The sequence below is a fragment of the Rutidosis leptorrhynchoides genome, unplaced genomic scaffold, assembly GCF_046630445.1.
Source record: "Rutidosis leptorrhynchoides isolate AG116_Rl617_1_P2 unplaced genomic scaffold, CSIRO_AGI_Rlap_v1 contig260, whole genome shotgun sequence".
Classification (NCBI taxonomy): domain Eukaryota; kingdom Viridiplantae; phylum Streptophyta; class Magnoliopsida; order Asterales; family Asteraceae; genus Rutidosis; species Rutidosis leptorrhynchoides.
The window spans coordinates 1-70,044 of NW_027266508.1; the positions used below are offsets into that span (position 1 = coordinate 1).

General features: G+C 34.4%; 11 protein-coding genes and 1 pseudogene across 11 annotated transcripts; 7 read left to right on the plus strand and 5 right to left on the minus strand.

The window, feature by feature from the left end:
- Window positions 1-98: 98 nt before the first annotated feature.
- Window positions 99-1,593, minus strand: LOC139882363 (uncharacterized). Its single transcript, XM_071866695.1, has 2 exons — window positions 1,275-1,593; window positions 99-799 (listed from the first exon to the last, which is right to left on the minus strand). Exons 1-2 carry the CDS (start codon window positions 1,591-1,593, stop codon window positions 99-101), a joined length of 1,020 nt encoding a protein of 339 aa, XP_071722796.1.
- A 603-nt stretch (window positions 1,594-2,196) lies between these two features.
- LOC139882364 (major strawberry allergen Fra a 1.04-like) lies at window positions 2,197-2,920 on the minus strand. Its single transcript, XM_071866696.1, has 2 exons — window positions 2,737-2,920; window positions 2,197-2,495 (listed from the first exon to the last, which is right to left on the minus strand). The coding sequence occupies exons 1-2, from the start codon at window positions 2,918-2,920 to the stop codon at window positions 2,197-2,199; spliced, it is 483 nt and encodes a 160-aa protein (XP_071722797.1).
- A 5,172-nt stretch (window positions 2,921-8,092) lies between these two features.
- On the plus strand, window positions 8,093-8,698 carry LOC139882365 (uncharacterized). Its single transcript, XM_071866697.1, has one exon. It carries the CDS (start codon window positions 8,093-8,095, stop codon window positions 8,696-8,698), a length of 606 nt encoding a protein of 201 aa, XP_071722798.1.
- A 2,113-nt stretch (window positions 8,699-10,811) lies between these two features.
- LOC139882366 (uncharacterized mitochondrial protein AtMg00810-like) lies at window positions 10,812-11,308 on the plus strand. The gene is made up of 2 exons (XM_071866698.1): window positions 10,812-10,833; window positions 10,950-11,308. The coding sequence occupies exons 1-2, from the start codon at window positions 10,812-10,814 to the stop codon at window positions 11,306-11,308; spliced, it is 381 nt and encodes a 126-aa protein (XP_071722799.1).
- Window positions 11,309-14,333: 3,025 nt separating this feature from the next.
- Window positions 14,334-18,274, plus strand: LOC139882367 (cysteine-rich receptor-like protein kinase 1). Its single transcript, XM_071866699.1, has 8 exons — window positions 14,334-14,934; window positions 15,241-15,366; window positions 15,658-15,972; window positions 16,088-16,313; window positions 16,387-16,531; window positions 16,809-17,179; window positions 17,807-17,966; window positions 18,041-18,274. Exons 1-8 carry the CDS (start codon window positions 14,334-14,336, stop codon window positions 18,272-18,274), a joined length of 2,178 nt encoding a protein of 725 aa, XP_071722800.1.
- Window positions 18,275-19,406: 1,132 nt separating this feature from the next.
- LOC139882369 (serine/threonine protein phosphatase 2A 55 kDa regulatory subunit B beta isoform-like) lies at window positions 19,407-24,729 on the plus strand. The gene is made up of 14 exons (XM_071866700.1): window positions 19,407-19,491; window positions 19,635-19,738; window positions 19,939-20,040; window positions 20,130-20,249; window positions 21,032-21,223; window positions 21,330-21,421; window positions 21,548-21,666; window positions 22,512-22,635; window positions 22,730-22,853; window positions 23,064-23,132; window positions 23,951-24,042; window positions 24,169-24,246; window positions 24,432-24,508; window positions 24,593-24,729. The coding sequence occupies exons 1-14, from the start codon at window positions 19,407-19,409 to the stop codon at window positions 24,727-24,729; spliced, it is 1,515 nt and encodes a 504-aa protein (XP_071722801.1).
- A 1,147-nt stretch (window positions 24,730-25,876) lies between these two features.
- On the minus strand, window positions 25,877-27,295 carry LOC139882370 (serine/threonine-protein phosphatase 7 long form homolog). The gene is made up of 4 exons (XM_071866701.1): window positions 26,874-27,295; window positions 26,439-26,687; window positions 26,267-26,354; window positions 25,877-26,188 (listed from the first exon to the last, which is right to left on the minus strand). The coding sequence occupies exons 1-4, from the start codon at window positions 27,293-27,295 to the stop codon at window positions 25,877-25,879; spliced, it is 1,071 nt and encodes a 356-aa protein (XP_071722802.1).
- A 17,258-nt stretch (window positions 27,296-44,553) lies between these two features.
- On the minus strand, window positions 44,554-51,282 carry LOC139882371 (protein MICRORCHIDIA 6-like). Its single transcript, XM_071866702.1, has 19 exons — window positions 51,193-51,282; window positions 50,381-50,696; window positions 50,034-50,108; window positions 49,891-49,925; window positions 49,343-49,421; window positions 49,115-49,204; window positions 48,955-49,030; window positions 48,125-48,203; window positions 47,920-48,048; window positions 47,211-47,309; window positions 47,008-47,109; window positions 46,781-46,927; window positions 46,524-46,616; window positions 46,197-46,245; window positions 45,998-46,109; window positions 45,433-45,631; window positions 44,968-45,023; window positions 44,810-44,852; window positions 44,554-44,700 (listed from the first exon to the last, which is right to left on the minus strand). The coding sequence occupies exons 1-19, from the start codon at window positions 51,280-51,282 to the stop codon at window positions 44,554-44,556; spliced, it is 2,016 nt and encodes a 671-aa protein (XP_071722803.1).
- Window positions 51,283-56,217: 4,935 nt separating this feature from the next.
- LOC139882372 (uncharacterized) lies at window positions 56,218-57,704 on the plus strand. Its single transcript, XM_071866704.1, has 2 exons — window positions 56,218-56,600; window positions 57,290-57,704. Exons 1-2 carry the CDS (start codon window positions 56,218-56,220, stop codon window positions 57,702-57,704), a joined length of 798 nt encoding a protein of 265 aa, XP_071722805.1.
- Window positions 57,705-58,605: 901 nt separating this feature from the next.
- On the plus strand, window positions 58,606-61,881 carry LOC139882373 (uncharacterized; annotated as a pseudogene).
- A 2,298-nt stretch (window positions 61,882-64,179) lies between these two features.
- LOC139882374 (uncharacterized) lies at window positions 64,180-67,041 on the plus strand. Its single transcript, XM_071866705.1, has one exon. It carries the CDS (start codon window positions 64,180-64,182, stop codon window positions 67,039-67,041), a length of 2,862 nt encoding a protein of 953 aa, XP_071722806.1.
- Window positions 67,042-67,494: 453 nt separating this feature from the next.
- LOC139882362 (uncharacterized) lies at window positions 67,495-68,981 on the minus strand. The gene is made up of 6 exons (XM_071866694.1): window positions 68,856-68,981; window positions 68,618-68,770; window positions 68,231-68,377; window positions 67,877-68,029; window positions 67,669-67,791; window positions 67,495-67,572 (listed from the first exon to the last, which is right to left on the minus strand). The coding sequence occupies exons 1-6, from the start codon at window positions 68,979-68,981 to the stop codon at window positions 67,495-67,497; spliced, it is 780 nt and encodes a 259-aa protein (XP_071722795.1).
- Between the last annotated feature and the right edge of the window lie 1,063 nt (window positions 68,982-70,044).

The window sequence follows — 70,044 nt, forward strand, 5'->3', positions numbered from 1 at the left end:
TGCATAAAACCAAACAGAGATAGATACTAGTAAACACCAAAATCACTTATATCTCAAATATCCTTGAACAACAAAATAGAGAAAATGGGTGTAGCGAATCATGCAATAGAAACACCTTTTGGCATCCATATACGAAGAAGTTTGTCATAAAATGAGCAAGTAGCGATCACAGAAGTATTTCTTTCACCTTTCTGCCAATCTGCACCATAAGCAAGTGAGTCATGCTTGCTGTAAGTTTCAACAACTTGAGCTTCTTTGTCTCCAATCTTGACAATTGCAAACCCGTTGTGCATACAAGCTGCCAAGACCGAGCCTTGTACGTGTGGATGGTACTTGATCCTCCATACTCCACCCCCTAAACAAATCGAACTTTCATTCACGGGCTTCGAGGTTGACCTTACATCCCACACTCTAAGGATTTCATCGTAGCTTCCGGTAAGTACGGTATTAGGTTCATCCGGGCTCTTTACGATGCAGCAAACACCCATTTTATGAACATTGGAATTTTGAAATGCTAATTTCGATGGACCATCGCGTAAATCCCAGCAACTGAATTTGCAGTCATCTGAACCAGTATATACCAAATCTGGTTGGTGGATATCGAATGAAGTTGTCCAAACCTCAAAATCGTGTGCTTTCCATTCTTGTACAGTTTCTAACTGGGACTCTGCCAAAGAATTTATCAATACTGAACCGTTCGAAAGCCCAACTGTGATCGACGTGCCAGAAGGATTCCAATCCAGATACAAGCACATGGAGGAGCTGACCTTTTCTCCGGTCATTTCTCTTAGAGTATTCCCTGCTTTCAGATAAACTTAATTACTAAAAGGACAAATAAATAAGCATGCAAAGCCACATTTAGAGAGAAGTGACGCAATTTTCCTCCAATAAATGGTCGAACTAGAAGCACCTAATGTAAGTAACACTTGTTTATGCAACTAGGCTTGCTGCACTAAGTAAATTTCTTCCATGGTCATTACAGTTACATATTTTAGTATTTTACGGCAAGTTTGTGAAGTTTCACATCCGAGGTGAAAGATACACACATAGCTCCTCATCTTTGAAGTAACTCTACGATTTAACTTCAGTGTATGAAAGGGATAAACACAAACACATCATTTAATGAGTCATAGTGTCATACTTGCATAAAACATGCATCTTATATACATTCTTCCTAAAATGTGAATCAGACAAAGTATTGATCACGAAAAAGATCCACCAAAAAAAAAAAACAGATCAAATTAAAAGTGCAAGATACAAAACTTTGGGTATACCTCCATCTTCAGAGCCTTCTAGCTGGTGGATTCTCAAGCAGCCATCAGCATCAGCTTGACCGAGAAGAGGACCCACATTACCTCTGACAGGGCTCCACTTAATATCAAAAATGCCAGCAGTATCAGCACGATGAAATAACTCAAGCGTGCCTCCTTTATCAGCAGTGACATTGAAGAGCGATATGCTCCCTTTTCTACTCGGTAGATCACCTTCCTCCAGGGTATACGTCGAAGCCGCTAACACGTGATGAAATGAATCGATCGGACAGAATTCGACAGCGTCTGCGTTTCCTTCTAGACAGCAATGTGCCACATCCATAACCTGCATTTCATTGTTCGTTGAGGCATTTCATCGAACAAGTATAGTGCATATAAAATAAAGCAGAAAGAAGTAGACAAAAACAAAGCAAGAGCAGGAAAGAGGGTTTACCGTTATGTCAGTTAATTGGTAGTATCGAATAATTTCTAGTTTAAAGATTCGAACAAATAGATCGATGTTCTGTTTGTTGGGTTCTGCTTATGAAATTTGTTCATAAATACTCCTACTTATGAGTTTTCTATGCATTTGAACCAACCAGGCCGTTTCAACTCGACTAACGGCTCAACCGATTTTAATCTGACCCGGCCTGGCCTGGCTCGAAAAATATTAAGAAAGAAACATTTAATAAATCACATAGCCATTTTATTTTAATAAACAAAAGCCATTTTATTTTAAAAAGAAAAGACAATAAAGATATAAAATATATTTAAAATTCTTAATGTGCTTATAAACTACAAGCACTTATTACATGAAAAAATACACTTTTTTATTGTATAATATCGCTCAACTCACATAATAATACGAAAAAACTCTTTTTATCTTATAATATTATCGCTCAACTCACATATCGATTTATTTATAGAAAACGAAAGAAGAGATAGTTTAGATGCATTCATTTGGATTTGCCAAGAGATAAGTCTCAATGGCCTTGAACAAGACATAACCCTTTTCTTGACCAGCCTTCATTGCATCTTCCGATATATCAGCACCATCGATGATGTAGATGGTGGTCTTCACCTTCAAGATAGAACCTCCATCCGGAGAAGCTATAATCTTGTTCTCATGAGATATCTTTTCAATCTTATCGGCCATAAAATCTCCTTCAATAATACTGTAATTATATGCCAGATTATCTTTGTCAATAGAATCGATTCTGTGCTTCATATATCCTTCTTTGGGACCTGTGATTATTAAATGAAGTATAATCGATCATCAACTTCTAATTTTCATTAACAAAATTTCTTTTAATGTCAATTAATTAATTTTCTAAAGTTAAGTATAATCTAGCTAGTGTTCATTTCATCCGAGAAATTGATAAGTTTTATGAAACAAAAATATGGCTATACTTTACATTCTTATTTAATTGCAAAATCATTATTGTTTGTGATTATGTGTAGATAAATAATGAGTTTAATTAATTACCTTCTTGAAAAGTAATCTTCTTAACGGTTCCGGCTCCTCCATCACCTTGAATGATCTCGGTATTTTTGATGATCTCAGGTGCAACTTTAGCTGAGAGTTTATCAGTTTCGACGGCTAACGCATTGAACAATCTAGGGGGAGCGATGGGAGAAGTGGTCTCATTTTCGTAAGTGAAAACACCCATAATTTAATTTCTTGAAAATATAAAAGATATTGAGAATAAGTGATACAGAGGAGGTAATTGCCAAAGCTTATATGGTTTTTTGTGTGAGGATATTAGAGAGCTCAAAATGGTATTTATAGACTGAGAGCTTCGAGCTAGGTGATGAAGCAAGCAAATCGTCGTTTGGAGTCCTAACATAAAACAAGCAGTCTTTTCAAAATAATCTAGAATTGACATCGGTCGTTAATGGTGGCCGCAGTCACTTGATATATTTTGGTCTTGTTTCTCTATTAATACTCTAACTAATATTAATAATTTTTTCATAATTATTATTAGTTATATTATTGAAAATGCAATCATTGTTTATATTTTAATTTAATTTAAATAATCAATTCTAATTATAATTAACATCTAGAATGTTTTTTTAGAAATTTTTTTTTTCTAGAATTTATATTTTGTTTAAACTTAATCGATCCACTAAGAAATACAGTTTTATTATGATAAATTTATTTATTAATTTCATTATTATGTCAAAGATATACTCCTTCCGTTTCACAATAGTTGATGTTTTGAATGTTAATGACATGTGTAATTATTAGATATAGTAGGCGTATTTTTTTACAATGAAAATATTTCTTAAATTATATATGGTGTTTTGCTCAATTTGGGAAAGCTCGAAAAACTTTTTCTCATTAAAATATCTTTAATACACTTGATGAATTACACATGTCACTAAAACTCAAAATATCAATTATTGTGAAACGTAATAATAAATTTTAAAGCAAATTTCAAAAAGTCGATTTGTACTTTTTTCTTAACATCAAAATTGATAATACTTATGCATCATTTTTAAACTTTTCACATATATTAATATCATTGATTTAAATATATAATTATTCTTAATTTTTATATTCTCCTTTTTTTCAATCAAATTATTTGTATGAAAAGTATATGAAACAGAAGTAAGTAAAAAGATTAAAAAAATTATTAAAGTTCTAAAAATGCCAACTTAAAGATATAAATAATCATAAAAAATATCATCTATTTCATTTCAATACAGAAGGAGTTTAGTTTATTTCTTATGCGTGGAATCGTTGACTATAACAACAAAATTTGATAATTTTTTTTCATTACATTACATCATATACGGAGTGTACGATTCAAACCCCTCGTCTAATATGGAGCACGGAGAGGTATTCAAAGTCCTAGTAGGTAAAATTTGATAAGTTTGAATCTATCAACATCAAGTATTGTATGTAGACATGAAAAGAATTGTCATCAGTCATCACATCTAGATTTTTGGACTTTCCTAAGATTTGAATTATATCTGTTTCACTACTTCTCAATTAAATACATAAAAATACTTATAAAAAAATACATGAAAAATTAAATTGTAATGAAATATTGATAAGTCAAGTATTTTTTTTTCTTTTTAAATAATAATAATATAATATGTGTGATTCAATATCCATACTATCAAGCTGTTCGATCCATAATCTAGTAAAGGGAAATTAAGCTTTGTAAGTACATACATTAGATAAATTATGAGTTGAAAAGAGAAGCCTTCCTATTCGTGCAAGTAGCATGATTAAAATCACCACAACATTACAAGCTCTTAATTTGGGCCTTCATCCGGCATTGCAAATCTTCAATTGAGAAGTTATTACAAGTTTAACTACAGTTTAAAGATATTTTTAATAAAGGATTATAATATAGTTGAAATGAATGGTAATGTAAACTAACTAGATCAAGATAAACGGTAATCATAGAGAGGTACAATTTTGATAACGCTTTTCCAACAATCTAATTGTACTTCAACAAAATTTTATAATCTAAGAGACTATAAACACATGACGTTATTCGTGACACATTCTCAATAATATATATATACATACCTATTTTAATTATGAAGAATGAGAATAATAAAAAAAAGAATTATAGTGAGTTTTTATTAAAAATATGAATTTAACTAGTAAGTTGGAAAAAAACTACTTTATAATATAATCCGATTAGAAATAATCTTTTAAATAATAAATTAAAAAATTCATGTGTTTGTAATTTAATTCATAGTAAAAAGCTATTTATAAAATATTGATTTAACAATAAAATTTGTAGTTGGAACAATTCAATTAACTATTCCTCTTAATTTTGTAAAAAATGTGTCCTGTTCTTTTCTATTATATGATATATAACTCTTAATATGAAGAAAGAAAAAAAGGGAAAAAACTAAACCTAAAATATATCTCGATTCAACAACTATAACGCATACTATAAACCACTTAAAAAAGTATTTGAAATGCAACAAACTTATATATTATCATAATCTTTAATAGATATTGGCACGAGGTCAAAAACTTTTAGAATGCACACTTCAACAATTGCAAGTTAAAGGCTTTCTTCAACGTTAAAGATAGAATCTCAAAATATGGTGCTCGACACTTAACATTGAATTTTTGTTATCGCAATGATATCATATACGTAATAGTCAAAATCATATTAAATTGACGTGTGCTTAAAAAACCATCACATGATAAATACAACGAAAAAACTATGAGAATAAACTAAGATAAAAAGAATTTTTTTTATTAATTAGAAGTGATTTATACATTTACATATTCTCGCGAGTGCATTTGAATAAAATCTAGAGAAACCAACTTCTTTAATTGTTGTGGTACATGTTTCATGAGAATGTCGGGAATAATCGTGCTTATTAGGGTGAGCAAGAAAGCGACGAGATGAAACTTAGAGAGCAAAATTCTTCTCTCTCGCACACACACAAACTCTTCATCCCAAAGCTTTGCACGACCTCACAATTTCTCCTTCCATCAATATTCTGTGGAAATAGAAAATATGTCATGACATCAATGACATGTAAGCTAACTTATTGAGTAGCTAATTACTTTTTGCGACGCATTTGCGACCTACAAAAATGGTTCGCAGATTACATAGTCGCTAATGGATTTTCTAAGAAAATAAGATGGTATTAGTCCTATAACCATTATATTCCAGGCTCAGCCCTAAGAAAGAGTAAATGTTGTCCTAAGACTAAGAGGCAAATTAACTTAGATAAATGTTGTCCTACGATTAAGAGGTAAACTAGTATATATAATTTAGGTAAATCTTTTTTCCGTCTCTCAATATATGCTTTTTAAACTATTGATACACAGAAAAAAAAAAATGAAAATACAATATAATTTCATCTAAATTAAACATAAAATGCATTATTTTTGAAACAAAATAAAATGTCTAAAAAAATATGCATTGAAAGAAGTAAGAAATATGTGTTTTACCGATAGGAAGAAATAAAGATTTTTTTATATATATATATATATATATATAAGAGTGGTCAATTTTTATGTGAAAAATATTGGCATGCACTAAGAAATGCCTAGCTAAGAGATGTTTGTCTATGGAATTCAGAATCAGCACGAATTCCATTTCTTCAAGTCTATGGAGAGTCAATATCAAATAACAAATCTAAAGCTGAATATGACCTTAAATTTTTTTGGATAATGGAAAAGAAGTACAAGACCAGAGACAATGTTATTTATCCCCCACGACAAGGAAAAATGAAAGATCGATCAAGGACTCTACTGGAAATATCAAAAGAGAAGAGACGCAAACAGGGCAATAGAACTTGAAACAGCAGTTCCAAACAGGAAGTCGATTATGTCATCATGAGTACTTCCTTTTCCAAGAGAAATCCAAAGGAAGATAAAATCATTTGAACTCTCAAAAAAAGCATAGATCGAATTCGAGATTATAACAAGAAACTTCGCTCCAAGGAAAGGCTAGGAAAAAAGGTTTGAAGGCTAATTAACAAGAGAGAAATTAAAAAGTTAACAAAAATTTACGGCAATGTTGCCATTTAATTCTTACTACAATGTAGGAGAAAATCAAGAGATTATCAGACGAATTAGGGAAAACTTGGGTCAAAAAGATCATCGATCATACCTATATATATATGCACTATTGCAACAAACAATCACAGGTAAAAATTATTATCGATCGGCATCTATAGAACCTATAATATTCTTAATTAATTGTAACTAACTTAGTTGAGCCTACGTCCTTCTAACTAGATCTATATATCTAATTTCAATTACTATGATCATCAAGCTATCTATATCCTTTTCCGATAGGTCTTCAAAGAGACAAAGATACTGCTGAAATTGGGTCTATCGAGAGGAAGAAGATGAAGTGAAGAAGGAGAATAATGGTTGTGTTTTGTATTTTGGAATAGCCGTTGGAATCGAAACGGCAGCGTTTTCGTCACGAGTAGCCGTTAGAAGCAATACGGCGTCGTTTTCTCTCAGCCAGCCATTAGAATCGACACGGCGTCGTTTTCCCTCCGCCAGACGAAACGAAGACGGTGTCGTTCTGACTTGCAGTGAAGCGCGCCTGTGATGGGCTCGGGCTTCGTCTACTCAGCCGGCCCACTTGTCTATGTTGCTTCACCTTCAAGGCAAAGTCATTTCTTCTTCTATACAAAACATGGCTAAACACTTCATCACATGAGTGACTTGACCCCATCAAATCTCAGCCATCCCTCCACCCAAAGCATGGTCAAGGATGGCTGAACATCATCTTACATTAACCACAAGATTATAGAGTGTAGTTTAGTACTTAGTGTAGTATTAAAACTATATCCTTAGTAGTATTTAGATCAACAACATAACATTGTAAAGATTATCACTTTTACATGAGTTAATACAAAAATTGAGATTCAATCTCTCAATATCACTCTTTCCGATCCTAGAATTTAACATGGTATCTAAGAGCCAATAGAGAGCTCAGTTTTAAGCCTAACTCATATCAAAAACACCTCAAAAATTAACCAAAACACTTACCCTTTTTGAAGAGATTTTTATAAAAATGTCTTCAATCACCTCTGATGCAGCTCTTTCTCCATCATCTGATTTTTACTTCCACTCTAGTGAAAATCCTACACAGACACTAGTTTCACCTTTGCTCAATAACAATAATTATCACTCATGGTCAAGAGCTATGAAAATGGCATTAAGATCAAAAGTGAAATTTAATTTTATTAATGGCAGAATCACTCAACCAAAAGAAGATGATGCAAATTTCTCTAACTGGGACAGATGCAACATAACAGTGTCCTGTTGGATCATGAATTCTGTGTCACCCTCAATCAAACCATCTATCTCTAGGTTTAACACAGCTTGAGCAATGTGGAAGGACTTACAAGGGAGATTTTCAAAAACAGTTTTCTCTAGGATCTCTGATATCCAAGAAGAAATCTGCACTCTCAAACAAGGTGACCTAAATGTTTCTGATTATTACACAAAAATCAGGACACTACGGGATGAATTTAATTACTTAAGGCCAATTCTAGAATGTGAGTGTGTTATAAAATGTGAATGCAAGACACTGAAGATTATAGCAGACTACTATGAGAATGACAAAATCATCAAGTTCCTGAAAGGTTTGAATCCTATCTATGCTCAAACTAGATCAACCATAATGATACTAGATCCCCTCCCACCTCTTGAAAAGGTATATGCAATAGTTTCTCAGTATGAGAGGCAGAATATCTTACCACAAGATGTAGATGAATCATCCATTGCAGCTTTCTCCTCTGCAAAAGGAACAAAACAGCATCAAATCAACAAGAAGAATCAGAATCCAAAAGCAAAGCTCATCCGCAATCACTGTGGTAAGAAAGGACATATTGAAGCTGAGTGTTATAGAATTATAGGTTTTTCACCTGACTTCAAATTCACAAAGCATGCCTCTGCAAACCTGTCTTCTGCAACAAAACTTAAAGTGACATAGAAAACAACAATCTTGACATTTGTTTTTCCAAAAGTCTTTTCAAAACATTAAGACCAGTAGACAATCATCATATTCAATTGCCAAATAAACATTCCATTGCAGTCACTCATATAGGAATAGTAGAACTAACCAACACAATTACACTTCTAAATATTTTGTTTACACCAAAATTTGCTTTTAATCTTGTTTCTACAAATAAGCTTACAGTAAATTCTAATTGTGTTCTAATAGTCTACCCTACAAAGTGTCTCATGCAGGAATTGAGCTCTATGAGGATGATTGGTACAACTGAGCAAAGAAATGGACTATATTACATGAACTTGACAGATTCTTTTAGGCATCCTAGTGACTTTTGTGTTGAAAAATAGTCATCTATCAATATAATCAGTAACTGTGGTAGGAAAAGTTTTGATGTTTGGCATTTTAGACTTGATCATCCGTTTAGTGCTAGACTCAAATCATTTAAAACTATTAATGAAAGCATTAATTTCAAGCATGATCATATTTGTGATGTGTGTCATTTTGCCAAATAGAAAAAATTAAGTTTTCCTGTCAATAACTCTAATGCTAATGGTAGTTTTGATTTGGTCCATATGGATATTTGGGGACAAACTTCTCCATCTATACAAGATCATAAATACTTCCTAATCATTGTTGATGATTTTACTAGACATACATGGATATACTTAATGAAACATAAATCTGAAACAAAGAACTTGATTGAAAGGTTTTACAGAATGACAGAAGCACAATTTGGAAAGAAGATTAAAATTATTAGAAGTGACAATGGCCTAGAATTCAACCATAATGCATTTTACAATTCACATGGCATTCTACATAAAACATCTTGTGTTGAGTGTCCTGAACAGAATGGTAGAGTAGAAAGAAAGCATCAATATATTTTGAATATAGGGAGAGCTTTGATGTTTCAAAGCAAACTGCCTTTAAAATTTTAGAGCTTTGCTCTCTGTCATGCTGTGCATTTGATGAACAGAACACCAACTCCCATGTTAAAAGAAAGAACACCATATGAATTCCTGACCTATCTCATTTAAGAGTGTTTGGCTCATTATGTTTTATTTCAATTCTTGATAGGAATAAGACTAAATTCACAGATATATTCTCTAAATGTATTATGTTAGGATTTCAACATGGAACAAAAGGGTACAAGGTCCTAAATCTAAGTAATCATAGCATTCAAGTAGGCTACCACATGTCTTTCCTTATGATGGTCCTAAAGTAGATTTAGACACACTTTGTTCTATGATTCTTTTTAAAAGGAGGAATATACATGTTTTAGAAGAACATCTTGCATCACATCATTCCATACATGAAAATGACTTTGAACATGCTGATAGTGATCATCAGAATTCTGTTGAGGAGATAACTGATTTACAGGAAACTGATATAAAACCTGCAGAAAGGTTAGAACTATAGATTAGGAAATCATCTAGAACTAAATTCACACCTAAGTATTTAGAAGATTACCATTGTAATCTAGTCCAAGTCCTATCTCAGCAGGACCATGACACTTTCCTCAAAGACTCAATCAGCATTCCAATACCAGGTACACCTCATCCAATTCATAATAATTTTTCAAAATTTTCTCAAAAAAATCTTGCTTTTAAATTAAAAATTTATTTTCAAAAGGAACCAAATTATTTTAAGCAAGCTATGGAAAATGAGAAATGGCAAACAACTATAGAAACAGAACTGAAAGCACTTTCAAACAATCAAACTTGGATTGTTTCTGATCTGCTTAAAGGAAAAAGAGCTATTGGCTGCAAATGGGTGTTTAAGCTGAAGCACAAGTCAGATGGTTCAATAGAGAGACACAAAGCCAGACTAGTAGCTAAAGGATACACTCAAAAGGAATGCATAGATTACTCTGAAATCTTTTCCCCTGTTGTGAAGTTCATTACTATCAAAGTACTACTTGCCATAGCAGCCTCTGAGAAATGGCACATTACTTAACTAGACATCAATAATGTTTTCCTACATGATGATCTATATGAAGAAGTGTACATTAAACCTCCCCCGATTCTAACATTGCTCCTAACAAGGTGTGCAAACTGATCAAATCACTCTATGGGCTTGAACAGGCTAGTAGGCAATGGAATTTCAAATTGACAGAAGTATTGACACATTTTAGATATTCACAATCCAATTCTGACCATTCATTGTTCATCAAACACAACAATGAGTCTTTCACAACTATCCTAGTGTATGTTGATGACTTAATTTCTTGCAGGAAATGATCTAAATCAGATCACGACAACAAAGACCTTTCTACATGAAAAATTCAGTATTAAGGACCTAGGCAACCTCAAGTACTTTCTAGATTTTGAAATAGCTAGATCACAGAAAGGAATTCATATGTGTCAAAAAAAGTATATCTTGAAAATGCTCGCTGAATTCGGATTTCTTGGCTGCAAACGTGCAAGCACTCCAATGATTTATTCTGTGGAGTTTTCTGAAAACTCACCAAAGCTTGTGGATTCTTCTATTTATAGAACTTTAATTGGGAAGCTTCTGTATCTTACACACACTCGACCTGACATTTCACAAAGAACACAACATTTGTCACAATTTCTGTGTGAACCAACATAAGAACACTTAAAAGCTGCACATAGAGTACTAAGGTACCTGAAATCATCGTCAGGGAAAGGGCTCTTCTTTTCTTTTGAGAATAACCTAGAACTGAAATCCTATTCAGATGCTGACTGGGCGAAGTATTCTCTCACCAGAAAATCTGTAACATGATTTTGCATCTTTCTTGAGGATTCTGTCATTTCCTGGAAATCCAAGAAGCAATCAACAGTCTACCGTTCTTCTTTTGAGGCAGAATATCGATCTCTCGCAATGGTGGCTTGTGAACTGCAATGGATTCGTTACCTATTTCAAGATTTTCAGATTGATTACTCACAACCTGCTCTCTTATAATGTGACAGTCAATCGGCCATACATATAGCGCACAATGCTGTTTTCCATGAACGGACCAAGCACATTGAAATGGACTATCATATTATAAGAAATCAGGTGAAAGTAGGATTGATTCGTTTGGTTCCAATTTCATCTTTGCTTCAGATTGCCGACCTGTTCACTAAAACTCAACGAGGACCTCAATTTCGTCTTTTCTTATCCAAGATTGGACTACTCGAGTTTCGAGAAATCACGCTTGTAGGGGGGTGTTGAAAATTGGGTCTATCGAGAGGAAGAAGATGAAGTGAAGAAGAAGAACAATGATTGTGTTTTGTATTTGGGAATAGCCGTTGGAATCGAAACGGCAACGTTTTCGTCACGAGTAGCCGTTAGAAATAATACGGCATCGTTTTCTCTCAGTCAGCCATTAGAATCGACACAACATCGTTTTCCCTCCGCCAGACGAAACGAAGATGAAGTCGTTCTGACTTGCAGTGAAGCGCGCCTGTGATGGGCCTGGGCTTCGTCTACTCAGCCGGGCCACTTGTCTATGTTGCTTCACCTTCAAGGCAAAGTCATTTTTTCTTCTACACAAAATATGGCTAAACATTTCATCACATGGGTGACTTGACCCCATCTAATCTCAGCCATCCTTCCACCCAAAGCATGGCCAAGGATGGCTGAACATCATCTTACATTAACCATAAGGTTATAGAGTGTAGTTTAGTACTTAGTGTAGTATTAAAACTATATCCTTAGTAGTATATACATCAACAACATAGCATTCTAAAGATTATCACTTTTACATGAATTAATATAAAAATTGAGATTCAATCTCTCAATATCACTCTCTCCAAATCTAAAATTTAACAGATACAAAATATATTAAAATAAAAAATTATACCTCCAAGCGGGATCAGAAGTATCCGTCGTATTGGATAGAATATTTTTTGTTTTAGGTTATCAACCCACCTGATAAGTCGTTGATCCGATTGATGAAACATTAAAAATTAAATGTAAAATAATATATTAGAATTACGTGAAAATCCATCACCAAATCTCCAAAGCGAAAGTACTTTTGAATTTATAGCTAAAAGAAATGGATTATTTTATAAATTGTGATGAAAATTTTGAAGGGGATGAAAGAGGCGGAAACAATATTGTTTTGAGCTCATAAGAGTCCAGGAGAGATAATGATTGAAGATAAATAATTGACTATTTTATCTTTTTTCATGTAATATTATTTTACATATAAAAATTAAACCATGTTAAATCTTGGCTGCAATACATAAAGTTAGTAAAGTATTTGTTTATAAAATAAATTCTGAACCTTATATGAACAAATTAGGAAAAAATTAAAATAGTATTTAGGTGTCAACCAGATTAACAAACTAGGGAAAATAACAAGACAAAAATTTGCCTCCTTGGCTTCTACATCTTCAGCAAATAAAATATGTCATGTAGTAATTTTATATTTAATTAAATTTTATTTTTAAGGATGTGTTTAATATGTTTTTTTTATGCTATTTTTTCATTAAATGTTCACCAAACTATTTTTAGATATAAAATAATGCAAATTGAAATACATTATATTTTACCATCTTATATATTATATAAAAGTTACTCTTAATATTTTATATTTAATCAATCAAATAAGATCCTACAATAATTATTAAATAATAAACGTGGCAATAAGTGATTTGATAAAAATCGTAGAGCCTCCTGCAGGTGTAGGAGAAAGTTTTTTTCAAATAAAAATGAGAAGCTAGGGTTTTTTCTATCTCTTATAATAAAAGCAAAAATTTATCCTTTCGATAATAGATACTTCTTCAACCAACAATCATATAAAAATTAATATTAATTTAAAATAATTTTTAATATCTTCCGACTAAAAGTTCACCAATCCATATTAAAAAAAAAAATTTGAACTTTTTTTCTCCATATTATACATTCACACCATTTATACTTTTCAATTAAAGCAGTCACATAAACATACCATACGTTTGTTTTTTATTTTTTTTCCGATTTTTATACCTTCCTCCGATGACACTTGTCATCGTGTATTTTTAGCCACATAGGTTTTCCACGCAGAAACTGTTGCGGCACTCTCCAACTGGCATAAAAATGGGCAAACTATATATTGTTGCACTGACCACAAATAAATATATGTTCCAATTACAAACAATCGTCTAAGTAAAGAGAAAGGCCACTGCATCCATTCATTTTCTTTTTTGTTTCAATCTCCATTTTGCAATTGCAACTCTCTTTTTGTCTGTGAAAAACACAAAAGAGAAAAATAAAAAAAATATGCATGAATTAAAGCCAATCCTAAACACAAAAACATTTTCCTCTGGTTTTCCTAGAATTAGAATACCACCATAGTCATAGCCCTTCCCTTTCCTTTATCCTCTTCTAACTCCTCATCGAGATTACAGAGAGAGGAAAAGGAAGAGGTTTGATTGGAGGAAAAAAAATTAATAGACATTTTTATTTCCGATTGAAGGAAATTAAATTTCAAATGCCATTTCCAAACTCCATCGTAATTCGAAATGTTATTATAATTATATGGCTCTATTTATCCTCTCTTTCTTCTTCTTTCATTGAATGTTCTTCCTCGACAATATCCCATATAAATCACACGGAAACAGGCATTATTTGCGGTGACGAAGCGAGGCCTACTGACGGAAACTTCATCCCAAATTTCATACACCTAATGGAAAACCTAGGAAGTGAAGTTACTAAACAAGGATGGGGATCATCTTCCGTCACCTCTCCGTTACCACAAGTCTACGCATTTGCTCAATGCTATGAAAATCTTCCTCCTCGTGTTTGCCAAATGTGTTTTTCACAAAGCAAGTCTAAGCTCCCTTCCTGCCTACCTTCTTCCTCCGCCCGAATCTATTTCGACGCGTGCTTCGTACGTTTCGATTCCTACGAATTCTTTGGGGAATCCCTCGATCCTAAATACGATTATGTCAATTGCACCACGGAAATAAGCGAGTTACCCGATAGTACCATCGAGGTGGAATTCGAGCTAAAGGTCGCTATAGTGCTCGAAAACGTTACCAACAAGGCATCAAAAAATGGAGGCTTCGCAGTGTCCGAGCTCAAGGGAGGGATGGTTTCCGTCTATGCGTTGGCACAATGCTGGAAGACGGTAAATGATGAGAAATGCGAGAGATGCTTGAATGAAGCAGGGTCTAGGCTAATGGGGTGTACTCCTGGCTTAGATGGCAGGGCTCTTTTCACTGGTTGCTTCCTTAGATATTCAACGGATAGGTTCTATGGTGATGAAACAAAGAAACGCCAAAATGGTATGTACATTATATATATGTACCGATCAATCGTCAAATACTTTGTTTTGGAGATTAATTATCTCAAATTAAATCCTAATTTTTAAGTATGTTGAACTTTTAAATTGTTAGGCGCATACATGTACCTGGCGTAGTGGTAGTCTAAGGTGTGTTAGACTTTCGGTACATATGCGCCTAACGATTTTCAAAGTTGAGGCAGCAAAATTTGTGGCAAATTTCAAAACGTCATTAATAATACCTATCCTATTATGAGATGATAGATATTTATTAAACAGGTGATGTTAAATTTATGTTTTTTACTTTTAGAGGAAGTCCGACGTGGAATCATCATAGCAATTGCTATGGGTGCACTTGCATCTGCATTTCTCATATTTTTTGGTGCATTCATAGGCTATAGGAGATTATCGAGAAGGAGAAAAGGTAAACTTCCACGTTAATATTCTCCCGTCTTCAAATAGATGTCGTTTTGTTAATATTCTCCCGTCTTCAAATATATGTCATTTTTATTTTGTAAATTTATTAAAAAATTAATGTATCTGGTCATTATTGTATCTAGATACATCAACTTTTCGATCAACTTAATAATAAAAACTACATATACATATATTTGAAGATAAAGGTAGTACTAATAAGCAATATATTAAAATTTGAATGAATTCATCTGATTAATTAATGTCTACTTGTTATATATATGATTAGGGGAAGTAGCGCTGGATCATCTAGGAAATAGGAATTTACATTTCAAGTACGAAATCCTAGAAAAGGCAACAGAGTGTTTCAGTAATACTAGGAAATTAGGACAAGGAGGAGCAGGGTCAGTATTCAAAGGCACACTTGCTGATGGAAGGACAGTTGCAGTTAAGAAATTGTTCTTCAACAATCACCAATGGGTTGATCAGTTCTTCAATGAAGTCAACTTGATCAGCGGAATTCATCATCCCAACATTGTTCGCCTCTTAGGTTGTAGTATTGAAGGCCCAGAAAGTCTTCTTGTTTACGAATACGTCGCCAACAGGAGCCTTGATCAGATTCTTTTCGGTATGGTAACAACAATATATAGTCTTGCAAGAAAATCGACTAGTTTTTCATTAATCGAATTAATTTTACGTCATTAATCGAATTAATAATTTTTACGCTTGTTATATATATGCAGTAAAGAACACAATCCATATACTAAGCTGGCAGCAAAGATTCAATATCATAATGGGAACAGCAGAGGGGCTAGCATATCTTCATGGAGCAAAGATCGTCCATAGAGACATAAAGACAAGCAACGTCCTCCTTGATGAGAATCTTACTCCAAAGATTGCCGATTTCGGCCTAGTGCGATGTGTTGCTCCTGATAGAACACATCTTAGCACTGGAATTGCCGGAACATTGTAAGTAAGAAAATGGCATGCCACCTTTGTCTAGGTTTTAATTATATAACTGATTTTTTATTTTTTTTTGCAGGGGATATATGGCTCCAGAATATCTAGTGCGGGGAAAATTGACAGAAAAGGCGGATGTATATTCTTTCGGGGTTTTAGTACTTGAGGTTTCGACTGGTAGGAAGAACAGTGTTTTCTCTCAAGGATCAAGTTCAATTCTCCATTGTGTAAGTAGTAGGCTTTACTACAAAAAAATTCTTAGATAGAAACTTTCTAGTTTAACTATACTAGTCACCTTTTGCCATGTATGTATGGTCAAAATCTAATATTTTAATGATTGTGTAAATTGGTAATATTAAACCAATTGAAGACCCTAAAGCGGATAGCCTTTATGCATCCGGGTTTGCTCTTTAGATTCTAAGTAGTAGGCATATATCTTTCATTTTAGACATCAAAATGCATGTATGAATGTATATATCATATTGTTCATGTGGGGTTTTTCAGGTTTGGAAGCATTACAAGGCAAAAAGTGTTACCGATTCAATCGATGCAGGTCTGGATGGACGATTCGAAGCAGAAAGTGCAAGGAGAGTGCTGCAGATTGGATTATTATGTACGCAAGCTTCCGTCGCGCTGCGGCCATCAATGTCTAATGTAGTTACGATGCTAAAGGATAAGGCGTCTCATATTCCTAGCCCCAAACAACCTCCATTCCTAAATGCTAGTGTTCTCAGTTCAGACGATCCCACAGGACAGATCACTACTACTACTACTACTTACAATGAATTCGCATTAAACGACCAATTAGATCATGTTGACAACTCAGCTACTAGGCTATGTCATTCTTCCAAAAGCGACCAGGATGTGGGGCCCAGGTAGCCTCATTGTTTCATCATCTCCAGCAAAAAAAATGTAGCAGTGTTTCACATTTTGGGGTTTGTAGGTAAAAAGTTTTTTTCATGTAGCTGCCTAGGTAGAACAAAGACCTCACCATCAAGATTTTACCTTTTTTTTTCCTTTAATTGGGAATTAAGAATGAAATTGAATTGACATGTATAAAATTTTCCATTGTCCATACATTCCACTTCTTTGAATTCTAAAGTACAGAGAGAAAAGCGTGTTGCTGATTGCATAAGGACCTACTTGAAAATCCTAATGCAGTCGAGGACAATTGTTTGATGGAAGTGGTTTAAAGGTTGTCGCGGGGCTTTAAACGGTGCTTACTTAGAGATGAGTTTAGAGCCGATGACAGAACTCTTTACAAAACTCGCAAAGGCTACATTACAACTAATGTGTTGGGGGTGTGTGCACACAATTTGAATGTTATATTAGTCTATCCAGGATGGGAAGGATCGGCTTGCGACTCGAGGGTCTTGCGTGATGCACTATCGAAGGAGGGAGGTATGCGTGTGCCAGCAGGTAATTCTAGGCTTTGATTTCATTTTAGTTATCAATTTGTTTGTTTTCTTTTTGTTTCTTTTTCAATTCTTGGTGGATGTCAGTTATTGCAACACTCTCGGTTTCCTAGCGCCGTACAGTGGTAACCATTACCATTTAAGCGAATGCTTAACACCTATGAACAAGGAAGAGCTATTCAACCTTTGTCACGCATCGGCTAGGAATGTGATCAAGCGTTGTTTCGGGATATTGAAGTTGAGATGGGTATCCTAAGAAGTGCATCATGGTACAACCCAAAAGTCTTTAATCGTATTATCTTGGTTTGTTGTTTACTTCAGAATTTAATTATAAGGAATGAGATTGCCTTCTTTGAGGATGATTACAATATGACCTCTTCTGCGTCGGAAGGTGTTCTTTCTCAAGTTGACGAGGCTCCAGAAAATATCAATGTCGTCGACGTCACACATGAGTGGGCGGCAGACAGACTAACGCAGGAAAAATATACGATGATTGGTTGGCTTCTAGGGACTAATCCCTTGTGTTTCTTTACTTATAAACGACTTGTAATATAAGGTACGATGATTTGTTTCTTTGACTACTGATATTCTAATCGTACATTTGGATGGAGTCTAAACAATATTTCAATTTGAATTTCATGTAAGAATGTACAATTGAGTTGAGTTCTTCATGACATTTCATATTTGCAATCATGATTGCCTACTTCAAGGTGCATTGAATTGAGATGAATGCTTTTAATAATTTCCTAAAGAAGAAATATATATATATATATATATATATCAAATAGAAGAAGTAAATTGTTCAACAAATAGTTTCAGCCAACATTTAACAAAAACAACAAAATAAAAACAATTGTTAGCTAGTAACATGTCCAGTCTACGAAGTCTTGTTATTATCCACAAGTAGCTGCAACCTCTTGATAAAATTCGTCATCCCCTCTATTTCGACCTTCAAGCTATTCATCTGCTGCTTCAACTTTATACTCTCAGTCCTTATCTCCAGTCATTCAGTTTTCGCTTCCTTCAACTTCCTTTCCGCAACATTTTTGTGGATCCTCTCCTCGTCATATAAACTCAGCAGCAGGATCAATATAGCCTCTTGACCATATATATTCGTGGCACATATTAGGATCGTCGATCTAAACCCTCTTAAAAGAACAATTTTTTCTGAAACTACAAAAAAAAATGGACATGATCGGACTAAGTCAGGTAACACACATTGTCAACTACAAAATTACTACTACCATGAAATAACACAAACGCTCGATGGGTATCCGGAATCCCCATCTGATTCTTTATGAAGCATCGTTCGATAAATTGAAACCAATTATCCTGATTCTTTTAGTATTATGAACCGATCCTGAAAGTAAAATCGATTCATTAACAGCAATCGTATCGACTGATTCGGTCCGAATTGAATCATGTTGCATCCGATTCATGATTCGAACCAGCCCATGGCCGTCATATTTATAGAGACCACATTTGAAGTGGGAATTTCCATGTGGATAAGAGCGAAAATACAATACATCCAAATTATTCAACAAAACTTCTTCTCTCTCTCTGGCTTAGACTTCCTGAACATTCTCTCTTTCGCGCCATCTCTCTCTCTCAGAAGTAGCTATTGATTCATAGCAGTATGTAATATACTCTGTAACCATTTAATCAAAAACCTCTCTCCAATTTCAGTATGAATTCAACTTCGACCGATCTTCTTCAATGGAGGTTCTCTCAGGTCTTCGGCGAGAGAAGCCCCGACGAAGAACTTCAAGATGGTCAGTCAGGATCTCTTACTTTAGCTTAAGTTTATACAACTACCCTGGCCTGCATTTGAGCTTTAGTTTGATTACATTAGCCTTTGTTCTTTCGTTAGCGAATTCGGTATTGTTTTTCTTTGACCCTGTTGTTTTCTTTTTAGTTGATATTATATCCTCCATTGAATTCGACAAGACTGGCGATCACCTTGCTGTGGGGGATCGTGGTGGCCGTGTAGTAATCTTCGAAAGAAATGAAACCAAAGATGTGAGTACTACTATGTCCTATCCAACTGAAATCTTTAGTCCTGGTCTAAGCTTTTGTTTTAGCAAGAGTTTTCAAATTCATTTCGGCTTTCTTCTCTTTTTTGTTTTTTTTTTTGTCTGGCAGCTGATTGATTGTTTGGCATTAAATGTGCGATAATTGGATTTTTTGATCTTCTCACAATTAACTATTGGCTTCTTCAGACCCACTACCACTCTAGAAAGGAGATGGAGCGATTGGATTTCATTTCCTCTGAGGATCCGACTTATCACTACAGGACCGAATTCCAGAGTCATGAGCCAGAGGTATGTTGTACTTATCTCTACAGGACTGAATCTTAGTTGTAGTGTTCTATCGGCTTCAAACTTTTGAATATGTGCTCTTCTATCGACAGTTTGACTACTTGAAAAGCCTGGAGATTGAAGAGAAGATAAACCGGGTAAGGTGGTGCACAACGCCTAATGGATCACAGTTACTCCTTTCAACAAATGATAAGACAGTTAAATTGTGGAAGGTATGACTCTGCGATACTTAAACTGTTTCTTCATAATGTAAATTTGTATCGTACCTAAAAAGAGGATCTGATCGTGGTGAGAAGGTAGAAATAAGTGACTATAATAAATTTCCAATAAAGGGATGGGAAACACGTGCAATTATTGAGGGACAGATGTTCTCAGACTAATTGCTAGAGGCGGGACCTATCATGAAAATGAAATAAATGGCTTAACCTGTTTGCAGTTACCTGATAGATGAATCCCTATATATTCATACTTGAAGGTTAGAGTAATAAAAATATCGAAGCATCAGAAGTCTTTGTCATGTAATTGAAGGCTTGTTTAAGTTGAATCAAAAGTTTTAGATGAATGTCAAGTTGCATTTCGATGATATTGTTTAGAGTTTAGACTAGAAGGTTTGCACGTTGTAATATTATAAATTATGAGTCTGCAGAGAGAAGTCGGATGAACAGAATTTCCCATATAAGTTTTGTAATATTCTGTTCTTGTGGAATGCAAGAAATAGGATGCATGTTTTAAGGAAAGATGATCAATAGGGACAACAGATATGAATCATGACGGTGTGGAACGAACTCTTGTTGATTCTTCAGTTATCTTATCTCTACCCCCGTCACTTTCAAGATTCATTGAATGGTGTAGTCTTTAGAAGATAAATAGAATGCCGTGCATTTTATTTGTTATGGATGTCTTCATTCCTTTCCGTAAGAACTGAACCATTTATACCAACATTTATACTTGTGCTAAATCACACGGAAATGCCATTATTTTTGGTGGTGGTTAGGTCAAGGAACAGAAGCTGCGGAAAGCAGCTGAAAAACACACTAATCCATTTATGTCCCCAGAAAATGTTCTTTTGGCTGAACGAAGTTTTATTAGTGTGCAAGATGAACTATCTGTCGCAAATGGCCATCGTCTTGAATGGACAGAAAAGATAGCTAAGGACACGCTACCAAATCAGGAAGTGCAGACCCAGGTATGTATTAGCAAAGTTAAATTATTTGTTATCTTCTCCCTCACGTTCCTCTGTTACTTGGATTGTGTTTCATTTGTAAATTACTTTAAAAATGTATGTATTTCAGATGGCCGCTTTTGAAGACTCAGCTCGCACAAAGTGTCGAAAAGTTTATGCTCATGCTCATGATTTCAATATCAACTCAATTTCAACTAATAGGTAACTTTTATGACTGGTATGCTTATGGTATTTCTTAATTTAAATATTAAATGAAACAACTGTCTTGTAACAAACTCGAACTTATGGCATCTGAAATCATGATCTCTGTTTTCAATTTCTTGACAGTGATGGCGAGACTTTCATTTCTGCTGATGACCTTCGGATAAATTTGTGGAATCTTGAGATCAGTGATCAATGTTTTAATATCATTGACATCAAGCCATCAAATATGGAGGATCTTACTGGTATATCTGTCCACCAATGTAATTTGCAGTTTACAATGTGGAAATATTTGTCACTACCATCATTGAACTAGTTTTTATACATTCTTTATCTAGTTTTTATAGCTGGAAAACGATGCAGTAGTTTTTTGAAAGAGTATTTTTCTATGAATGATGTCCATAACTACTTTAAGTTGGCAAATGACAGCTTGCTCGACTATCTTTTGGGTGGGGCTTTACATAATCCATTATATGATCAACTGTGGATTATATTTATCCGGTCTTGTAGCCCATCCCAACTCTTGAGTTTTTGGAGTGGTGCTTTTGGGATAAGTTAATTTGTTGTTGCGCTAATGAAAACAGAGGAAACAAATTGACCATTAATAATACAATAAGGATGCTCTGAAATCAATAACGAGAAAATGGAGAGAGAGTGTTTGTGGGTTTGTATTTTTTTTCTAATTATTGTTGATCAATGAACTCTAATAACATAAAAGAGCATGTATTAGAGTATTACTATATGTAGTAATGTTACACGAAAATCAACTATATACTGTTGCATTAGGATTTAGATAAAAAAGGGCAAACCCCGGTGCGCTAAGGCTCCCCGCTTTGGGGGTATGGGGGAGGATGTCGTAGTACGCAGCCTTCCCCTTGCAAAGCGGCTCCTGCATTAGGATTTAGATCTTTTTTGAAAACCTTGTATAGTTTATTGGCCATGTTTTGCTTTCCTTTCATTGTTATGTGAACAAACCGTTTGTGTTTATGCCATTCACCTACAAGCTGATTTTGTTACTAATGTCTGAAAATCTAGAAATTGTCTCTAGTTCCGTTCCACTAATTAATGTCTCAAATTGAATTTCATACAGAGGTAATAACATCAGCTGAATTTCATCCGGTTCAATGTAATCTACTTGCATACAGCAGCTCTAGAGGTTTTATTCACCTGGTTGACATGCGACAGTCAGCAGTATGCGATCATAGTGCAAGAATGTGAGTCGTAACTATTTTTGTATAATGTCCTGGATAACATTTTTTACTTTGTTTGAACTTAAAATGACATACAGATTTTGTCTTACTTAATCAGATTACAAGATGCAGAATGCAATGGACCAAAATCATTTTTCACGGAGATTATTGCTTCAATCTCTGATGTAAAATTCATGAATGATGGCCGCCACATCTTAAGTCGTGACTACATGAATCTAAAGGTTATTTTCCTTTTTCTGTTTGTTTTAGCGAGTAGATTGTTGCCTTTGTTTCCAGAAAAAATACCAGTAAATCTTGAAATTCTGATTGGCTTAATTATGTTAATGTTTCCAACTTGTTTGCTTTTGATTCTTATATGTTGTGATCCTTTATTATAATAAATGTCCTTCATTGATGAGGGTTTCCTCACTTTGATTTTCTTTCTTTGTTAGCTGTGGGATATGCATATGGATTCAACCCCGGTTGCGACTTTCAAAGTCCATGAATATTTACGCCCGAAGGTAACAAGATGTGATTGTGATAAATGAGATCACCTACCTCGTTAGATTAAGTTTCTTGGCAGAGACTTGACAATTTGATTGCATATAAATTTCCGCTTCATTCTCTATCCTAACCAACCCCAACTAGCTTCCAACTAAAAGCTCCTTCTGGTTGTCCACGTTAGTGTATAGGAACATGTTTTGAGGCTCAACATAAAGATTTCATTACCTTATTTTTCAGTCTATGTTTGGTCATCATACCTGTTATTATTGAGAGAGAGTAGGGTTAACCTGAGAAGTCGACCTTAGCTCAGTGGTAAGAGTGGAGGAATCATCCTCTAGGTTGCTGGTTCAAATCCGGCAGGTCGAGTGATTGTGTTTTATTAGTTTGTGAGTTCAATTGCGGAAGTGAACCAAAGAAAAACAGACTACTTGGTTCAGTTTGGTGTATCATATGGTTTGGCTTTGATTCTAAGTGATTCATACTCATAAAAGCCAATCAATATCATGGCATACACACTTTTTTGCAATCTACTTAGTTCACTTAAAAGTCATCATACTTGTTGTTGGACTGTGCCAAAATCTAACGAGAGCTCTCACGGTTCTATATGAATTTATTTATTTAAGAAAAATTCTTGAAAACGAAACTCTAGGTCTTTAATGAATTTATCATGTCAAGGAATGTGTTTAGGGCCATTATTTCTACAATAGCTCTCAGTCAATTGTGAAGTTGTGATGTTTTGTCTTAATGCCATGTCAATTTCTTTGTTGTTGACATTCATGAGAGGAATTGGAGCACCATTCTTCCTCGGATTGATGGTAAGTGATTTTCCATGCAGTTATGTGATTTATACAACAATGACTCTATATTTGACAAGTTTGAGTGCTGTGTAAGTGGAGATGGTCTTCATTTTGCGACAGGGTCTTATAGGTTGGACTTCTATCTGAAACACTTATTAGTAATATTATGACAACAAACGGCAAATGTTGAACTGATATTGTTATGTTTGCACTGCTGTTCTAATGGGATATTTGATTTGATTTGATTTTTCTGTAGAAATCTTGTACGCATCTTCCCTCATAGCGGTGGGAGTGAAGAAGGAATGACACTAGAAGCGAGCAAAAATCCAATCAGGTTGGCTTCTGTTTTGAGTTCATTTCGTCTTTCTTTTCAAATGCTTTGCTCTTTGAAATTGCATGTTTTGAAAAATGGCATGGGGCGACAGTTTGTTGTTAATAAGATTCTGGTTATGCTTGTGTACCACTGGTACTAACATCATAACTGCATCATGATTATAACCATTGGAAAGTCGTTGACAGAAAATCAACAAACCTAGTTGGTTCAAGGAACAGGAGGTCATCACTGAGCAACCTGACACGTGGGTTTTATCGACAAGGTAGGATTTCGGATCGATTGGCTCGACAATCTTGTCTTAATTGCATTGTTATGATAATTCCTTGGCCAATGCTGACTTATGCAGGTAATGAAGTTTTAAGCAGAAGTGATAACGACTTGTCTTGTAGCTTAAACTCAAAGCTGCTACACCTGGCATGGCATCCAACAACCAACTTAATAGCTTGTGCATCTGGGAATAGCTTATTCATGTTTTGTGCATAGCTAGCCGCCTTCTGTACAGTTGTTCTAAGTAGGGAACATATAATATATAGTTCAGATTATATATATGTGTATATATTTGTTAGGTCTGCTACATGAAAGTGATCTAGGTTGATGGAAGAGAAGCGCGTAGCCTAGCATAAAACTGATTATTAGTAGGGGTGGAAATGGGCCAGGCCGGCCTACGAAAGTCTATGGTCCGGCCTATCTTCGGTATGGCCTAGCCCGATTTTAATAGAAATTAAACAGGCCTACGGGCTTTAAATACAGTCTTATTGAACATATAGGCCACATTAAAAATAATCAGGCCAAGCCCAACTATAGTCAAAGCCTGATTAATTAATAAAGTCAAAGCCTGTTTTACTCATCCACACAAAACCGATAGAGACCACCGCTCCTCCAAATACAGGCTTGTGGGAAGTCACGGCCACAACGGCGATAGCGCTTCCGGCTGCGGCGTAAAGTAAGTCACGCTGTCCGATCTCGTCATCATCATGGCCGCTGCCGCCGTCATCATCGTAACGGAATCGGATGTCCGTCGTCATCGGCCATTAACAACAACAAAGGAGATTTATTGGTCTCGTCATGTGACCCTTCTTTGGTCCATATCGCGATGACGTTGGATTCCGAGTACTTGCGTGGCTCAATCGCAGCCATCCATTCCGTCCTCCGCCACGCGTCGTGTCCTGAGAACGTCTTCTTCCATTTTATCTCCGCGGAGTTCGACTCAGCCTTGCCGCGAATCCTGACTCGACTCGTCCAATCCACCTTCCCGTCGCTCAATTTCAAGGTCTACATCTTCCGTGAAGACACCGTCATCAACCTAAATCTCGTCGTCCATCCGCTCGGCTCTCGAGAATCCATTGAACTACGCGATTTAATGCAGATGTCGTGGTGTTTAGGTACTGGGTACGGCGGTTGTGGGTGGTGGTGGTGTGATGGGGCTCTCGAGAATCCATTTAAATAAAATAGGCTTTAGGCTTGGGTACAGTACTTTTGTGTATAGTAATCGATTTTTGTGAACACGAAAGAGTCGGACCGGATTTCACGATGCCGGTCCGAGTGATCACCATTAATCACCGTAATTAGCAAGCCAATCCGGCGTTTAGGTTGCCGGTCCTATACAAAACCGGCATTGAGGCTGCCGGTTCTAAGCAAAACCGGCAATTAAGCTGCCGGTCCAACATTGGACCCAATGACAGACGTGCCAGTTATGAACACTTTCCCAGTCCACAGCGTAGGACGACCTCTTCGTCCGGTGCAAGCTCTCAGTACTCGGCTGATCTAGAGGTGCCTGTGGCACATGCTGCAGACGACCGAACTGCCGCATCACCCTGTCAGGATAGTGACCCTCCATAACATAAAAATAGTGGAGGTAAGTCCTGGACATCCATATATTCTCGCCCTCACGGCATCCATTCGGTAGACCGACAAGCAGTTCGGCGTACGGTGTCCAATCGAACTGAAACGAAATGAGGAAAATAATTGTTAAAAATAAATTAATATTACGAAAAATAATAGTCTGAAAAATTTTAAATACCTTAGATGGAGTCAGGAACGAGAGCTGATCTCTGTACCCTACGAGTGAATGGCTGGTAATGGTAGTCCTCGACAGAGGTCTCGCCCGCCTGCGTCAATTAGAAGTTAAGTAAACTGCCTAAAAACCAGAACTTAATGAAAGTAGTTATAATTTATAGAATACGCGAACTTACTTTGCAGCAAGTGGGGAGTCTACAGGCAGCTTAGGCCCTCGACGATACCTTGGCCTCACTTTAGAAATCCTCGTCCATGTCCATGACTGGACGAGTAGACCGCACATGAGAGAATTCTTCTCACCAGATCGTGCCGAATCGCACAATGCGCGATATGTGTATGCGAGCACGGCGCTGCCCCATCTGAAACAACCGCATGCCTCTGGGTCTTCTAGGAGGCGCAGTGTGAATAGGTCGATTTTATTCCGGCTGTGATCCGGGAAGAAGCAACCAACGAGCAAAAATGCTAGGTGACATCGCGCCCTTTAAAGCGCATCTAGCGGATTGGTAACTGCTTCCCCGCGAAGTCCCTGCAGGTGGGCCTTAATGCTTGCCAGTTTGATGCCGGTCTTGGAGGTCTTCTCCGACACGAAGCCCAATAATCCAAATAGGTACCCGTCAATGTCTGGGGGGTACGCCTCGATACCAGTTACGGGCGCACCGTCGACCCGAAGTCCGAGCAACACCTCCACGTCTTGTAGCGTGATGGAGACCTCGCCAATGGATAGATTAAAGGAATGTGTCTCTGGCCTCCATCGCTCGGCAAGTGCGGTCAGGAGGTGATGGTCGTACTCCATGTGACCGACCTTTGCTACCAAACCGAACCCCATCATCCGTATGAAGTACATGACCTCTTCGGTCGCATACTGTTCATCCCCCATGCACTCCCAGAAGAATAAGTCCGCTCTACGCATCCTCGTAGCACTGTCGACGTCCTCCCCGGACGAATATATGTCGCGGGACCTGTGCTGCGGCTGAAACCACAGTAGATCATCCATGGTGGGACCATGCGCAATCCAAGAATTTCTCCCCGCCATAATCTGATAAAAAATAACAATAAAAATTAGTCCTCTAAAATTAATCACCTTAATTTATAAAAAAAATTAGTTCATTTAAATTATTTAGAAAAAATTAATCTAAGATATCAAAATATTTAACCGTCTCAATAAATTATTTATTAAAAAAATATACATTTAAATCTTAATTATTACGTAATAAATTATATTTAATAATCTCCTATTAAAAAAATAAATTTAGGTACATTTTTTATCACTAAACACGCCTCAATTTGGAATGCATTAAACAAACTTACAACTCGGAATGCACTGAACAAAACTACAACTCGGAATGCAGTAAACAGAACTACAACTCGGAATGGATCCAGCAGAATTACAACCTGGAATGAACTCAACAGAACTACAACTCAGAATTCACTGAACAGAACTATAACTCGGAATGCAGTAAACAAAACTACAACTCGGAATGCAGTAAACAGAACTACAACTCGGAATGGACTCAGCAGAATTACAACCTGGAATGAACTCAACAGAACTATAACTCGGAATGGACTCAACAGAACTACAACTCGGAATGCAGTAGACGTTTGTCAAACTTCATCATAAAAAATAGTTATTTATAATAATTTAATCTACGATAATTTTGTCACGGATGGAGGAAATATAAAAGTGGATCATTTAAACATTACATCATTACATTGTATAAATACATTAAATTGCAACAGAAATTAAATACAAACAGAGAAAAATACCTTAATCGTCGGAATATACGTCCCTACAAAAAATTCGTCGAAAAACTCGATCGGATTTGATTTCCTTTACACCTCAAACTACCGAAAATGATAGAAGTCTAGAGAAATAAAAGAAGAGGAATGAGAGAAGTATGAAAATGACAGGCAAATGAAGAGACGGAGACAGCTTATAAAGAGTTCATGGCCGGTTTTGCATTCAAAATTTCCCCTCTCCAAGACACGTGTCACACATGCAATGGAAGAGTTTCACGACAGTGAAACGTGTCGAACATGCAGTGGTCCAAAAATCGGCAGCCTTGGACCGACATCCTTATTGGCATTTTTTACTCTTTGGACCGGCAACGACGTTGACGGTTTTGTGTGTTTCAAGACCACCTAGGACCGGCATCAAGGATGCCGGTTTTGACTCTTTGGACCGGCAACAACGTTGACGGTTTTGTGTGCTTCCACCGGCAACAACAATGCCGGTTTGGATTAGAGATTAATTAGAAAATTAATCAGTCCGACCGGCAACCCGAAATCCGGTCGGACTACATCTCTCCACCTTCACACATTTCGTTTCAATATGTTCACATGTATTTTTTAAAAATTACATTTGTAATTTTCTGCTTTAGGCTTCAATATCAGGCATTAATCGGAGTAATAGGATAGGCTAAGGCCTGAAAAGGCACTAACGGGCCTGATCCGGCCTAGGCAAAGCCTGGCTCGTTCCCACCTCTACTTATTAGTCTCGATGCTTCTCTCTTAACTCCATTAAAGCTCGTATAACTACATGTTCGGTTTCTACCTCTTACTTCCTCCGCCTCTAATTAAATACATAGAAAATGTAATTAGTTTCCATCTCAAATTACACGGTGCACATTAAACTCTTTAAATCACACATGTCACAATCTTATTTGCATATGTAAATGATCAAGTGGTATATACTACATATCCAAGAATTTATAAATATGTTGGAAACTGATTGATTTAATTAAATTCTTATATTTTGTATTCAACCATAATTAATGCACATTTCTCGGCAGTCAATTTCCATTTTTTTTCTATCTTTTCCCCTCTAGCCGGCCGTAGGCTATTCAGCGGTGGACAGATTCTGGTCATCAACAATCCAATCTCAAGACGACATCCATTGACTTGATTTCAATGTCGTGGACAAAGATATATTGCCAAAAAAATTATAAATGAAATTATGGTATGTTATTCTTTGTTACGTGATTTAGATTTCAAGTATTATACCATCACACCCGACTATGGTGGTTGATGATGAGTTAGTCGGTGAACACATCGGTGGTGATGGTCGATGAGTAGTTTCTAAACCTAAATAGGCAAAAATCCCCAAATTATTCTTTTATTGTGTTATTTGGATTATATTTAGGTAGCGTAAATTTGTAGGCTTGTTTAATACAACAAGTCCGTGGGTTCGTCCGTTGGACGGAAAATCCGTACCTTTAAAATTTAATAATTTAAATATATACTACATCAGATAAACAATTACATAATAATTATTTGTATTAAATATTATTAAATTTATATAAAGTATTATATCAAAAAAAATTATTTTAACTTTATATTAGTTATAATTATTTTGATTTGATTTTAAAATCTACAACCCTATTAAATTTAAAATTTATTTTGTTTTCAAAAATAATAAATATAACAAAAAGTAAAAGTTATATATCAAAATTGATTTCATAATAGAATCTATAATTGCATCTAATCAATTTAGTTGTTCTTATTGTTTGAAAAATAATATATGCCCGTTTTAATTAAGAATAGAAAAAGTATATATAACCGATTTTTATGAGGAATAATAGTTTAATGAAAAAATTAGAAAAAAATAATATATATTATAATTTAATTAGGTATGATTTTTTAAATATTATGCCCGTTTGAATAGGAAAAAATAAGATGTGTCCGTTTTAATTAGGAATAGGAAAAAACATATATGAATTTTATTAGAAATAATTTTTTAAATAATAGATAGGAAATTGATTAGAAATAAAATTATTATATTGAAAAAATTAATTGATAGAATTTTATTAGAAATCATTATGTTATTACAAGTCAGTAGGCCCGTCCATTGGACGGAAAATCCGTAGCTTTAAAAAATAATAATTTAAATATATCATAAAAAATTATATAATAATTTTTTATATTAAAAATTATTAAATATATGTCAAATATCACATCAAAAGGGAATTACTTTAATTTTATATCAAGTATAATTATTTTAATTTTATTTTAAAATCTACAATCCTATTAGAACTAAAAAAAATTATTTTTTTTTTCAAAAATAATAAATATAGCAAGAAGTAAAAATCAAATATCAAGATTTTATTTTATAATAAAATTTAAAATTTCATCTAATCAATTAGGTATTTCTATTATTTGAAAATAAGATATGTCCGTTTTTGTCAGGAATAGAAAAAAGAATACAACGTATTTTTATTAGGAATGATTTTTTAATAAAAAAAATTGAAAAAAAATAATATATATTTTAATTTGAAGGAATAATTTTAAAAATAATATGCTCGTTTGAATAGGAAAAAAAATGTGTCCGTTTTAATTAGAAATAGGAAAAACAAATATAATGGAGTTTAATTAGGAAAAATTGGAAAAGTAATAAAATTAAAAAAAATAGAGTGTATTATAATTTTATTAGGAATATATTTTTATTGTGTTTGATTTCCTAATTAGAATAGAAAAAAAAATATAATTGACTTAAAGTTGTAACTTGAAACCTAATCAAACTCAAAGTTCTAAAATATATGTGTCAAATTACTATTCGTTAATAAAATACCATGTGTCGGATGTCGATTTGACAATAAAATTTGCAATTGAATTTGTAATTGGAACAGATTTAAAATTGAAAAAGTCTCGCTATTGTATATGAGATTGTGTTTTGATTTTCTAATTAGAATAGGATAATAAAATAATATCATTGATTTAAAATTATAACTTTAAACCTAATTAAACTCAAAGTTCTAAAATATATGTGTCAAATTACTATTCGTTAATAAAACGGCATGTGTCGGATGTTGATTTGACAATAAAATTTGCAATTGGAACAAATTTAAAATTAAAAGTCTTGCTATTGTCTATAAGATTACGAGTTCTTAGCTTGTGTAAGACAATGCCGAGTTGTAAGCTTGTTTAAGACAATTCTGACTTTCTGATTTGTACGCTTGTTTAAGACAAATTCGAGTTGTAGGCTTATTAAAGACGATTTCGAGTTGAAGGCTTGTTTAAGTTATTTGCGACTTGTAGGATTGTTTAAGACAATTCCGTGTTTTTGCCTTGTTTAAGATAAACCCGAGTTGTTGACTTGTTCAAGAAAATTCCGAGTTGTAGGCTTGTTTAAAAAAATTACGAATTGTAGGCTTGTTTATGAAAATTCCGAGTAGTAGACTTGTTTAAAGACATTCCGTGTTGTGGTCTTGTTTAATAAAATTCCGAGTTGTACGCTTGTTGAGATAATTCTGAGTTGCAGGTTTATTTAATACTATTCCGAGTTGTAGACTTGTTTATGTTAATCCCGATTTGTAGGCTTGTTAAATACAATTCCGGGTTCTTGGCTTGTTTAAGACAATGCCGAGTTGTAAGCTTGTTTAAGACAATTCTGAGTTGTACGCTTGTTTAAGACAAACAAGTCAGTGGTCCGTCCGTTGGATGGAAAGTCCGTACCTTTAAAATTTAATAATTTAAATAAATTATATAAAAAATTATATAATAATTATTTATATTAAACATTTTTAAATCTATGTCAAATATTATATAAAATGTAATTATTTTAACTATATATCAATTATAATTATTTTGATTTTTTTTCAAAATCTACAATCCTAAAATTAAAAATTTATTTTTTGTTTTCAAGAATAATAAACATAGCAAAAAGTAAAATTTAGATATCAAGATTTGATTTCATAATAAAATTTATAATTTCATCTAATCAATTTAGTTGCTCCTATTATTTGAAAAATAAGATACGTCAATTTTAACTAAGAATAGGAAAAAAAATATAGCGAATTTTTATTAGGACTAATAGTTTAATAAAAAATCAGAAAAAAAATATATTATACTTTGATTAGAAATATTTTTTTTAATAATATGCCGTTTGAATAGGAAAAATAGAAGATATGTCCGTTTTAATTAGGAATAGAAAAAAGAATATAATTAATTTAAATTTGAAAAAATTATTAATTGCTTGAAAAATAAGATATGCCCATTTTAATTAAGAATAGGAAAAAAATATAGCAATTTTCTATTCAGAATAATAGTTTAATAAAAAAATTAGAAAAAAATTATATAATGAATTTTTTTTAATAATATGCACGTTTGAATAGGAAAAAAGGAAAAAGAAGACATGTCAATTTTAATTAGGAATAAGAAAAATGAATATAATGAATTTTAATTAGGATAAAATGTTTCATAAGAAAATTAAAAATATATATTGTGTATTATTAGGAATCATTATGTTTTTATTGTGTTTTGATTTCCTAATTAGAATAGAAAAAATATAATATCATTGACATAAAATTGTAACTTAAATCTTATTAAACTCAAAGTTCTAAAATACATGTGTCAAATTATTATTCATTAATAAAACGCCATGTGTTGAAATTTGATTTGACAATAAAATTTGCAATTGAATTTGCAATTGGAACAAATTGAAAAAATCTCGCTATTTTCTATAACAAGTCAGTGGGTACGTCCGTTGGACAGGAAATCTATACCTTTCAAAATTAATAATTTAAGTATATCATAAAAAAAATTAGATAATAATTAATAGTACTAAACATTATTAAATATATATGTCAAATATCATATCAAAAGAAAATTATTTTAATTTTATATCAATTATAATTATTTTAATTTTATTTCAAAATCTACAATCCTATTTGAATTAAAATAATTATTTTTTAAAAAAAATAATAAACATAGCATAATAAAATTCACATATCAAGAATTTATTTTATAATAAAATTTATAATTGCATTTAATCAATTTAGTTCTTCTTATTGTTTGAAAAATAAGATATGCCCATTTTAGTTAGGACTAGAAAAAAGAATACAATGGATTTTTATTAGGAATAATAGTTTAATAAAAAAATTTGAAAAAATAATATATATTTTAATTTTATTAGGAATAATTTTTTTATTAATGTGCTCGTTTGAATAGGAAAAATGAAGATGTGTCCGTTTTAATTAGGAATAAGAAAAATAAATATAATGGATTTTAATTAGGAAAAATTCTAAAATAAAAATATTAAAAAAATATAGTGTATTATAATTTTATTAGGAATATGTTTTTAATTAAATAATAGATAGGGAATTGATTAGGAATAAAATTATTATAGTAGAAAAAAGTAATTGATAGAATTTTATTAGGAATCATTATGTTTTTATTGTGTTTTGATTTCTTAATTAGAATAGGAAAAAAAATAACATCATTGACTTAAATTGTAACTTCAAACCTAATTAAACTCAAAGTTTTAAAATACATGCGTCAAATTAAATTTCGTTAATAAAACAGCATGTGTCAGATGTTGATTTGACAATAAAATTTACAATTGAATTTGTAATTGGAATAGATTTAAAATTAAAAAAGTCTCGCTATTGTGTATATAAGATTCGAGTTGTAGGCTTGTTTAAGACAATTTTGTGTTCTTGGGGCGAGTCTATTGCCACGAAGCAAAAGGCTTCTATCCCGAAAAGTTTAAACTCTTTTTTCTGTTTGACATTTTTACCCCTCATATGTTAATTGCTATGTTTACGGTCATTATTTCACCTCGAACAAACACAAAAGCGCCAGAAAGTTCAACAAATCGCCATAACCATAGGCCTGAAAGCTCGTTATGTCGAATCAAACACTGCCATTTACACTATCCAAAGGAACAATTTTTCTTGACAAATTTGACTTTTTCTTCAAGACCCAGAATCAAATTAAGTGAATAATGTAGATCGAATCCCTTTTAATCTAAGAAAACACTTCAGTATTTCACAAGGGATAAATGCTGAAAGGACCAAAATGATAGAGACTCCAAAGAAGAAAGAAATGTATTTAAACACATGTCTTCTTCTGCTTCTCTTCAATCGTATTTAAAACACTTCAGCTTTGTATTTAAATCTCCCCAAAAGAACTAGAGAATGAAAGAAGAAGAAGAAGAAGAAGAAGAAAAAAAGGGGAGGGGGAGGAGGTCAATAATTTGAGGTACCCGATTCATTTTAGGTTGGGAATTTTTTGTTGAAGCTCTTTCAATGGCTTTTCACTGAGCTGTCTAGTTGCTGCTCCTATTAAAGCCCAAAGGTACCCGATACACCTTTGAAGCTTAGTCTTCGATTCTAGGAATGGAATCGATGATTTGGGGCGTTTGTCATTGCTTTCAATTATAAGATCGTAACTAATTTCTATGCATCGATTATCATGATCAATGATTCCATGTCCTTGTACATAATAATAACATAATTGGGTAAAGGATGATACATAAATACATTCACTTGCAGATAATCTGCATTTTGAACTCTTAAAATAAAAAAATTAAATAAAGAGACAGAACGATAACGGAAAACAGGGCAGTTAATATATGAGGGACAAAAATGACTTTACAGCCAAAATAATTAAAATATTTCGGGGCAGAAGCCATTTGCTTCGTGGTAATACATCCACCCGTTTTCTTGGCTTGTTTAAGATAAACCCTAGTTGTTGACTTGTTCAAGAAAATTCCGAGTTGTAGGCTTGTTTAAAAAAATTCCGAATTGTAGGCTTGTTTATGAAAAATCCGTAGACTTGTTTAAAGACATTCCGAGTTGTAGACTTGTTTAATATAATTCCGAGTTGTAAGCTTGTTAAGATAATTCCGAGTTATAGGATTGTTTAATACTATTCTTGGTTGTTGGCTTGTTAAGATTTTGAGTTGTAAACTTGTTTAATTTAATTTCGAGTTAAATACGATTACGTGTTATAAGCTTGTTTATATGATTCTGAGTTGCAGGCTTGTTAAGCAATTCCAAGTTGTGACTTTTTTTGCTGGAACTGGAATGGAAGTAAAAAATCAATAAGATTACAATGACACTATATTTAATATTCGTTTCACATCAAAATATATAATAATTTCAATTTTTTGATTCATTCATCAACATATATATATTTATGATTATTTTTGATTCCATCCAATGTCCGATCCTGGATCCATCTCTCTTCGAGGAAAGTATGCTAATTGGATTCAATATGTATGTCCTCCATCAATTAATGTCACCCTAATTAATACAAAAGCAGTATTTTCTACGGGTCTATATAGCTTGAATCACTAGCTAGAAGTGAAAGTAAACATAGTGAGTAGTGATAGAAAATATAATAGTAAGTCAATTCATTCAATTATTACAACAGATATTGTCATCGTGACGTAGAACAAGATAAAGACACATTCTGAGTTTTGATTACACACTATCACTATCTGCGCATTATAGAGAAATTCCTATGTATCCAAGATTTTCTCTTGTTTCTAATTGAATATATCCACTCATGTCCATATGATATTTATACTTTTTATTTACTAATATCTCTCTTAATTAATATTAATCACCTTCTATATGATTCCTACTAATTTTTTTGGTAACATTGTCATCTATTCAAAATTTCTGTCCATGGTTGTGGATTGTAGATTCTAAGGTTAGATTTTCTTAAATCTTTCCTTGAACTTTCAGCATTTACTCCTTTCGTCTCAAAATACATTATGTTTTACATGTAGAAATACATATAAAAAACAATATGTATTTTGAGACGGAAATAGTAATTGATAAAATTTCCATTTCTGCCAATTGTATTTCAAATTTATAATGGCTAACTTAAACTATTCCTTCAAACTTTGTTGGTTTTATGGGGATAAATAAAACAAGCTTAACCCGTCTCCTAAATTTTCTTATGGATCCGTCTGCATGCATCATGACATTGACTAGATATCGATCGGTCTGATAATGGTTTTGGCTGAGTTTTTGTGTGCATGGTGAGGAGATTGGTATTAGGTTTAGATTAACATGTTTCATGTTTTCTAATCTGTATTGCTACACTCCATTTTGCATTTATGGGTTTGTAAATTGGTTTTGGTTTGTATTGTCTGTAGACTATAGTTGTTTTGCAAATCCCATTACAATGGAAGTCATAGAGAATTTGATGGCATCAGTGAGTAATAAGAAGAAACTGAGGAAGAGGAAAGTGCATTTGAAGTCACAATTTATAGAAACAGTGTCTAACAGATTGATGGTGAAACTAGGAAATCTCCTTGAAACTGATTTGATCAAGGGGTATGTGTACCAAAAGAAAAGGATGAGGACTTAGAAGACAGACAGAAATGCACTAAGTGTGACTAGAGTTAAGGGTGACAAAAGGCACAGTACTGAATTCGAGGACTTCAGCGAAAAGATTGAAAAACAGAAAGTACTAGAAGGGAGAGCTTACTTAGCAAACCAAATCGTCGGCTCAGACCGGCAAATTGGAAATTACAGCAAAAATCATGAAATTGACGGAGATCGATTCTATGAATTGATCGGAAAAGAAGCTGTCGTTAACGACAAAACTCATCCCAGTATAGATACTCGAACACTGATCAGGTCAGTGACTGATTTTGATGAAAATCAAATATCGGTTCTTTGGATCGATGATTCAATTGGGAAAGAAGTTGGTAATTCAATTACCAAAACTCATCCCAGCTCTTACTTACACGAAATTGACGAGAATCAATGCAAGATTAATCATCTTGTAGATTCAATCGGGAAAGAAGTTGGCAATTATGTCAAAACTCATCCCAGTTTGAAACTGAACCAAAAGACTGATTTAATCAGTGTAATTAACGGAATCGGGGTTAATAGCTTTAAACCGGTTGAGAAAGAAGTCGGTAATCAAACGAAACTCATCTCAGTATAGTAACTCTAGTAATTGACGATCAAATTGATACCGGTTTGACTGCTGAGATTGAGCCAAATCAATTAGAAAGCATAGACTTAAATGTAGGCTTAATCGATGAAGCTGAACCGGATCAATTAAAACACACAGTTACAATTGCAGGTCTGACTGATCAAATCAAGAATCAATTAGAGTACAGTAAGCTAATTGACAGGTTCAGAAGTCAGACATCAGAAGTAATGGAGGTCAACTCACACAGAGAAAGGAAAAACGACGAACATCAACCGGGAAAATTGATCAGCTAACTCAACTCGACGGACAACAGAACCATGGGGATTTTGCTCCTGATCATCCTAAATATCATTATCGGCGTATCAATTTGTGAGTATCTCACCAGTCTTGAGTTAAGGTTTATCTGATAGACTTATCTTTAATTAAGCTTAGAATGAATTTCTGATGCATAAGTACTTGTTGGTTTTGTTACTGATGTATCTATGAGTTGATAACGGCTAGTTAATTTGAGTGTTGCTTGAGTTTTGGATATTAGGGTTCGTGAGTTAGCTGGTAATTTGGGATTTATTACTGTAAGTGTCTGTCATTAAAATTGTCATTGCAGTAAGTCATAACTAGGTTAGAATAATGTATTAGGAGTTAATGTCCGATGAAACAGTCGACTTGTGGCTTGTTCATCGGATAGTGTCATGAGCTCATCATAGTCCAATGATGACACCTCACTTAGAGGTGTCTTACTTTGTGAGAATATACAGAAGATCAATGAACGAATGGGCGACGACTTACAAAGAGAAGAAAAAAAGGATTGTTCAAGACAATGTTAAGAACTTTTAAGAGCTCAAAACCGTTAATGCAGTGAAGGTGTTCGATAAAAAGCTTAATGTCACAAAACTTTCCGGAAAGTTGTTTCCTTTCTTATGCTGAACGAGAACAAGCACGATGAAGCAGGGATCAAGACGGACAGAATGCCACGCCTGTTTCAGGAACGACCTGGTCTGCAAATTCTCTGTCACTAGTAGTACTTATGTTGGAATTAGTAGTTATTTTGTCTGTAGTGTCAGTAAAAGCAAAATATTAGTTATTGTCTCTTTTTATTCGAGCCATTGGATGCTCATGATTAACTTAGACAATGCCATTTGTGGCTTGGATAAAAAAAATAAAAAATAGAAATACGATTTTATGTATGGGAGTATATATACAACTCTTGTAAGCAGCAGCAGAATTAATGAAAAGCAGAGGCATATTTTATTCTTTCATCTGAGTTTTACAATTTAATATATTTTTTGCTTTCATCTCTCTAAATCCTTCTTTCTCTTAGGCTTAATACTAGATAACAGAACTAGGAATTGCTCCTAGCAGAAGTTATTCAGTATTAATCCTTTCTCACTATAAATATAAGGTTAGTATAGTTAGTTTTCTGTCTCTTGTTTTGTTATAAAGGACGGTTAGAATCTGTTAAGGCTTTTGCTGGAAGAACGAGTTTTTCAGTTGAAGGAGATTGAGTATTGTGGATTACTTTTTTGTGTTTTTCTTCATTGTCATCAACTTATATAATAAAGTAGTTACCTATTTGTACTAGTTTTCTGTCATGAATTATTAAATCGTTCTTTCTCGGTCTCAAAATACATAATGTTATCAATAAAAACATCATGTATTTTGAGACGGAAATAGTATTTAAAAAATCTAGTAGGGCTTCAACTTCTTACTCTGTAGCCTTTGAAAATTTGTGAGTTTGATTGTAAGCTTTGTGCCCGTTGAGAGTTGAATTTCATGATTTGTATGCGAGACAAGTCTGTTTGTAAGACAAGTGTTTGTAAGCTTTTACTCTGTTGATAGTTGAATTTTGTTACTTGTACGTGAGACAAGTTAAAGGCTAGTAAACAGATATATTGTTGAGAAGGAAAACAAATAGTGTGGCATATAGAATGTCGGTAGAGTGTTAGCAAATTGATAGATTCATGGCTGAAATGATAAATTAAAATGTTAATGGGAAAACTTTATTCTAGACACGATTTTAAACCTCTAATTATATAGGTAAATAATTAATTATTTATCAAGGTATCTAAAAGATTTAATCAATATGTCAAAAATTTATTATTCTACTATTAATTTATTAAATTAGTTTAGTCGTTACGCGAAAAATAATTATATCTAATTATAATCTTTATTTAATATGAAGTACGGGTGGCACACCGGGACATGGTATAATTGGTAACCGTCCGTACAGTTCGTATAATTATAATGTAATAAAAAAGAAATATAAAGTACGAGTATTACATTTACTCTTCTAAACAATGAAATGTATGTTGGTAAAGGATATTTGAATAAATGTTGATTCAAATTTAATGTAATTTCCTTATAATCAATGAGCCATCCAATCAAGTCATTAAGAATAAGTTTTGATACTAAAAAAAAAGAAAAGAAAAAAAGAACAAGAATAAGTCCTTTTTTACTTATATCTTTTGAGTCTACAAATTGAGCCATCCAATCAAGTCATTAAGAATAAATTTTGATACTAAAAAAAAGAAAAGAACAAAAGAATAAGAATAAGAATAAGTCTTTTTCTACTTATATCTTTGAGTCTACAAATTTATGTATTATAAATTGGGATATGTGAACATTGATTCATTATATAAATTTGGATTGATATGGATGTTAATAATCAAACGAAATGCAAAGTTATATGTGTGGAATCAAAATTAATAAGAACATTTTTAGAAGTATGGGAAGAAGTTCATAATTTTGGGATTTAAATTTTATAAGGTCGATGTTAAAAATCAACTCAGAACGAATATTAAATCCATAAAAAGTGATCGATAAAAATTTTATATGGAACATAAGATCGTTCACTAAACGATGATTTATCGACTATTAGAATATCTAATGAGACCTTAAAAACGATGTCGTGAGACTCTCTTCAACAAAATAGTTTTGGATTAAACTTCATGTGTTTGAGTCTGCATTCTAAATGTATCAGACCTAAATTTACACTTACCTAAACATTTGAGCATAATAAATGCTTCATTAGGCCTAAATATAAGATAGATAAGACCAACCTGACATTGGTTCTCACAGCACACGAATAATCATCTACGATTTATGGTTCAACGACAATGGAGATCTGGAACTAGACTTTGATTCAGACCCTGCGGTTCAGAAACCATTGTCATCTTCATATTCTGTTTGTGAAAGAGAAACGTCTTGACACAGCTTTTGACATGTGGTGGCAGGATATTCACATTCATGGGGATACCAGAAGAATAGACACCGTTCGTTGGAAAGAAGTAAATGAGCATAACCTTGCTAACCGGTATCATTATTCTCTACCCGTAAGTTCATAAGTATCATTGGTTTGTAATTACCCTGATTATGATGATGTCATTCCATGTCTTAACTATCTATTGTTTCTCAGGCATACCTATCCATGCTGTACTTGCGAGTTCCTGAAAGTTTAAGAATGGAACTGCGTGGGCAAGTTGTTGGACATCACAATATTGCAGATGATTTAAAACACCTGGAATATATTCCTTCCGTCTCAAATTAGATGCTAATATGACATAATTTTTTATCCCAAATTAAATGTAAATTTTGACAAGTTTAAAGAACATTAATTATGTTTTTCTATTATACTCTCGCCACATTCATCATCTTCACCCTCATGTCTTTCATGTATTCTCCCTTACCAATTTCATCCACATATCCTCGTGAAGATTTTTTAGTCCATACAATTACAATTATGTTGGAAAATTAACTAAAAAACATGTTTTATTGGTTTGTGTGAAATTCCCTATATTAACATCTAATTTGAGACGGAGGGAGTATTCATTACAAACCTCATTCGGGTGGAGCCATGCAGGTTGTATTGAGTTATGGTGTGCATTTTTCTTATTTTCCACTTGATAATTGGAAACTTGCAACTACCTGGTCGTTGAAAATATTAAAACCTCAGTATCATGTTATCTTGTCTAGCTAGTTTTGTTGTAGCCATCAACTCTCTAACATACTTGTGTTTTGTGATAGCATCTCTACTAAGTGATGTTTGTTGGATGTGTACATAAACGCTTTCAATTCTCTACTTCCTAACCAATTTTGTCGTATTTTTTCAAAATGCATTTATGAACCTACAATTGCTATTGCTTTTAATGATGCTTCCCATATTTAACTTCCAGGCTGAGTCTGTAACTATGATAGGTTTCCTAAAAAAAGCACCAAGTTAATATCCATGGATTCAATGTGTTCCACAAAAACCGTCTAATTTTGGTAATAATTGTTGCATAGATGTTTCAGTTTCTTATATTTTCCAGTGTTATTTATATCTACATTTGATATTGGTGATGCCCCACCTTTATATTTGGTGCTCATCTCATGGCATTACCTAATCGAAGGAGAAACAAAAAATATTTTAATTTTTCAAGATAGAGATCGATAATTTTTAGCTTGGAGGGTCTAGAAATCCCTAATTTCTGCACATGTTGTAACTCGAATGTATCATGCAGACGAAGGAGGTATTAGTAAGCATGGAATACACATGATTCAAGTTTATCGGCAGAAGTGGAGTATGATATGAGTTTTATGTAATACCAAGGTGTCAGTGGATCTTCATTAATATGCTGATGGTCAGATGAAAGGGGATATCAGAAAGGACCTTGTGAAATAAGAGAATAGTAGACGGCTGATATAAATTTAGTGTCATGTTGTTTTGCTAGCTTTTGTTTGTATATAAGATTGCTCTTCTCTGCCAGGTTCTGTTTCTGGTTTTATTAAATCGGTCATGAAATACTAAAGTCATTTCCTTCTGCTACTTTTTGCAGCCATTTTGGCAAGTCGTTAGGTCTTCAAATGGCCGTGGAAGAGGAGTAGTTGGTAAGAAACACTAAAGCCCCATTTGTTCTAGTTTTGGCTTTTTTCAGAAGAAAAGTTCATGAACCGTGAAACGCTTTCTGCTTCTCGTAGGTGTACTTGAAGCAAATTTTGTTGAGCCCACTCATAACAAGCAAGACTTCGAGAGAACTTCTCTTTTACAGAAACTTAAAAGCCGCTTAAGAGAAATGACATTTGAGTACTGGTATTGTTCATTTTGATTTTAAAATATATAGTATGAGGTTGATTGCTTGTTATAAAAATGATAATGCCTTGATTTTTCATAAGCTATCAAATTCATTTATTTTGTTAAATAGATGCGAGGATTTAAATTCTGTTTTGTTCTTAGCTAGCAGTATGGACACTAGATATCATCATTGGTCAATTCAATTTAAGATATGTAATTTCATGTGGCTAATCATTTGTGCTAAAAAGTGTTTATGAATTTTGAATTGAGCCACCTGATCGCAACTTTGGCAGGGACCTTCATTGCGGACTCATTGGGTATAAAAATGAGTTGAGGAAAAAGCCTTCACCATCTGTTGGATCCAAACGAAGTTTCCCTATCTTTGCTGGTGCAAAGGTTTATCCGGAGCCTGTTGCAGTGAACCATAGCTCTTGTGGTGCAAGCCACCAGCAGTTCACAGAAGTGCCAAAGCAATCAAATCCTGGAGGTGAATTTTGGCTTGACAAAAATGTAATGCAAACTGATTATCAATCTTTAACCCATGCCTTGCATTGCAACAGATTCAGGTAGAAAGAGGAAAGAAGTAAGTAATTTAGCCGAGACTGTGAATGTGAATAAGCTTGCTGACAACTTGCCAACTGTTGGTGCTTCTAGGCCGTCTTTGGAATCACAGGTTTGTTCCCATTTCATCCTTTTTTCTTTATGGTTCCATTTCTGTCAATTGTCATGCCTTTTCCAAACCCTTCACTACTATTGGTACCACTACTAGTATCTTTTGGATAACACTTGTTTTTTTGAATAAGCAAATAAGTGGACAGGCTTTGATCCTGGTTCAAAAAAAAAAAAAGGAATCTTGTTGCAAGGTCAGCATCTGTTATATTTTTTTTTTCCCTTTCACCTTGTGCTTGGAACGTGTACATATATGTGAATTTTATAATTATCCTGTTTCTATATCTGCTTTTTGTCGTTTCCTAGATACTCTAAAGCTGCAAAGCAGAAGCAAGAACTTGATTTGAAGGTAGTTTATATACTACATATAATACTCATTATTGTTGTTCAGTTACCATATTTGGAGTCGAAGAGTAGTTATGTTTGGATTGCGATGCAGATAACGCAGCTTACAAATGAAGTGGAACTAGTTCAATCCGAGTATCAAAGGCTGTTAGCTGAATTCAATGGATCGATATGAAATTGAGACTAGATTTTGTACATGTGAAGCTTTACTTAGGTAGAATATGTATTACAAATCCAATGATGTTGTTAAACTCTCTCAATCAGTACCAATGTTAGTTTTTTGTCAGACTTGCTCACTATCTGAATAGTCAAGTTCAGTGTGTATATAAATTATAATGTCACTCATCCTATGAATTTTAAGTAGTGAAATTGGAAAAAATATTTAAACCCTCTTAATGCATCCCTTTCCGTTTGAAAATTAAATAAGCATGCAACATTTTTCTAGCTCATCTTCAATCCTTTTTTTATTTTCCTTTTCTTAATCACTAATGGGGAGGCATAAAAAACTTTAAACACTAACCAGTCGAACCCGAGCCGATCTGAATAGTTCGCAATCTTAGGAGTATTTTGATGATTTAAAATTAATACTATTAAAGTGACGTTTTTATGTTAAATTATTTAATTATAATACTAATAAATTAATATTTAATGTTAACTCGTTTATTTATAATGCTGATAATTATAAAAATGAATAATAATAAATTAATATTTATTTGTTATTTTAGTCATTAAATAATCATTTTATATATTTTAAAAATTGAACGAATTGTTCGCGAATGCTCACAAATATTAGGAAATAAATTCGAATTTAAGTCGTTGGGGCTTGTTTATAAACGAACATTAGCTCAATTTAACTTGATTCGTTTATAAATAAACATTCATTAAACGAGTCGAACCGAACTTTTCATTTGCCCATTAGTATGCATGAGGCACTTGTCAAGCAAAGGGTAACATACATGATTATGGTTGAGCCACAAAGACCTTTTTTCCCTACCAAATAATGAAACCCTCATAAGTTACTACTCTTTCTATCCGGGATTAATGTTGTATGCGGGATTAATCGTTGCAAGTTGGAGTTTTGATGGTATTAAAAAATATGGTAATTATAAAGAAAAAAAAGATTTAAAATAACTTTCAATAACAATTTTAAATATTAATATATTGTTATAAAAAATATATTTCATCTAGTAAATATAAAAAAAAAGTTATGAGATGTGATAATTAATTATAAATAATTAAAAATAGAAAACCGGATTACAATTAATCCCGGACGGAATTGTACAATATATTTAAATTTTCCTCTTTCATGCTTGCTAAGTTATTTTAATTTTCGAAACAACTTTAACTATAATCTCTTTTATTTTTTGGTCTGAGCAAGATAGACTTATCTGAAGAAATTAACGAGCCCTTTTTCTTTACCTATCGATTTTTGTTTGCACCGTTTGTATTTATAATCATTGATTAATTAAAAACTTATATTACAAGGCCAACCTGGCAAAGATGAGTCTATTTGATTCTAAAGTCCTAGATCTGCCAAGACTGAGTTACAACATATACTAATCCTTCTTAATGTACAGGTTTACATCATCTACGCATTTACAGTCTTCTCCTCCTCCTTTAACGTCATTCAGCCCTTTCAATTCAGCTAACAACCTTTGAAATTCGCTTTGAACTTTTCCCACTTCAACTTTAAGCCGTGTTATCTGCATCACAACCCAAATGAAGAAATAGTTCATACACCAAGTAAAAGTAATAAGTGATACGCTAACTTTACTACAGATACTTAACCACAGTGAGTAAACTTACAAGTACCTTCAACTCGAGTCCTTGCTTCCTCTTTTCATGTTCAGAGCATCTGCCGAATGAAAAACCAATGACGATAAGAGAATTAGAGTGCTTGTTTATACGCACAGTTAAGTAGACATGTGGATCAGAAAGCATAAAGTAAAAGAAGTTCAACAGATGCCTACCTTGCAAGAAGTTTCTTGTTTTCTTCAATCAATTTCACAGCTTCTTCGCTCATAGGCTGTTCAAGGAAAAAAGAAAATTCCCAGACGTTCATTAAAGGAAAATTGACAACTAGATTTTGCAATGGTGTTCATTTCACGAGGTGGGAGTGGCTTATATCTGACACAACTTGAACTACAATGAAAATGATCAAATTCATGGCATGCTTCGGTGAATTAAAAGAAAGAAATTCCATCTCTAGTTTTCTTCAGGGTAACAATTGGCATCTTAAGCACAGAATCATTTTGACTTTAATTATATGCTCTAGTAGCACAATCATAAGATATAGTCACAGTTCCTTCTACACGCGCATATAACTCCAGGATCAGGTTAAAATTAGCACGTAGCAAAAACATATCATCAGGTTAAAGGTCATTATTATAGCATTGTATTTGTGAAGCTTCAGATCAAAGGTTTTCTGAACAAACCTGTCTGCCCAAACTCGGCCTAGAAACAGTAACAGTCGGAAAGTTGACAGCCTGCTTCTTCACATTTACACTCTCTAAATTACTTGATTCCTTCCTCTTCCTAAAAGAATCTTTAGCGCCACCAATGACATGTTTGGATGCAACAGGTGGTGAATGCTTTTTCTTGGGCTGGTATCCAATGAGTCCACAATGATAATCCCTGCCAAAGTTGCAATTCATGTGACGGGTGAGTTATACAAATCTGTTTAACTAAAATCATGTACCACTCAAGGAAGCAAAAACAATCAATTATAAATTCATCACAATGTGTTTGAGATACAACTTAACATGAGATCAAAAGCAATAAAGATTTAAGTCAGCAAATATGATTGGCTACTTGAAACTAGAGATTTCAAATTGTATGTGATCCAATGCATTGATGTTAGTAAATTAACCAAAGATGATATCTAATATTCCATGCCACCAACAACATCATTAAAATCCTTGCAAATATTTAACAACAAAAAGAATTTGATAGCTAATGAGAACTCAAGTACAATAAGTTAAAAATAAAAATGTATGATACCAATACTCCCATGTCATTTCCTTTAAGCGGCCTTCGAGTTTTTGAAGAAGAGAAGTTCTCTCAAAGTCTTGCTTGTTATGATTGGGTTCAACAAAATTTGCTTCAAGAACACCTATGGGAAAGATAAATAATTATTGTTCATGAACAATTTTCCCAAAAGAGCCAAAACTAGTATCTCTCGGTGTTTAGTGATTCCTACCAACTACTCTTCCCCGGCTGTCCGAATAGCTCACCACCGGCCAAAATGGCTGCAAGAGTAACAGAAAGGAAATGACCAAAAGTCTTTCATGAACAGTATCAAACATTAATACTAATAATACTCAAATGGTCGATACTCAAAAAAGAAAAGAAAAAGAAAAGTCCCACACAGTTACAGCTACTGGAAATTAGGAAACTAAAATGGTTTTGAAATTAAAAGTAAGAATAGAGAACCAAAAATGAGGAATTGAAATTTCACAAACAATACACTGTAACCATAAACTGAAGAAAAAAAATAATATCGAAACATCTTTGAAACTGTAATTACCAAAATTAAGCGGTTTTTATGGTACACATTGAAGCCATGCATATTAAGCTTCGGCGCTTCTTTTAGAAAACCAATCGTAGTCACCACCACAGCCTAAAAGTTGACAAGGGAAACGTTATAAGCAATATTAAGAACATAAATGCAAACGTAGCTTGACAAAATGATATTATCCTGTAGAATAATTTCTTCGACCAAGCAGTTACACAATTTTAAACACCAGTTAGAAAAAGAAAAACTGCAAGACAATTTAATACAACCTCCACTCCTCTACCGGTTTGAGGTTTGTACATGATATATTGCATGTATTTGAGATCATCAGCAATATTGTGATGTGCAACAACTTGTCCACGTAGTTCTATTCTAAAACTTTCAGGAACCCGCAAGTACAAAATGGATAGGTATGCCTGAGAAGAAATACAAAGTAAGATTTGAAGAGATCAAAATAATAGTTGTTATATAGACCAGAGATACTATATGGACTTACACGTAGAGAATAATGGTACCGGTTAGCAAGGTATTGCTCATTCACTTCCCTCCATTTAGGTATGGTGTCTACTTTTCTGGTATCCCCATGAATACGAATATCCTGTTACCACCAAATTTGAATAAATAAATTGTAAATAAATAAGTAAATAAAAATTCAAAACACATAATAATCGTTCATTAAATAAAAAAGGGGTTGTGAACCTCAGGGTCTGAATCAAAGTCGAGTTCCAGATTCCCATCGTCATTGACCCATAGATTATAGATGATTATTCTCGTGCCGTGAGAACCGATGTCATCAAACTGCAACCACAATGAAACGAGTAAGATAAAGAACAAGGAGAGCTTTACGCAATGGAGTTTACAGGAAATGAAGATTACATTGAAATGCAAGAGACTGAAATGAGGTAGACGAATTGGACAAAACTAAAACACTTCTTAACTCTTAAGTGTGCCCCAGGTTAGTTTTGAAAAACACTTTTCCCTTCGTGTTGGAGCAATTATAACTTTTAAACTAACAGGAGCTATTCTCTCAAACAATAGAGGGAATGAGTTTTATAAAACAAAAATTAGGTCAGAGAAAAATCTTCAATAAATTCAGAGAGGCCTTGTCAGATCACAACTTATAACATCCTCCTCGACATAATAATTTTGAATTTCATATTTTATTCTGTAATTGATGTAGTCAGTAAGTAAATTTCAAATGCATCCATTGACAAATAAAACTGAGTGACCAAACCAGCGGCACTCATAGCGATACATCTCTCAATGAAACAGACTCGATAATCTTGACCTGAGTAAAGAGTGAAAACTGAAATGGCAGAAAGAAGGAATCACTCCAAGGCAGAGGCTCGTGGTTCATAAGTTCCCAAGCCAAAGGGTGCCAAAAAAAAAAAAAGAAAAATAGGCTTACTTGCTTTAGAAGCTCCTCTTCTGTTGCGTATGGAGACCACTGCAACAACAGGGAAAGATTGGACGTGACGTGTTCTTTACCATGGAGCACTTTCAATGTGCCACTCACTGTATCAAATTCGTAGTCTACCTGCATGAGAAATTTTATTACAAAAGAAGGAACAATATGAAAAAAGAAATGTCTACACACAGGAAAAGGGACTAACCATTGGTACTACTATTCTGTCATGCCCCGTCTGTGTCAAGAATGAGTAAGAGAGCAGACCAATACTTTGAGTCAACACTCTGCTCATGAAATATATTAGAAGGAATGAGATCATCGGAACAAAAGGAGTGAGAATTTAGAAAATAGTTCGAACGAAAGGAGAGTAAGAGTTTGAGCCTGAACGACATGTACTGAGGCAGAAACAAGTCCAAGAAAAAGACTGATTCTGAACATAATTGACTCATGCCAAGTGACACAAACTCAATGTGACAGGTGACATAAAACAACGCAATTTTTGCTCAAGAAACACATAATTTGGCCAAGATAGCAAACAAAGTGAAGTGTACGGTTGGAGGGCGAGGATAATTAAGTAGGCAAGTATCAAGCCATGTCAGAGTAGCGACGTGTACCATGTTTTCCACTAAAAGTCCAGTGAGATTGCCATTGCTCGAAATTCCAGTGCTCACTCCAGGCTACGTAAGTTAGGGCAAACCTAAATCATATTGGTTCTAAGGTTGCTACGCATGGTGGATCTTTGTCATTCTAATTGCAACGTATGAGACTAAAATCGACATCAACTGAATGAACTTGCATGTTTAAACACAAGCTAGTTATTGGGTGCGGGCTATCCTAAGGTCAAACTGCTAGTTAAACAACTGAGCCAAATAGCAGTAAGTAAGGTTAGACTTGGTTGGTCGTGGTCTCCACTAAAAAAAGGGTCTTTTCCACCTTCTTTTTGAAAGTGAAGAAATAGCTCAACAGTTATCAACAAGTCAAAAATTAATGCTTGAACTGAATGTAAATGTAAAATTTGAAAACTTATTATCAAACCTCTCATTTATGTGCCTGCTGAAGACAATAACATCTGCTCCAAGTCTCATAGTGCTGGTCTTAAAGCCATTGCCATCTGAAAGGCCACAAATTAAGCAATAAAGATGGGAAGAAAACTGGAAAAACAAACACTTCTAACAATAAATACATTGAACATTACATCGTCCAACAGCCGACTGTGATTTCTTATCCGAAAACCCAAAACTCATGCAGCGCCGCATTGCTTCAGGATCCATTCCGCTGCCATCATCTGACCTCAAATCATCAAAGTTATGCATAAAAAATGTTACATAATATCATCGCATCTCCTTAAGTCACATAGTCAAACACAACAATGCCCAAAAGAAACCTCCTCCCAAAAGGTGTTTAGAATTAAAGAAGGACAAACCTTGAATTAACAGTGCTCGACTTCCATCCCTTGGATTGATGGTTTTATCTACAATCACAAAACTGGCCCCGTTGTGGATCTGTTCAATAGAAAAAACAGAATGTGAAGTGCAAACAAGACTGCAAGTCTCTCAAACAGTATTTTCATATCATAGGTTGCAATAATAATAACAAAAATTCAGGCACATAGAATAATCTTGGCAAAATAGTAGTAGTGCTGTACCTGACACATGCTAAAAATACTAGTTCAAATTGAACTCAAAAAGCAGTTTATGTTTAGACCACAAAAAAAAAAAAAGAAGTAAAAGTTCCACCTTAGATAACTTACACACGGATAATACTTAAACTTGCTTTGAAGTTTCACAAGTGTCATCAAAAATCGTTACCTTGACTTGTAAAAGTTGTTAAAAATTATTTTCTTTAAATAACAGATTATATCACATTAAACATAAAAAATAAATAAATAAATGCACCTCCATGTCTTTTAGCCTTTGCAACACTAAAAAATAATAACTAAATTATAGAGAAACTATGAGGTATTAAATTTACCTCATCAAATGAATTGTCAATCAACTCTGCTATGGCTGGAAACAAAATGAGCATTTCAAGTTAATGTTGAACGGAATAAAGAGGGGGGAAAAAAACTTTATTTCAACAGATAGAAAAAGAAAGGACTGAGCTTTTGTGCATACCACCAAAGGCCCACTTATGTGAAGTGGCATTTGAATGGAGAAACATAGGATGTACATGTAGATAATTTTTTCCATCTATGATTAAACAAAATGAAACAGGATCAAGTTAGAGAAAGCTGAACAAGTAGCAATCAACAAAGTTTAATAGAACATCGGAAACAACTGCCACGCCTAACTCAAAAGACCCAGCATGAAAAATAGATAGCAGAATGAACAAAAAACATGATGACCCTAAATAAGATTAGATAAACTATTGAAAAAAGTAGAACCTAATTAGTGGTGACTGTACTCAGAAAGTTAAAAGAACCTCTCTCTTCAATCAATTTTATCATTGTCAAAGTGCACACTTTGATGTGAGGCCTTTGAAGCAAGATCATCATTGTAGTTCCCAGCTTTCCAAAATTGGCGGCATATTGGTGGAGGACACGTTGGTAATGAAGAAGAAACTACTGCATCATCCGCTGGAGACTGCCCCTGTTCCAGAACACTAGTGCCACTTTGACAACTGCTAACAGCATTTGAATTATCTCGAGCATTCTGGTCATTTCGTCGCATTACAGCTTCAATTGAGCCTGGCTCGTCTTTCTCAGCTTTTACTTCCACCCTCCCAAGTTCATCATTATAACAAGAATCAACAATGTCCTTATGCCCCATCTTCAAACCCTGTCAAACAAAAAAGGGAAAAACACAAGAAAGAATAAGAGCCTGTTTGCCCAGCTTCTGCTTCTAATAAAAATGAGTTTCCAAGTAGAGTTGTAAAAAGCTAGTTTTGTGTTTGGCACTGGCAATGAAATAAAAAGTACTATTGTTAAAAAAATTACTAAAAGTGACATATCATATCTATTAAATAAATCTATGTGGTCATTTTTTTAATAATATGACAACTAAATTCTAAATTTTTGTTTATGCCGTATAATATAATTGAGAACATCTTATATTAAAGGAAACTAACAAGTGCAATAAAATTAAATGAAAAATAAACAGTACAATTCAGGCCATCTGACAATGTAAATTTAGAGTCTTCAACGAAAAAATTAAATATCAAACACAGTGGAGTATATAATTTTTCCAACAGTACCAATGAATCATTCCATTAATTTTTCATTCACTCAACTGACAACACAGCTTCAACCATCATAACCACAAAGAAAAAACAAACCCAACAAGCATCTGGAAGAAGCAAATGAGCTTGATCTCCAGTTTCAAACACGAAAGGTTTCTTATAGTGGGAACATATCTCAGAGCTCATTCAGTAGCTAGACTCGGAACTCAGAAAAAAACTTCCAACTAAGACAGCAAAAGCACTCGGCTATATAACTAAGCTGCTACATATGCAGGTGGGAAAATTTTTACCTAAAACCAATGCCTCTCTTTCATTACAAGATCACATAAAATAAAATAAAATTCCAAATCACAGTTTGGTAGAACATATCCACTAGACAATGTTTCTAAAGACCAAATATCACCTACCATAACCACTACACATTGAAATCTTCCGTTGAATTCTCAGACAACATGATTTCCAGTTATGTCCTCCACAATAAACATAAACCCTCTGTTTTAATCTCCATTAGAAAAAAATACTCCTAATTTTCTCCAACGTTTAGCTAAACAACATGAAGGCACTAGGTGTAAACTATTGCCAATTCTCTCAGGATTTAGCTGAACTAAAAATGGGACCGCATCTACGAAAGGAAGCAAAACACGAATGTAAATTTAACGACGCCTACTGAAATAAGATTTGAGAAAATCAAATAGCGGGAACCGCAGAATGAAGAACAAAACCAAATGGAGAAAGAGAAGATTTGAAATACATGGAGTGCCCTCATTGGGTTACAGGAGGAAATTTGATGGAGGACGCTCCAATCATAAACACTGTTACAGGAGATATTCTATGAATGTCGGGACAGACAAGTAAGACACCTCAACAGACATTCAACTAATAATCAGAACACTTATTCAATTATATTGGACTTGTGTCGTCTACAAGAAATGTAAACAAAGTTATTCCCAGTTTTGTTAAGCCAAGTCAGCATACTTTCAACTAATAATCAGAATACTTATTCCCAGTTTTGTTAAGCCAAGGATGTTCGCACAGACAAGGAAAACACCAGAATAAGCAAAATAACCATCACGCAACGAGTTTCATCGCATATAATTTACAATGTGAGCTTCAGCACTTGAAATGTAGTCAAAAGATTAACAAAGTGACATTTAAATTCCAGAAAAGAAAGAGAGAAATGTAATCCAACCTCAATCGTCAAATTTGCAATGAATGGTGGGTCATGTACGGAAATGTCAATCAACCCCAACTGAACCGACAATTGTTTTCGAAGGTCGTTGCAGCAGTAAGAACGAAGAGATAGCAACCAAGTGAAGAAGAGAAGACGATGATTAGGTCTGGTTTTCCCCCTTTTCTGTACCTTTTTGTCTAAATAACAGTCCCTTCTTTGTCATTAAAACACACACGTTTTCAGAGGAGATCCCTATATTTAAAAGAAATACATTTCCTGGTCCCTGTATTAATTTGCGTGAAATCTCGCTGACGACACCATGCTTTGGTTCGGCTCGGCTCGTTTTTTGTGGGCCAGTTCGGTTCGAGTCCAACCGGCAACATGAAGTCAAAACGTAATCTTCATATGAACAAGTTTCACAAAAGAAAAAATTAAAACTGGAAATCATTTTTATACAAACAGTCGAACAGGTAAGGTTGTTGTGTTTCTCTGGTCTGGTCTGTCTGATCCCCTCCCTCTCCTCTCTCCGTCGGTTCATAAAACCCTAGTCTCCAATTGACCAATTAGAAACAAGTATTCCCTTCATCTTCCTCATCTTCTATCTATCCAACAGAAAGCGGTTATCCATCCTTATCGGAACTCTTCCGCTTCCGACTGACTCATGATTTCATGTGCGTCCCAGGTATTTTCTTATTTTCTCAACTCTGAATTTTTGTTTTTGGTAAATATTTTTCCGAGAAAGTTATATTATGCATATAGAAAAGCAGTTTCTTAATTGCCTTGAAATTATGAAGCATAGTTGTACAAAATTGGCTGCTTACAGTTTTTTATTTTCTTTTTCAAAGGGTCTCAGTTTGCTTGATTGTTTGAAGTCTAGGGCTTGTTTGGAACGCTAGATTAAATTCAACGGATATGGATACTTTAGTAGCATGGTTACGGATAGTGTTAATTTTTATCTAATTTAACGTTGGGATGTACAATGGATAACAAACGGATAATTTTATTTTATCCAATCCAGCATCTGGATTGCATGATTCATAGATCAGATAATAAAGTGATAATTATCAATATACCCCTTGGCCAACAAAATGCCATTTTTCAATCCAAATCTAGTACAAATTAAAACTAAAATGAGATGAACAATTAACGTCAATACCATATACTACATAATACTGCATAAATCCATCAATACCATGAAATATATCTTACAAATCCACAAATCTTAATTACCAACTATTTCAAAGAAAAATAACTACTAGATATCCGAGATAAGGAAAATCAGGACACATCCCTTTACCGCCAACCATCAACGGCAGCAGCCTTCAATGCCACTTCAAACCAACCGGAAGATCACTACAAAACGACATTGAAGACACGAATTAAAAGAGGAAAAAAAACACTAAGTATTATTTGAAAAGAGGGCTCAAATTTCTGATATATTCTATGTATTGGATACTCTATAGCTAAACCAAACTCCATTGATCAGTATGCATAAAATGTAATGACAGAAAAAATACAAAGTTTGAGACATAATATACCAAAGTCACATTCAAACTTTCAAAAGGAAACCAACAAGATTTACATGTAAAGAAAAATGCAGCCCTGAGAAAAACAATTGGTTTCTAAACATGCTTAGAGCCACTAATTACATCCTAACCAAGGCTGGATTTTTTAGGTTATTACCTCACAACAATTCAATTCAACAAGAAAATACTAACTAAAAATTACAAGTAAAACTCTATAAATTAATAATGTTAGGATCGGAGAAATTTATTAATTTAGAGAGCTATTAATTTATCGATAAATTAATAATTATTAATTTAAAGAGTTTTTAACCGATTCAACGTAATTCATATTTCCGTATAAACTAAGTAATTATACTGTACATACCAAACAAAAGGAAAATTAGTCTATGCCTCTTAGAATTACGTTGCAGCGAACTTTGGAACTCAATAGTTGTACTGTGTTTTTACTTGGTAGCAATAGCTCCAATAGACTTGAATTTTAAATGAAAACAGACAACTATTGAATCATATTTCAATAGAGTGTAATATTTTCTTTTCAATTTCTATTAATTATTAATTTATGATTTTTCTTGGGACCAAAAATTATAAAAAGATCTCCAAAAAATTATTATCTTATTATTTTATCGAGTTTTTCAATTTTTTACATTGGCCCAAGTCGGGACCAGACAAATTTATTATTTTAGAGAGTTTAATAATTTATCGAGTATTAATTTAAAGAGTTTCTACTTTAAGTCAAACTGAAATTAAAGGATCCAAAAAGCAGCAAAAAATCAATTCACAAACCTAGATTAAACCCCAAGAATCAATTTTTAAGATCTAGCATTTTAAATCAAACTTCAAAAAAATTCCAAATGATAAAGTAGCAATCTTTTTTCTTTTCCATATCATACAAAACAAGCATATCATTCTTTTCCAAATAAATATTAGACAGTCCTCAAATCAAAACCAAACATTATCTCAAATTTGTTTGCTGGTCTTTTTTTAAATTTATGTTCTAAAAGATGTTTCCAAGTTTTGTTCCTCAATAGGTATTTACAATTTGCATGTAAATGAGAGCTTCAAAGTTGAAACAGAGTGTGGAGACTTTTAAAAAACTTGTAAATGATCTAGCATTTTATTTTTAAACCAAACTCAAAGCTCTAGAAGATGGTGATTGTATTGTTAAATAGGCTAAGCAAGCTCTTGACTACAATTTCTAATGTTAAACACACTTAATATGTTAATTTGAGGATTTTAGGACATTTTCAGTCAAAAAACCTAGAATGCCAAAACAGCAACGACCCATTTCGAACCAAAACTTGAATACAATATCACTAAGCCACACGTACATGCAGAAATGTGAAAGCACATCACTAAAATACATAGTGAAAGTCAAATTAATGTTAATTCAAAACAGAGAACATAACATCAAAATAATAGAAATCCTAATTTCTACAGAGATCAAAATTTGAAGGAATTAAGAACATAAACCGGTATTTCATGAGCTTACAAACGCATTACAAGTCGAAATTAGGAAAAGCATAAAATCTATTACAAACCCTAGGAATAAAATCTTTTGAATTACATCAAATTGAGCCTAGAGAAGAGTAGTACTTACCGTTATGAGCAATTTCATGAAAGAGAGATCTCGAAATCGTCGTCGCCGGTGCCGGAAATCGAGCCGAGAGTGAGGAGGGTTTGAGAGAGTTCTTAGAATGGGGTGAGTTTTTCGAGAGAGAATTGTGAGAGAGGAAGAAAAAAATTTCAGATTTTTATATTACAAAGAAAATGAGGGCATTTCGTGTCTTTTATTTAAGTTGAATGAGGACAGCGTTGTAAATTCTTGGAATTGGGCTTGTCTACCGTTCAATGGATTATTTAATAAGGCTAGAGTTATCCATCAAAAGCCCACCCGAAGCAGATTGCTACAACCTTATCCATCATTCCAAACACACTTCTTATCCCGAACCAGATAAATTTAACTTATCCGTCGCTTTAACCAGCGATCCAAACGAGCCCTTATGTTAGAATATTCAACTAATGTATTATTGCATTTGTAATGTAGAGCTCAAATGTAGCATGCCCAGACAGGCCTTTATCATGGAGCAAAGGGTTGACATTAAGGCGATACGTAACACCTGTTCACATGGTTGGGAGAACAGATAGTTGTTGGTCTTTGAAGCACAATTTTAGTTTAAGGTGAAGTTTACTCTCAGTGTGTGATTTCCATATTGTCTAGTTGGGTTATCTCCATAAATTCACTATTGGTTTTAAAGTTTTATCAATAAGTAGTTTTTCATGGTTTTATGGGCATGACATAAACATTCTTTTGTTTTATCATTTTATTCATTTGGATTCTTTGTTACTGCAGTATAGCAGCTTCTCACTTCCGTGCACGGAAAGTAAAGCATTTGAGAATTTCTGCCTTTAAAGGCAGTGCACAGAATGGGGAATCTGGAAGTAGAGCTAATGGGTCTAAGGTTCCTAAGAATTCCGTTCAACTTTTCTTATGTTCCAAAAGAGAGTGAAGAAACAGCAACAGAACTGCCAAAGGAACATAATGCTCCTCTTGCATACACCTCGGAAAAAAATGAGACTGTGGCTGGATCTCTTGCCATTCATAATTTATTCAAGAAATGGTTGACAATGTTGCGCACACAATTACCCAGTCAAGTGGTGGATGAGGTGCTGGAAGAAGAACCATGTACGAGTGAAAAGCATGAAGCTCTCATCGAGACTCAAAGCAGGGAACGAGGTGGTGTTCTTAAGGTAGCCATGCACAATTTTTGGGGTCTGGATGCCACAATAAAGGCCCCCTTATTGATATTGTAAGTAACAGTTATTCTGCTCTGCATTCTCACTCTTATCCTTTTGCTTGTCTGCGCCTACACCTTGATTTGAATTTTGATTTGATGTTGGCCTGGGTCATTTATAATAACCAGGGCATTGATAGGACTTTTTGTGTATGAAGTGTTTGTTTTCCTATTCACTCTTCAGTTGAACAAAATACTGGAGAACATTGATGATAGATAAAGGTGAAGGTTGTGTCTGTCTTAGGTGCCCCCTCTGTTTCAGAAACTACAAATTACTCTCCTACTTCACGATGAAAGACAAGAAGACCCTTATGAAAGTTTGATATTATTTAACTAAGTGTAACATCGTAATTCCTTGGTGATTTTGAAACATAGGGCGTAAAACTTTGAAAAAACAAAGTTAAGGGCTTTTATTTTATCAATATACCCTAAAAACAATGAGTGGGTTCATTGTTTGAAGTTTGACAGCCACTTAAAGATTTGCATGTGCAGTTATAGTTTATTGATGAAATAAGCATGCATGCATGGATTATGGATATAGACTATGGAAACACTTGATATGATGTACTGTTTATTATTGTTCGAGGTACACATGTGATGAAACCTACTATCTGGGAGATTATTTGTTACTATTATATATGACATTTGACTCTGTAAAATGTAGACTTAATGTGGCCTTTTTTGTCTTTACTGTGTGTGTCCAGTGTCCTGTGGTACTTGGCCGTGAATGTCGTTTTTGGTGCTCAAGTTTCAAAAGAACTAATTCCTTTGTGGGTTATAGGACCGTTTGCCGTTGCTCTTTACATAAAGTTTCTCCGAGGCCTATGTGCACTCTATGTATTCACATTCAAGCAGACGGTTAAAATAGTTAAGAACTTACCCACTTATTACCTCATCGCTCACAACTACTTAGCCAAAGGGAAACTCAACGAAGACGTGCGAGCTCGTGTGTGGCAGCCCATGGAAGACGTTAAAAACATGGATTCCAAAGGATTTTCGAGAAGAAAGCTAAAAGAATTTCAAGAGTGGCTAACGGAGATGTATCTTGATTTTGTGGAATCAATTTGGCCCCATTATTGTAGAACCATCAGGTTTCTTAAGAGGGCTAATCTCATATAGGTTTGTAATTTCATGATCGTGACGAAAAGGATTGAATTTAGAGGATCCAATCCACTAGAAAAAATATTTCTGACTGATGAAATCTTTTGTAACAGAGGTAAAACAAGCCTTTTAGATTCGGGAGGAATCAGTTTATACTCCCATGTATTGTCTGTAATTTTAGAAAGGCTGTATTCTTGTTTTTGAGGCTAGTATTCATTTTTTTTGCTACGATGAGGTTTCATAAATGGGGATTTCCATCCTACAGTTTGAGGAGATTTATACCTTTTATATATCACATATGAGATTTATACCCTCTTTGTATTATAATCCTTCCGGTACGCATGCCAATTCTGTACAGCATCATTCATCGAGAAACCCATTGGGGCATTACCTGGTCTTGCTCTTCCACCGTATCCAACCCTCGTCCTTGCTTCCAGGCTTGTCGAGTCAAGCTGAGCTCAAGTGCGAGAAAAATTCCCAGTGACTCGACCGTCTCACAATACATGATGTATACATACATTTAATGAAGATTATTAAGTAGATATGTAGATATTTGGATGAATCCAACGATGCAAAACATCGATCGTCCCACAATACATGAGTCCGAGGAAGTAGTTGTTTGTGATAATTGGTGGGTGGCATACGTGAAAAGTATGAAGTACGGAGTATAAACATACTTTCTCAAAAAACATAAAAAGTATTATAAACATACACTATACCTTGCGTTATTCTGTGCGCCAACACTTTTCTGAAATTGTCACAATTTGTCTTCGTAGAAAGCATTCCCTCATTTCATATCATCTCATGGGCACCTCTGTATTGACTTTCTCCACTGCTTAATCCTTCCTTCATATGTACTGTACATTGACTGACTGACTGCCACTCTTCTTCGTTTTGTATTTTCTTCTTCAATCGATTTATGGCCGTTGTTGTCAAGTTTGGTCTTTCTTCTTCGCTCAATTGTGTGGCTCCTTCATCTCCTCTTCGACCCAGAAGAAGAATATCTCAGGTTGGTTTTGTTTTGTTTATTTATCATTACTAGTTTCAACCTTTTGACTCCATAATTATACTTGTGTCTATGCACTTATTATTGTTTATCAAGTGTTTGCGTTATTGTAATTGGTTTTAGATATCTATTTGGTGATTGGGTTTTTCATAAAGTAGAATCCTTGGGCTGTCTTTGGTCTTAGCTGCTGCACTTTCCTCGCGGTCGTTGGTAGAACTTGAGAACGTAAATGCTTTGATGGTCTGATGATTGATTGACTAGATATTTTCATTGAAATGGACAAATAGACGATTATAGTTAGTGGCTGTTTCAGTTCACGATAAGTGGCCCTGAAATCATATGACCACAATGGATTTTAAAACCAAGGTGTTAATGGCAAAGAACTAATATCATAGGAGGACCCATTTCAGATCAATTGGAAGGACAAACACCCATGTGGGAGATACCAAAATTTGTACCATCTCATTCACCAAGCAAAGTACAATATAATATAGCAAACTTTGCTACTCTCTTGCCACATCATTTTGTCTATGTGTGAAAAAACAAAGTTCTGAGCTGATGACATGCTGTTTCATTTGGTTAAATCTCTTGTATTTGAAGATGCTATTGTTCTTACAAGTTGCTGGTTCTTTCTGGTTTTCACTTGAGGCTCTTTTTTTTTTTAATTTGACTTGTGGTCACTGAATTATTTCTCCTCTAAAATTTGGGAAGAGAAATCGCATGCTGGAACTTCTCCTTCATAATTATTTTATTTTCCTTTTATTTTTCTGGCTTTGTCAAACAGCTGAGCTTTTCACAAAGACTGTTTGTTAGCGATCAATTCGGAGCTCAACAGCTTAGAACTAACAAAGGTAGCTTTTAACTTGTTTAACCCTTTTAGATGCATCAATGTTCAAGTCAAAATTAAATGGATTGTATCTGGTCTCTTAATGAAGAATCTATGAGAAGGAGTTGCACGATGCAAGCACAATACCTAGAATTTAGAATTTTGATCTAGTTTAAAAATTAAAACCTTGTTAATTGTGCTAACTAATGTCTCTTATATCTCCCTACTGGTGTATCAGTTATCAAGCAATGCCATTTTATGCGTAGAGCTCTAAAAGTAAATAACAGATTTCAAGAAAGAACAAAATTATGTTTTGCGATCTCTGAAGATCAGCCTGAATATATTGAGCTTGACCCAGATGCTTCAGATGAAGTAATTCAGTATTCTGATGCTGAAGAAACCTCCCTTGCAAGCACTGACATCCTCCATCTCGAGAAGGGCAATGGAAAACCAGGTCTAGTTACATTCTATAATCGACCACATAAAAGAGAGGATGAAGTTGTCTCTTCTTCCGTCCCTGAGGTGCAACAGAATCGGAGTAATGCACTGTGGCTTGTTGGTCCTGCTGTTCTTGTAGCTTCTTTTATATTTCCCTCTCTTTATTTGCGCAAAGTACTCTCCATGGTGTTTGAGGACTCCCTATTGACAGGCAAGCTTACCTTCTTACATTTGAAATTCTTAGTTCTTAAATTCTGCATCATTTTTTCAGGGGATTTTTAATTTTTTATTGTCCCACCACTTGTCATATAGTTACAACTTACAAGGATGGTGTACAGGTTCACAGGGTAACTGGTGCTTTTGTACTAGCTAGCTTAAGACATTCGATGAACATAGGGTAATTTAGAGGACATGATAATGTGTGAGTAACTGAGGCGATTCATTCTAACGTTTATTACCCTATTTCAGAGGCGACTAATCAAACATCTTATCAGCATGATCCACACTCTTTATCGTTTGGAAACTAGAATGAGAATTAGTTCAGTAGATTGTACTGAAAATGGTGAGACACGTGTTTATCAATGATATAGGCATATAGCTGTGTATAAGGTTTGGTTTTCAAGGCAGTTGCTGGTCAGAGATTACATATTCTTATCATTAGGCTTCTACTTATGATATGTGATGGTAGATCTGCTAAATCAGATTAGCTTATGGCTATCCATATTCCATGCAGATGAGAATTATAGTTCGGGCATTATGAGGGTTTTTGAATGTTTGTTTAGCAGATATCAAAGAAATTGTACTGTTGAAGATAGTTATCTACTTATGTTAGATCTTGCTTCAGCACTAGAAGTATGAGAACTGTTACTATAGGTCGTGCGATATTGCCTTACCAGTCTGACAAAAGAAAAATAAAGGATGCAATTGTTTTTGGAGGGAATGGAAGTAACAAATGAAACATGGATAGAAGCATTGAACATATATACTCCGTACTTTTTTAGATCAGTCATTGCTCAATCAAAACAGATATCATACTAATTCACGTAGGAAACTTTTTGGATTGAAGTGACTCTTTTGTAACCACTTAATTTTGGTGAAAAACATTTTGAATTTGTTCGTTTGCTACTTCTTTTTTATTTCACTGTTTATTTATTTGTTAGTTGTATTATTTCCTTGTCCCTTGCGTGACACGTCCTCAGTTTTCTTCATGCAGATTTCCTCATATTGTTCTTCACAGAAGCCCTATTCTACTTTGGGGTGGCGATATTTCTTGTGATCATAGACCGAACAAGAAGGCCTATGAAACCAGATCAATCTGTCACTGCAAACAGAAATCAGAACCCCGAAATTGGTCAGCGTATTTTTTACATTGTGCCACTGGTACTTAGTCTTGTGATTCCTATGGTGACAATGGGTTTAGTTTGGCCGTGGACTGGCCCGGCAGCTTCTGCCACTCTTTCTCCATATCTGGTCGGTATAGTTGTGCAGTTTACGTTTGAAACAATTTGCAAGACGTCGGAAGTCGCCCGCATGGTCCGTGATTCCAGTAATATTCCAAGTAAGAACAATCATACTTTTTTCTTCTTCTAATGGGTGTGGTTAGGATCACTGTTTAACCTTAGAAAATTGTTCACTCTCTATAAACAGTGAACCATATGTTGTATAAATAAGACTATGATCTGATCTGACTTTTGGTTGCTTGTGAAAAATAGGTATATAGGTTGCACCAACTTAATAGAGCAGCACAACTGGTGAATGCCCTGTCATTTACAGTGAGAGGAGCTGAAATGACGTCAAACAACTTGGCCATAAACAGTTCTTTGAGTATGCTTTTGAATGTCCTCCAGTTACTTGGGCTCATCTGCATTTGGTCACTCTCGAGCTTCCTCATGAGGTTTTTGCCTTCCACCAATGTGACTGCCTAATAGAGCTAAAGTTTTCACCTACAGAATAGAAGATGCACTTCATCTTGTTCGGGTAATTTAACAATTTTTAGGGGTCCGACTCTATGTCTTTTAAAGATGATTGAAATACGATAATTGGGATGTTAAGTGCAAGAAAAAGAAATCATTGTTAACTGGTTCTGGGGCTAATTGTTGATTTTAACTTGCCAGGGCTGAGTTTTCAAGCTTTTCTACTACATGGATGGCATTTTGTTTTTGTATGTTTACATCCATTTTTCATTTGTCCATTAGTCTTACCTTGGTGCGGATTATTCATATTCATGACAAGTGTCGATGCAAAATTCTATGGGGGTATAGGTAATATTTGACTCCATCCTGATTGCATTATCATTTCACTGTTTTGTTCATCATTGAAACAAAATGAAATTTTGGCCTTGCTGTACTCATTTATAAACAGCTAAAAGCTTCTTGGAGTAGGAATGAATGATAAAGCATGTAGGTGATACACCAGTACTGGTATATTGGAAACCTTTTCGAGTCATCAGCTCGTCATTGACACTTCTCTAAGGAGTTAAACCAAAATTAGAGGATTTAACTGTAATGCAACCCACCCCCTACCCTATTTGCTAGAGCTTGTGTTGTTGTATTGTGATAATATATACTGTGGTCATGTCTTTTGATTTGTCAACCCCATCTGCTTGACTTGATTTTGATACATTAACTAAAGTATTTAGGCCATTCATTCATCATTATTTTTTTAAGCATTCAATTATATACCTTCTACTTTGTCAGTATGCCTTTGGGTGCCTGTGATTTGATTTCGTATACCGTCTTCATTCCCTTTTTAATGCTAGAGCAGTTGGTTAAGTATGTTATTAAACATTCTTCCGTTGACTAAAGCAGGATGAAACTCTGATTAGGTAGCAAATTAGCAAACAATCATTCTCATATGATAGATGATAAAAAGAAGCGACCGATGTATGGCGAGCATGTGGATTTTGGCCACATGAACTCATATTTGGTAAAACAGGGTGTGAGTAAGTGGAAAAGATAAAAAAAAAAAAAAAAAAAAAAAAAAGGTAAAGATAAAGCAATTTGTTTCCTTATAAGGGGATTTGGATGGGACAAAAGTTGGTCATCTTTTCATTTGCCTTTGCTTTGCTTAGAAACTATAGTTGTAGTATTTCATTTTATTCCTCATATCATCTCATCACTGAAAGCAATGCAATCCAAAATTCTTGTTTGTCCTCATATGTTTGGCATTTTTTCTTCTTAAAAGAATCTTTTTTCACATACCAACTCTCACATGGTCTTGCATTCCCCTGGGTTTCAATATTGTGTACTGTGTAGTTTTTTTTATTTCTCCCTGCCCCCTGTGTTTTCTTCTGCTTCTTAATGCTGTGTTTGGTAGTTTACTTTGAAAATAAAAACCTCAAATTGGCTTGTATACATTATTTAAAGTATTTTGAAGTTTTAGGTTAAAAGAAAAAATAGTCAACAAATGATATTTTTTTTCTCTTTCTATATTATTACTTCACTTTATTGACTTTGTAAAGACTTCTTAATACATTTCAATTGATCTGAAACCGTCACCGTAACATATTACTCTCTCCGTATTAAAATGCATGATGTTTTGTATTTTTAAGTTCATTCATATATAGATATATTTTATCAATAATCTTCACCACATACATGTTCACTTGAGCATCGTGTATTATGACTCGGAAGGAGTATCATTTTCTTTCCATTGGGAGGTCAATCTTATGTTGATGATTCATAAGACAAGATAAAAGTTCTTCAAGTGGACCATAAAAGGAGTGCACGCTTATGGTCCTCAGCTCTATCGCTTAAAAAATATAAGAAATGTGTACTATTGTGCTGAATGAATGAATATATAATCCATATTATTATTGGATTAATTCATGGGAAAATATATTCTCGTGGTATGATATAGAAAACTATAGAGGCAGCCCCACTCTCATGAAATTTGTCCATTTGACGATTGGGTTTACCTTAACCCATTCCTCTTTTATCCTATTCCCATACATACAGCTAACCATATCTCAAGCCATAGGTTTATATTAATTAATTAATTAATCAATCAATCTTTAGTTTAACTCTCATGCATAATTAGTTGACAATTATCTTACACTCTTCAGCCTAAGTGTATATATATATTTAATCTTTTTCTGTAGATAGTCTCTCATATGTGATTCAAACCTTTCCTCCTCCTCCTTTTTCTTATCTTACTCGGTTATGGAATCGGTTTTCTTTTCTTTTACTCCTGAACTTGATGTTTAAACTATACATTCTGATCAAATGGGTGGTTTCCAATTCCAAACGTTCCTCTCCATTTTTCCTTTTATAGCAATAGCTTGTGTTTTTGCTGAAAGCAATTCATCATTCTGGCTTTTAAGAATCAAATCAGAATTAGTAGACTCCACAGGAGTCCTCGACAACTGGTCTCTAACTACTCCTTCATGCAGCTGGTATGGAGTAACATGTTCTGTCGAAGAATCCCATGTCGTCGCCTTGAATCTATCAGCCTCTGCACTTTCAGGTTCCATTTCCCCAGACATCTACCAGCTCTCTTCACTTCAAACACTCGATTTGTCGTCGAATTCTTTCAGTGGCTCGATACCTTCTGAAATTGGACATCTTCGAAATTTAAGGACACTTCTCCTGTATTCAAACTCTCTCTCTGGTCAGGTTCCGGCTGAGATTGGACTCTTGAAGAATTTACAAGTACTTAGAATGGGAGATAACATGCTTTCGGGTGAAATACCAACAAGTATCGGAAACTTGACTGAATTACGAGTGTTAGGCCTTGCGTATTGTCAATTCAATGGGAGCATTCCTGTGGAAGTCGGTAATCTGAATAAGTTGTCATCTCTTGATTTACAGCATAACAATCTAAACGGCCTCATACCGAATGAGATTCAGGGATGCGAAGCTCTCGAAAACTTTGCAGCATCGAACAATAAGCTTCAAGGAGATGTTCCTTCATCAATTGGATCGCTTAAATCACTGCAAATTCTCAACCTAGCCAATAATAGTCTTTCTGGATCAATTCCGATTCAATTAGGCTCTCTATCCAATTTGACATACTTGAATTTGCAAGGGAATAATCTGAATGGCGAAATACCTTCTGAGCTTAACCATTTGGTTCAGCTGGAGACACTCGACTTATCAAGAAACAATCTCTCTGCAGGCCTCAATATGCAGTTGAAGAATCTTCGAGTTCTTGTTCTGTCTGAAAATTCTCTGACAGGAAACATTCCGAGTAACTTTTGTCAGAGCAATTCGAATTTGCAGCTGCTTATATTATCGGAAAACAAGCTCTCTGGGAAATTTCCTTCCGAGCTTCTGAATTGTATTTCTGTCCAGCAATTAGACCTCTCTGGTAATCATTTCGAAGGAGAGATACCGTCTGGCCTCGACAAACTAGGGAACCTTACGGATCTCCTTCTCAACAACAACAGCTTTACAGGAAGCATACCTCCTCAGATTGGAAACTTGTCTAACTTGGTGAATCTTTATCTGTTTGGAAACATGATGTCAGGTCGAATCCCAATCGAGATTGGAAAGTTAAGGAAACTGAGCATCATCTACCTCTACGATAACCAAATGTCAGGAAGTATACCAAGAGAGTTGACAAACTGCTCGAGTTTAACGGCGATTGATTTCTTTGGCAATCGCTTTACGGGAAAAATTCCTACCACTATCGGAAAGCTTAAGAACCTGGCACTTCTCCATTTGCGGCAGAATGACTTGTGGGGCTCAATCCCAGCAAGCTTAGGCTACTGCAGAAAGCTACAGTTGTTGGCATTGGCCGATAACAAACTCTCCGGATCGATCCCGCCGACATTCGGATTCCTTTCCGAACTAAGCCTCATCACTCTCTACAATAATTCCTTTGCAGGTCCTCTTCCCACATCTCTGTTCCGGCTCAAGAACATCAAAATCATTAACATTTCTCAAAACAGGTTCAGTGGGAGCATCTTTCCTCTCTGTGGCTCCTCTTCTCTAACAGCATTGGACTTGACCAACAACAGTTTCTCAGGTCCCATTCCAACTAGTCTGTTCATGGCGAGAAATCTTACCCGACTACGCCTCGCTCACAATCATCTAAGCGGTGAAATTCCATCTGATTTCGGTCGACTGACAGAGCTGGATTTTCTCGATTTATCTTTCAATAATCTCACAGGTCAGCTGACTTCTCAACTATCTAATAGTAAAAAGATCGAACACCTTCTGCTCAACAATAACCGACTAACTGGAATAGTGCCGCCTTGGCTAGGAAGCTTAGAAGAAGTCGGAGAGATTGATCTTTCATCCAACAATCTCAATGGAACAGTACCGAAAGAGATCGGAAACTGTTCGAGGTTGCTTAAGCTTTCCCTCCACAGTAACAATATCTCAGGAAAAATCCCAGAAGAGATTGGAGAACTTGTTTCTCTGAATGTCCTTAATCTAAATCGAAACAATTTATCGGGCTCCATTCCTTCAACCATACAGCAATGCAGGAAACTCTATGAGCTGAGGCTGGCAGAAAATGCTTTGACAGGTCAAATTCCATTAGAGCTAGGAAAACTAACAGAATTGCAAGTAATCCTAGACCTAAGTCACAATCTCTTTTCCGGAGAAATACCGTCTTCTCTTGGAAATCTAGTGAAGTTAGAGAGATTGAATCTATCAGACAACAATCTCCAAGGAGTGGTACCTCCTTGGATCGAAAAACTAACAAGTCTTCATGTCCTAAAGTTGTCGAATAATGAACTCCAGGGTCAAATCCCCTTAGCATTATCTCAACTATTCCCATTGAGCTCTTTCATTGGTAATCAGAAGCTTTGCGGGGCACCACTGTCATCTTGTTCTAAGCGATCCACGGAAAGAAATCTTTCAAATGCCCAAGTATCGGCCATTATAGTGGCCATCGTGTTCTCTTCTACTGTCATATGTTTTGGGATGCTCTATCTTATGCTGAGGATCTGGATTAACTGGAGAAAAGTTTCGATTTCGAATTCTAACGGTAACGGAACTGAAGCAAAGAGAGTTCAAGAAGATAAATGGGGTTATGGTGGAGATGATAAGATAAGTTTTAATGAAGAGTACAACAAAGTTAATTCAATGCCTCCTATGATGAGCTTACTTCCAGAGTACGCAACCAAACACGTATAATAAAATGCAGAAATACACATTGATCTGAATAACTTCACTTTGGTCTATGTTTTTTCAATTCTTTTTTTCTTTACGGTTTTCGGTTTTGATTTGCAATGCCCATATGTTTTGTGCTTAATATTCTACTTCAGGATTTGTGGAACTACAATTAAAAAGAACCCTTAGTAAGATCACCCCGAGTTCCCAATTTCCCACAACACAATCTACATCTACTTCTCGATTAGACGATGCAACCTCGAAACTCTGAGGGACAGGCCATAGCTCACAAATCAACTTCAACAAATCAGATCTTCCAAACATAGATTCTGTTTAAAACCCTGCAAACTACACACATGAGGACTTTAATCTAATGATTTTGATGCCATTAATTAGGAATTCCCATCTGCAACAAGTCATCAGACGATAGATAAATTATAAACCCTCAAGAGTAGAAATTCATAGATGTTGGCCTGATCAGTTTCTAAAAATGTCCGGTAAGGTTGCCTCCGTAAAGTATTCCTTCCTGAGCGTTTCCACATCACAAAATCTCACCTTCAAAAACAAACCATGACAGTAAGAGCCATTTTAATACTACTATCTATGACACATAATAAACCAATGAATAATACATATTTAGAATGGCCTTACCAGTGAAATTAACGGTTTGAATAAGGGCTGGGCTAGTTGCCAAAACGGCTGGAAAATGAATGGAGCTTCCACAAAGAGGATCAGGCCTAACCGATCAGGATAGTAATAGTAAAACACATCAACCTGTCAACATAAACAAGTTGAATCCTTTTGAACGTGTACTGTGATTGCTTCATGAGAAGTATGATTATATTATCAGAGAGATTGCCAGAAATGCTAAGAACTTAAAATCTACATTCCGACTCCCAAAGCCTCGTAGATCAATTATTCCAAGTATTTCTTCTTTCCCTGGTGGAAGTTTGCTCAGTGCTTTCTCAATCAAGAACACGGATAGCTTCTCACTCTCACGGGAGTCATGCACCTGCAACATATATACTCCCTCCGTCTCTAATTACTTGTCGCTTTATATTAGATTTTCTTTTCTAATTGAAATATAATTCCAGAGATATAAATGTAAAATCAAACAATCTAATTAAGCTCAATCAAGATAAGAAGGATGTCATGCTATTGGAAATATACTGATTACTCAATCATATGATCCGATCGACGGGAAACTACTTACTCCGGGAAGGTGCTTTGATGCTATAACTATGAAAACCGGTTGACCATTGACAGCGAGAAAGTCATGCACATACGCTTTTCCAGTCCTTGTCATATCACTAACGGATGCTTCTGACAATTCATTCACTCTAAATTCTTCACGCCATTTCTAACTAGAGTCAAAGAATCCATATATCAAAATATATTGCACTAGATAGTATTTATTTTTGCATTCCAATGCTCTTGGAATGCGTAAATGCTCTCTAATTAAAAATGGTGAAATATGGACTTTGATTAGCTTGATTAACTGAATTTGAACACTAAACAAAAAAGGTAGTAGTAAATTTGAACTACTTGAACATAAGATTTCGTTATCATCTTAAAAATAATAGTACTCGATTTCGGATACAATTGCTTTAGTCAATTTGCCAAGAGCCCGATCCACTGAAAATTTGCCATCTTTAAGAAACCACAAGATTATGTCTTCATCATCTCTTCCATTTCTGCCTATTGGAAGACTGCGATGTTTTCTTTCAAGCTTCTCTTTTACTTCCAAAACAAGCTGTCAAGTTATATATATATCATAACCAAACGTGAGACTATAAAAGTGTCAAAAAAGAAAAAAGAAGGGGCAGCTATATATTTACCTTATGTGCTTCAGTTTGATCAAACAAACGATTCTTGATGGATAATTTACAGCGCCCTACCGATTTGATTCTTGTTAAATTGCTCGGAAGAACAAGGTAGGGATGCCCAAGCATGTGGGTTGCCATTTGTTTTGCAAGAGGATGGAAAAGAGTTTGTTTGTTTCCCAAGAAAATCATACTGCCCAACAGAATACATTAATATATTGATCATGTTACGTGTAGGCATGAATACCGACCGACCAAGCTGGCTGATGCTCACGAAAGTTTCATTCTCTTTGGTTTGGACAAGTTTGGCAAACTTCAAAAGGTATGCCAAACTTTTACTCCCTCCGGTCCACTTCAAGTGTTTCGTAATGAAAGTTGCAAATCTTAAGAAAATTATAAATGATAAGAAAAATTATTTGTCCGTCCATCATTTATTATTTAAAATTCATAAATATTTATTCAAATTAAAAGATTAATTAAAATAAATTCAAAAATAATATTAGAAAAATAGCTTAAATATGCATTGATTTACACTCGATATGGACCAAAATAAATTTCATTACAAGACACTTGAAGTGGAAGTAATATAGAAATAAAAGAGAGAAAGTAATGGCCGTTTTGGTCCCTAAGATTTGGTCCCACTACAAGATTTGGACCGACCTTCAGTAATTTTACTGGATTTAGACATTCGAAGTGGGAGTAAATAATTAAAGTCAAAACTATATGTTTGGATCTAACGTTTCACTTTCGAGCTACTTCGTCTTTTATATTTTATTTCGGATATTTGGTCCAAATGATACCGAACTTAATTAATACTTTTTCGTTAACGTTCGAAAATTTTTTTTAATGCGACAAGTTTAGCCAATAAAATAACGATACATATTATTTATATGTATAATAATTTTTACATCACTTATTGTGATCAATTAGATCATATATAAATAAACCTATATCCAAACAATGACCATACGACAAATATAGGGTTTTAGGCTAAGGGAGATTAGAAATCTCGGAAACATTTGAGCGGACTTGTTCTGACCGAACTAAGTTGATGTCGGTCCATTTTTGCTTTGAAGTCGGTTCGGTGTCCGTTCCTGAAATTTAGGAGAAACTCATTCGACAAATTCGGTTTGATGGAAAAACTGACTTCAACATCAGCCACAAAAACATTTGATCTTTTTGGTTTTTGTTTTAACAAAAACCG

Coding starts and splice junctions, on each gene's coding strand:
- LOC139882366 (XM_071866698.1), top strand. CDS start 10,812: ATGGAATTTCAAATTGACAGAA. Junction 10,834..10,949: donor GGAATTTCAAATTGACAGAA/GTATTGACACAT, acceptor AATTTCTTGCAG/GAAATGATCTAAATCAGATC.
- LOC139882362 (XM_071866694.1), bottom strand. CDS start 68,981: ATGGCAACCCACATGCTTGGGCATCCCTACCTTGTTCTTCCGAGCAAT. Junction 68,030..68,230: donor CATCAAAGCACCTTCCCGGA/GTAAGTAGTTTC, acceptor TATATGTTGCAG/GTGCATGACTCCCGTGAGAG. Junction 67,573..67,668: donor TCAAACCGTTAATTTCACTG/GTAAGGCCATTC, acceptor TTGTTTTTGAAG/GTGAGATTTTGTGATGTGGA.
- LOC139882370 (XM_071866701.1), bottom strand. CDS start 27,295: ATGGCGGGGAGAAATTCTTGGATTGCGCATGGTCCCACCATGGATGAT. Junction 26,688..26,873: donor TACCCCCCAGACATTGACGG/GTACCTATTTGG, acceptor CCCGGATCACAG/CCGGAATAAAATCGACCTAT. Junction 26,355..26,438: donor GACTCCCCACTTGCTGCAAA/GTAAGTTCGCGT, acceptor TAATTGACGCAG/GCGGGCGAGACCTCTGTCGA.
- LOC139882371 (XM_071866702.1), bottom strand. CDS start 51,282: ATGAGCTCTGAGATATGTTCCCACTATAAGAAACCTTTCGTGTTTGAA. Junction 46,110..46,196: donor CAGCCGGGGAAGAGTAGTTG/GTAGGAATCACT, acceptor TCTTTCCCATAG/GTGTTCTTGAAGCAAATTTT. Junction 45,632..45,997: donor GAAATGACATGGGAGTATTG/GTATCATACATT, acceptor CAACTTTGGCAG/GGATTATCATTGTGGACTCA.
- LOC139882363 (XM_071866695.1), bottom strand. CDS start 1,593: ATGGATGTGGCACATTGCTGTCTAGAAGGAAACGCAGACGCTGTCGAA. Junction 800..1,274: donor AGAAGGCTCTGAAGATGGAG/GTATACCCAAAG, acceptor ATCTGAAAGCAG/GGAATACTCTAAGAGAAATG.
- LOC139882367 (XM_071866699.1), top strand. CDS start 14,334: ATGGAAAACCTAGGAAGTGAAGTTACTAAACAAGGATGGGGATCATCT. Junction 14,935..15,240: donor AACAAAGAAACGCCAAAATG/GTATGTACATTA, acceptor TTTTACTTTTAG/AGGAAGTCCGACGTGGAATC. Junction 17,180..17,806: donor GACCAGGATGTGGGGCCCAG/GTAGCCTCATTG, acceptor GGTGGATGTCAG/TTATTGCAACACTCTCGGTT.
- LOC139882369 (XM_071866700.1), top strand. CDS start 19,407: ATGAATTCAACTTCGACCGATCTTCTTCAATGGAGGTTCTCTCAGGTC. Junction 21,224..21,329: donor ATCAGGAAGTGCAGACCCAG/GTATGTATTAGC, acceptor TATGTATTTCAG/ATGGCCGCTTTTGAAGACTC. Junction 22,636..22,729: donor TGCGATCATAGTGCAAGAAT/GTGAGTCGTAAC, acceptor TTACTTAATCAG/ATTACAAGATGCAGAATGCA.
- LOC139882364 (XM_071866696.1), bottom strand. CDS start 2,920: ATGGGTGTTTTCACTTACGAAAATGAGACCACTTCTCCCATCGCTCCC. Junction 2,496..2,736: donor GAAGATTACTTTTCAAGAAG/GTAATTAATTAA, acceptor TAATAATCACAG/GTCCCAAAGAAGGATATATG.
- LOC139882374 (XM_071866705.1), top strand. CDS start 64,180: ATGGGTGGTTTCCAATTCCAAACGTTCCTCTCCATTTTTCCTTTTATA.
- LOC139882372 (XM_071866704.1), top strand. CDS start 56,218: ATGGGGAATCTGGAAGTAGAGCTAATGGGTCTAAGGTTCCTAAGAATT. Junction 56,601..57,289: donor AAGGCCCCCTTATTGATATT/GTAAGTAACAGT, acceptor GTGTGTGTCCAG/TGTCCTGTGGTACTTGGCCG.
- LOC139882365 (XM_071866697.1), top strand. CDS start 8,093: ATGTGGAAGGACTTACAAGGGAGATTTTCAAAAACAGTTTTCTCTAGG.